Consider the following 69,711-nt stretch of genomic DNA (forward strand, 5'->3'; position numbering starts at 1 on the left):
CTCCTTCCCTCACATCCTTCAGGCCCAGCTCCCCAACCCTTATCCTTCCGTCTGCCTGACCTCATCCTGTGCCTCCTGGCTCCTCCCGATCTCTGATTCATGACATATTTACTTGTTTTTCTTGCCCCCCCCCGCCCCCCGCTAGGACGAAAGGCATGTGCGAGTTGTGTTTTTTTCTCTCCCGTGTATGTGGTAGATGAGGGAAGAGAAGAATCTAGATGGACAATTAGACTTGTAACTCAGCATACCCGCCAAAACAGCTCCAAGATCAAGACACAGATGATTTCCGGCCCCAGACGTTCCCTGGTCCTCCCTCTGGTCATTCCTCCCCTGCCTCTGCCTGCTCTTGACCTTCACAGACGTGGAGCCACACGGGTGCCCCTTGCATGCCCTGGCTCTTTGTTCTCCGAGTGAGATGCATGGAGTTGCCGTGTGACGGGGGAATTTGTATCTTAAGCAAGTAGGTGAGCATTGGTACCATTTACTGAGCTGGGGGCAGCCAGACAGGAGGGGTTTGGGGGGATCCAGAGTTCTGTTTTGGGGTGTCGGGGTGGAGCAGGCAGCCGGGCACAGGACTTGGGCTGGAGATGAAAGTCGGGCCACATAAGCTCATCAGCGATGTTGGAGCCAGGAGAGTAGGCGAGTGTGAGAATTATCCAGACTATCAGGGAGTCATCTCTTGATGCCACAGATTCCTCTGCCGGGAGGTAATTGAAGGACTTGGTTTGGAAACTTAGTCCTATCTCAGGAGAGGCGTTGAGGCCCTGCAAGGGAGAGTGACTGGCCCAAGGTCACACAGCAGGTTAAGGTTGAGCCAGGAGCCCTTGCTCTGCCTCAAGATCCCTGCCCTGTCCTCTGGGCGCACCAAGCCGCTTGGGGAAGCCCAACTCCCACCCCAAAAAGGACCTCGCCCACAGTGAGGGTCTGGGCTAGCAGAGTAACCCAGGAAGGCTCTCCGCAGAAGCAGGCCTGGCGCTGGGCCTGCGGAGCCTGGGGCAGGGTAACCCCACTGACGTCGCTGTCTCCCCGACAGTGACATCACTGGCTGGTCAGACAGCTGAGGGCCAGGTATGCGGGGCCGGGCCATGTGGGCGGCTGGAAATATGTCATCGGCCCTGGGGCCACCCCATCAGCAGCAAAAGCCGTGGAAGAGGGCTGGCCCCCAGGTACCTGGGAAACGAGAGGAAAGGCCGTCAACGTGCCCATCACTTCCGGGCCAAGGGCCTCATTTTACAGATAGGCCAGTGCCCCTCCCATGGTTTTAGAGCAAGTTAGGGGCAGCTCGGCCACCGTAGTTCAGTGGTTGGCTGTCGAACCAGGAGGTCACAGTTCGATTCCCGGTCAGGGCATATGATCAGGTTGCAGGCTTGGTCCCCAGTGTGGGGCTTGCGGGAGGCAACCGATCAATGATTTTCTCTCATCATTACTATCTCTCGCTCCCTCTCCTTCCTCTGAAATCAATAAAAATATATTTAAAAAACAAAACCGTTAGGGGCAGATGCCGGGAGGAACCAGCCCTCCTGACCCCCAGCACAGTCTCTGCCCTCCCAGCGTGTTCCCTGGGATATGGTGCCCAGCTGAGGGCACCCTTCCCAACACCCTGTTGGGTAGGGTGTTAGGGGAGGCATGGGGACAGGGGTTGTGTTCAAGAGGGGCCCAGAGGCCGCCAGGCCAGGCCAGGCCGTGGCCCATGCCCCTCAGGCGCTCCCCGTGGGGGAGGGCACAACTCAAACTTCTCCCACCACTGGCTCCTCCCACCACCTCATCTCCGTGCTCTGTCCCCGCTGCCCAGAAAGCATGCAGCCCCCCTCCTGGCTCCCACACCTGCGACGGCAGGGAGCTGGCTCCTCAGACACCATTAAATGCTCACAAATGTTGCCGCCGGCTTTTGAACACGGTCACTATGAAAAACTAATGTATTTAAACTTGCATGCATCACTTTCTAATTTTTAAAAAATCTTCATTGCCCAGCCAGCATGGCTCAGTGGTTGAGCATCAAGCTATGAACCAGGATCCCGGTCAGGGCACAGGCCCTGGTTGGGGGCTCGATCCCCAGTAGGAGGCGTGCAGGAGGCAGCTGATCAGTGATTCTCATCATTGATGTTTCTCTCTCTCTCCCTCTCCCTCTCCCTTCCTCTCTGAAATAAAAAGTAAAATAAAAGCATAGTAGGTGCTCAATAAATGCTTGAATCAGTGAATGAAACCATAATGCGAGGAACTCTAAAACTCCTCGTCACGCACACGATGGGATTGAAAACAAGGGCTGGGGATGTGGTCAGAACCCACCTCCGCCCTCCCTCTGCCCCCACCCCTGTCCTCCCCGGGCGTCCCCAGCCTGTGGCTCCCTCCCACCCTCACAGTCTGACATCCAGCGTGCTCCCTGCCCCTTCCCACAGCTCCTCCTTCCCCGGGAGCTTGTTGGGAGAAGCGGGAGGAATTTCTGGCCCCGAGTCAGGGGAGGTGCCCCGGCAGGCGGGAGGCAGCACACACACGCCAGGGACCGCTCCGAATTCCAGCTCCCACGAGCCTGCTGGGAGCGTGCCAAGCGGGGCCGGGGAGGGGCAGGGAGCCCCACTCACAGCCAGGAGGGCACAGGGGATTTGGGAAGGGCCAGGGATGGGAGAAGCAGACAGTCGGCGTGGCCATGGCCGGAGGCTGATGTGGCCGTGGTCAGAGCCCAGACGGGAAGACTGGGGCCCCCTGGTGTCAAACTCTGAGCTCCTGCCTGGTCCTCGGCAAAGATCTTGGAGAACGGGGGTGTTGTGGGGGCCAGAGGGGTTGGGGAGTCAGTCTGTAACCAGAAACCAAATATCCAGAGAAGGGGTGTCTGAGGCTCTATTAACATGAGGCCCCCTGGAAAGAGCTCTGAATTGGGGGTGAGGGCCGGGGGAAGGGGGTGGGTCTTGAGATGCCCCTGCCCTGGGTCGGACCAGGAAGCCCCCTCCCTGGCTGTACCTGGAGGCCCCACTTGTTCAATGGGCGGTCGCCCCAGGTGGGCCCAGAACTCTCAGGACTTGTGAATCATGGGCAGCAGGAGAGGGTCCCAGGGAGAGAAGGAGGTGGAGGAGGTTATGAAGGTCCTCAGCCTGGCCTGCCCCCCCCCCCATCCCCTTCTGTCCTGGGGCAGGGCCAGGTGCCATGAGCTCCGGCAGCGGCCCCTGCCCAGCTGTCAGCGCCGGAGCTGCCGCCAACGCCCACACCAGCACACCTGGCCGCCACCGCACCCCGCCACCGTCCCTCCCCAGTTCCCCCTCCCACCCCCAGCCCCTGTGGCACCGCAACCCAAGGTGTGGCATCAGGACGACAGACAACTGGATCCAAACCTCCGGAGTCAGTGCCTTTGAAGTAGGTTCTTACAACCAGAAAATTCCAGGACCATCACACAGCGGAACATGCTTCGTTCCAGGCGCGAGAACTCTTAGAACCAAATCATCTCAGAAACGCAGCATCTTGAGACCAAAGATCAAAACCACCGAAACAGATTTAGGGAATGCTGGGAGCAAGGCTCTCAGAGGCAGCCAGTTCCCAAACAACAATCCCATTGTCCCAGAGGACGTGAGCCCTGCGTTCTTCCCATCACCCGGACCATCAGGATGGAACAAGCCAGGCCCTGGGAGCGGGGGGAGGGCGGGGGGGGGGGGGGCGGTCCATCTGTCCCCTGCCTGGAACAGCAAACATGGGAAGGGAGAGGGGAAGAGAGGGGGCGCTCCAGAGCAAACAGAAGGCGCTGAGGGCCTCTCTTCGGGGCCCTGGGCTGCTACCTTTGCCAAGAGAGGGAAGAGAGAGAAGGAAAACACCAGCTGATGCCACAGGTTTGGGCGGCAGGTATGTGGTCAGAGGGGGTGGCAGGGCACCCCCACCCCCACCCAGCTTCAGGAGCGTGGAATTTTCTCCTGGCAGGAAGGGCCCACCCTCCCATGAATGGAAACAATCCTTGGCATCTGGCCCCGGAGGTGTGCAAGGTCTTAAACAATCAGGCATTATTACCCTCCCTGCCTCACCTCCACCCCCCGCCCCCCCCCGTTCAGTGCTGAGGGGAAACCGAGGCAGGTGGAGGCTCATTCTAAACCAAACACCTGAAGGTGCCCAGGCAGATTCCCGTGGTCCCCGTCCCTGACCGCGGAATGTCAGAGCTGAGCGTCGCAGGGGGGGGCCTCGGTCAGCCCAAGCAGGGCAGAGCCCAGAGGGGGCAGCCGTTTGCCCAGAGTCAGCCAGCACACTGTGGCAGTCTCTCTTTGCCTCCTCGAAGGCTCACTTCCAGGCCACCTCCTCCAGGAAGTCTTCATGGATCACAGTCCCCTGGACCCTTTGCCCCTGAAGACGACCAGTCTACCTAAGGCAGTGTGTTCTCTAAGTATTTTGTGCCAAAATGTCTCATTTTCTCAGCCTATGCTATCGTGGTGTCTTCTGGAACCAGAAGCCCTGGCAGAAGCCTCCATGCTCCTGTTCAACCACCTCCCATGGCTCCCGACTGCCCCAGACAAAGTCCAACACAGACTCGCACTCAGGTAAGGAGGGCCCTGTGTCTGCGCTCCAGCCTCATCCCTGGGTCTCATGGAGTTTTTGCAGCCCCCACCGGGCCATTGTCCACACCCTGCGGCACCTTCCCCTCCTCCCTCCTCCCCTGGCCAGAGCATCCCCATCCCTAAGGCCTCTTCTGAGACCACCTGCCTGGACCTTGCTGGACTTTCCGCTGCAGCCCCCCCTCCACGGCAGGTGACCTTAGCCTGGAGCCCAGCCCCTGAGGCCGGGCTGGCTCTCCCACAAGCTGGATCTCAGGCTAGTACCAATCGTGAGTATTTAACCCTCCGCTGGTCTCAGCCCTCACCGCCTTCACCCTTCAAATCCTGGCCACGAGGATAGGAAATGGATTCCTGTCTGATCATCCCCATTTTTCAGATTATGAGACTGAGGTACATGGAGGTTAAATTGCTTCCTCGAGGTCATAGAGTCGGTGGCAGAGCTGGGATCAGGACCCTGAAAGTCTGGTTCCGGAGCCAGTAGGTCACACCGTCCAGGGATGGGCAGGACAGAAGGCCCCACGGCACCGGGCGTCCGGGAGCAGCCAGGAGCCAGAGAGCCCGCAGCGCAACCCCAGGGCCCTGAGGGCCCGAAACCCTTCCCCTCCGAGCACCACACACACAGACGCAGACTGGACACCCGCCCCGGGCCTGGGGCGGCTGCAGGAAGCACTCCTGCCCCAGCGTTTTCACTTCAGCTTTTCCTAAAACCGCTGAGGAAGCTGGGAGCGCGCCCTCTCTCACGCGCTGCAACCACATCCTCCCACCCGATTCTCTGGAAGCTGAAGGGCAGCGATGGGAGGGAAGGGAAGGGAGGGGGAAAGAGGCAGGAGCCACGAGGAATACGCTCATCCACAGAGGGTAGCAGGGGGGCGCACCGTGAGAGGCAAGGTGAGCCCCGCGGGGCATGCAGCCGGGCGCAGGGTGCAGGGTGCAGCCGTGAACAGGGGAGTGAGGGGAGGCCTTACCGAGAAAGCGGCATCTGTGTGAACGTCTAGAGGAGGGACATTCAGGAAGAGGGGGAGCCAGTGCAAAGGCCCTGAGGCAGGAGCCAGCGCCCTGTTAGACGAGCACTGCGGAGAGGACAGCTGGCCCTGGCGCGTGCGAGAGCGGGCGAGACTGGCCCGGCCCTGACTCGGGCTCTCCTCTGCCTCCAGGGGGGCGCGTCAGGGTTCCGGGCAGAGGAGGGGTGCATTTTTTATTATTGTGGTAAAATACACATAACATAAAATGTACTCCTACTTTTACATGTACATTTTAGAGGTGTTAAATGCATATATACATTTTTATAACCCTTTTCATCTTGTAAAACTGAAACTCAATATGGAGAAATGCGGGCTGACTTGAGTTTTCATGGGATCGCTCTGGCTGCTGGATGGAGAACAGACATGAGCGTCCAGAACAGAAGCAGGGAAACGGGACAGAAGGCAAGAGAGGGCGGGGCACAGCCCCAGAGTGGGACCCCCGGGCTCCCCCACGCCCATGCTGCCCTGGCCAGCCGTGAACTTCAGAAAAACCACTTCAGTCATGCTTAATTGTGTTTATTCATGCCTTCAGTCCCCTGGGCTTTCAACAGATAGCACTGAACCCCTACTGTGTGCTCTCCGCTATGCTGAGTGCTGAAGGCACAAAAATAACTGAACAGATACAGCCCTGACTGGGGAGATAGAGCCAAAAACTGCAAAAATGATCATCTAGTGACAGTCCTGGTGCGCGTGGTAGGTAAGAAGCAGAGAGGAGAGAAAGAGCAACATCAGCCCTAGCCAGTTTGGATAGAGCGTCAGTGGATAGAGCGTCAACCTGAGGACTGATGGGTCCCGGTTCGATTCCGGTCAAGGGCACGCACCTCGGTTGCACCTGGTTGCACGCACCTCCTGCAGGAGGCAACCAATCGATGTGTTTCTCTCACATCGATATTTCTCTCTGTCTTTCCCTCTCTCTCCCACTCTCCTTAAGAAAATCAATGGGGAAAAATCCTCGGGTTAAAAAAAAAACAGCAAACATCAGAGGACCCTGACACAGGTGGGGATCAGGAGGGGCTTCCAGGAGGAGGTGACGTTGGAGCCAAGCCCAGAGGGCGAGTTGGGGTTTCCCACTGCAGAAAAGAAGGACAGGCATCCCAGGCGGGGGACAGTCTGCGCAGAAGCTCCGAGGCGCTGGCCTTCTGCTTCTAGGAAAGGCTCCTATCCCGCCCCTCAGAGGTAACGGGCCCAGAGGAGCCTGGGAGCCAAGCCCAGATCCCCTGCTGTGAGTGGGGGCTCTCAGCGCCTGCCGCCCCGCGACGAGGAGTGAATGAGCCAGCGCAGGGCAAGCACCAGGTGTGGCGCCTGGCACGCGCTCTACGGGGGCCACAAGGACGACGTCCCCGCCTCATACACCCCATCCTGGTCTGGGAAGTGGGGCCCCTTCCCCAGAGATGAGGTGCAAGGGAGAATCTCAGGGAACCTCCCGCCGCCCACCCTCAACCCCCTCCCCACCTGCTTCCTTCTCTCTATTCCAAACTCATCCCTTGAATTGTGCTTTCCCGCCCTTCCAGAACCATCCATTCCTATTCAGGTGAGCCCCAGTCAGGGTATCTCAGCCTTCACAGCTCAGCTCCAGCCTCCCTCCTTCAGGAAGCCTCCCCTGATGGCTGCAGCGCCGCGTCTCTCTGTCTCTCCTCACCCTGCACTGGCCTCGGGCCCTCAGAGCCCCGACCTCAGAGCTGAAAGGGCGGGAGAAACTGTCCAACCTCAGCCCTCCCTGGGCCCCCAGGCCTCAAACGAGAAAACGAGGCCCCCGCGCTGAGTTCTCAGGGCAGCTGGGACGGGGCCAAGCCATGCCGACGCCCGGCCCAGGCTCTGTCCGGTACAGCACCCAGCGCGCAGATCAGACGCACGTGGGTGCTCACACTTACGGGGAAATGTGAAGGCTCCGTCCACGCCTCAGGCGTCCTCTGGAAAACGCTCGCTTGCCAGGAGGTTCCTTCGTCCACCTGCTGGAAGGAACCCCGGGCTGCGGAGACCTGGCTTTCCTGCAGCCAGGTGCTTCGGGCTTAGTGGGCTGTGTGAGCCTGGGAGTCAGCTGCCCGTTCCGAGCCCTGGTTTTGCCATCTGTGAAATGGGAGTAATGTTGTCTCATATGGCTGCCATCTCTCAGTATTTACTGATGGAGAGTGTGGGCCACACGTGGAGTGTGAACCCGTGTCAGGAGCCAGGTGGGCAAAGCCCTTGCAGGACCCTCCCTCCAGCAGCCTGAGTGCTGTCACGGCCCTGGGGGAGACTGAGCCAGGACCTAGCCCTGCCGGCTCTTCCGCCACCACACGGAGCCACCTCGGTACAACCTCAAGGACTGGGAAGGACAACTCTGGTGGCCCCACATGGTGGAGGCACAGCAGCCTGTGATGCGCTGGTAGGTAGACTGGGGCCGAATTGTGAGAAGCCTTGACTGCCACCCCAAGGTGCCCGATGCAGAGTGAGTGCTTAATAAACGTTTTGCGAATATGAGTCCATGAATGTGCAGTGCGGAGCCACGAAAAGCGCCGGAGCAGGGAGGGCCTGCCTTTGACGGCTTTGCAAAGCTCAGGGTCGTGCCTGGCCCCAGGAGGCGAGCAAGGTGGTAGGCATGGTGCTGGAGTACTGGGCTTGCCGCTCCGAACCAGATCCACCGTCCATCCCCTGCTCTGTGCCCCAGGGCACTGCCCTCTAGGGCTTGCGCCAGCCCAGCTCCTTTGCGGGCTCCCAGGTGGGTTCAGCCACGGGGAGTCTCTAGCAGATCAGAGGGGGCGGCCAGTGGTGTTGGTAAGTGTTTCACAGCCAGCTCTCCGGAAGAAAGGCCCGGATGTAGTGTCACGACGGCCCTGGTGTGAATGCTTCCACATGGAGGAGATGGGCTCACAGATGAATGGGTGATCGCATGATGTCTTAATGGGCCTTGCCGTTGCCATGCTGGCATGTTCAGGGCTCAGGCCACAATGAAAAATGAAGTGCTTGTGTCCGTGCCAAGGTGTGCTCACAGACACTGGTGTGTGAATGGGCTGGTGTCTCCTCTACTCGGGCTCCCCCATAAGCTGGGGGTGATGACACTCCTGCCCCGTGGAAGGGATTGCTTGAGCAGCACAAGGCACATCCCTGCCGGCCAGGGTGCCCCGAGGGTGGCGCCTGGGTCCCTGTGTGATGCCCAGGCGGGGCCCCCAGGCCCCAAGGATGGCCCGGCGTGGGGTGGGGGCTGCCGGAGGAGCCGTGGGGACGAGGTGGTGGCCCGTGAGGATGGGGAAGTCGGCGGCCGGCTATCTTTAGCGTCTTCTCTCACAGCACTTTTCTCTGCCCGGCTTGGGGCATGGTGGTGCCACTTCTCCAGTCACATGAAGCCAGTGACCTGGAGGCCAGCTGCAGGGCCAGGGCCGAGGCGGGTGGGGCTGGCTGTGGCTCCCCACCCCACCTGTCTGCTAGCACTCTCAGCGCAGCATCCCCTACTGCCCCGTCTGTCAAGCAAGTGGGCCCATGGGAGCCTGTGAGGGCCGAGGAACTCTGGGGCCGCAGTGGCTGCTGGGCCCCCTGCCCCACCCCCACATCTCATAGGAGCCGTCAGGCCCCCACAGTTGAGTGGTTAACACGGAGTTCCTGAACCTGGGACTCGAATCCCTGCTTTGCCGCTCCTGAGAGTCGGAGCTGAGGGGCTGTTGCTCCCTGCCTCTGTTTCCTCGTTGTGAAAGCAGGAGTGGCAACAGCAGCACCGACTCACGGCTCACGGCTCACAGCTCACAGCTCACGGCTCACAGCTCACAGCTCACAGCTCACGGCTCACAGCTCACGGCTCACGGCTCACGGCTCACAGCTCATGGGCCTGTGATGACCACTCGGTGAGATGCAGCATCTAAGACGCCTGGCGGGGCATATCCTGGCTTTGCGACCTCAGAGGATTCTGGCTCCCTGGGCCCAGGTTCCCCATCTGTGAAATGGAGATAGCAGTTGTAGGGTTAGACAAAGCACCTCTGAAAGGGCCAACAGAAGGCCCAACAGATCAGCGCCCCGTCCTTCTCCCTTGAGCTAAACGATGCGTTACAGACCCCTAGGAGCATGAGAAGGATCAGAGTGAAGGGGAGCTGGTCTCCAATTCCAGCCCTACCAGTCAGACACTGTGTGCCCACAGGCAAGTTGCTCACCCTTTCTGAGCCTCAGTTTCTTATCTGTGAAATGGGATAATAGACTCTGCTTCAAGGGGTAGATCAAATACACCAATGTATTGTCTATACACACAGTACTTCGGGCAGTGCCTGGTAGGGTAAGGTATTCACGATACCTCAACCTGCCAGCTTGGGCACTGCCCTCTGGAGGCATTCCAAGTCATTATGGGCGCTGGTATTGTGGGCCAGGGACTGTGAAGTGGGACTCTGAGCATGTTGTGCTGGTGGGCCCAGGGGGCTGATGGATGTGGAGGACACAGCAAAGATCCTGACATTTTAAGTTCTGATGTGTTAATAGGCCCTGAAGGTTCCCGGGTGCTACTCCCCTCATCCCCAGGCTCATGGGCGTTCTCTCCCGCCTCCAGTGAGGTTTGGGTGAGGCCTCGCCTGTCGGCCTCCAGCCTTGCTTCTGAGCCTGCTGCTGGCAGGGCAGGGAGAGCTATTTGGGATCCTGGGAGCAGGCCAGGGGTCTGGGCCTGGTAGAAGGAGGCATGATACTGGAGAACAGGAGTGCCAGCCTGAACAGCGACACAGCCCATGGCGGGCAGGGGACCCAGGAAGATTCAGACAGTAGCTGTGTGCTGAGAGCCGATGGAGGGTGCTAGGCACCTAGGGGTGTGGGGTGGGGGAATGGAACAGGGCCCAGCAGGCAGCCCCCACTGTCAAGGTTGTCAGCGAGGCTCCAAGGGAAGGCACTTTGGGGTGAGCCCACAAGGTGGCAGCCAGCTGCCCAACCCCCCACCCCCCAAGGCCATCCCCAGGTGAGCTCAGCGAAGCCACTGGCTGCCGTGCCTTTTAAGGCGATGATGATGGCTCCCGCCACCTCCTTGTTCCCACTTGCTCAGAAATTCCCAGCAGGTTATTTTATTTTTTTTCCAGGGGGAATGGAATGAGACTCTTTGTTCTGTCACCGCAGGATTCCAGCGAGGCCTGTCTGGGGGTTCTGGTGACAGGAAGCACAGGCCAACAGGCACTCAGATGCACCCTCAGTGACAGGCACAGGCACAGGATGCAAGAGACTGAGACAGCTCCCCACGGCTGCAGGCCCGAGGTGCAGGGAGTAACATTTACTGAGCACCTACTATACACCAGGCCCTGGCTAGGGAGGCAAGGGGGAGCCAGCGCTGCCTTCCCGGAGCTTCCTCTCAAGAGTCTGAGCCCAGAAGCCTCGTTTCCACCTCAGGGCCTTTGCACCTATCTCCGCAGCGTGGGTTGTTCTCCCCATACAACCACCACAGATATGCCTGAGGCTTGGAACTTTGCTGGGATTTGCCCAAGGTCACGCACTGGCCAGGGGCAGGCAGAAATGATGGGGATGTGGGGGTCAGCAGCCAAGGGCTCAGCCCCCAGGTCAAGCAAGCCTGTCCCTGAAAATGACTCTATGCATGTTTCATGTGTGGGGACACGAGAGGTTAACAGCTCTTACCTGGAGGTTTATCTGTGGTGCTGGATGCGTGTGCATGTTCTCAGCCAGGGAGCAGACTACTCTTGGGGGGAGGGCCGGGAAGAGGAGAGTTCTCTGGACCCTACACCCCCAGAACCATCCTGGTTACTATTTCCGCAACTGGACAGAACCCTGGTTAGGGGTCAAGACCTACCAGGATGTCAGGCCAGCAAAGCTCTTCCTACCGGAGCTGGGCTGGCAGCTGGGCTCCAGGGCTGGCCTAACTGGGAAGGGAGGCCCGGCAAGATGACCAAGTGGATTAGGTGGGGCCGACTCAGCATCCTCCCTTAGACCTGACTGGACATAGGCCCCATGCCTGGCTCTGAGCTGGACTCCCAGGAGTGGAGCTTCTCTGTCCCCCCCGCCCCGCCCCCCAAAAAACAGTAAGAAGGCCATCCTGTGGGGCTGAGAGGTTGGCCCAACCAGATGCCACTCACTCCCACCCCCTGGTGGCTCCATCCTGAAATGCAGCTCCAGCCACGCAACCCTGGCTCGTGCAGGGCTAGCAGGGGGCAGTCATCTGCATTAGCCCAGAGGCGGCCATGGAGAACTGCTCCCCCAGAGTTCACAAGGGGCTTCAGACACATGGGGGCCCCAGGGTAGACTCTTGCTCAGTGTACACCAAGCCTTACCCTGCCTCTGCCTCAGGAACTCAGCCTTCTCTGGACCCTGACCTACATTTTAAGGCCTTCACTCATGGGGGGGTGCCATGCTCATTAGAAACCAGACAACTTGGACCACCTTAGCATCCTTAGTACAGGACCTCAACCCACCACACCCCCCACCCCTTTTCAGATGAAAGGCTGAGGAGCCAGAGCCCAGGTAACTGGTGGAAGTCCTGCCAGCCTCATCTGCCCTCGGCTGGTAAGTATGCCGATGTGGGAACAGCCTTGACATGCCAGCTGGGGTTCACGGAGGCCAAGTCCTTCCCTGAAAGGTAGGCCAGAGGGGTCAGGGATCGTAGGCCTGGCTGTTTTGAGCTTAAAGCCAAAACACTCCCCAGCATTCTGGTACCAAACTTGGTCAACAGTAGGTGCTCAGCACAGTCAGCACAGATCAGCCCAAGAACCTCCTGCGGGGGGAAGGGCAGAGCAAGGCCCGAAAGGGTCCAGCGAGCACCCAGCTGGGGGAGCCTGGACAGGGTGTTTAACCTCTGCATGGCCACCTTCCTGTGAAGCTGGCTAAGTGAAACCAACAGGGCAGGGCCTTCCCCGGAGTCAACACTGGCGTTGCCTCCCAGCTCCAGGTGCGCTGCAGGCCTCCTGCATGACACCCCTCCCCACCGCCAGAACTTGGCTGCAGGCCAGACCAAAACAAGCCTGAACTGGATCCCGCTCCTGCAGATTAACTACATCACTCATTTCTGCACAACAGACCCAGGGTCTGCCCTGCCGCGCCGCACCCATCAGCAACCAAACGCCCGTCACCTCCTTCCCATCTCCACAGCTGCCACCCAAGCTGTGCAAACACTTCTACAGCTGAGCCCCAGCCGCCTCACCCCGACACACTGTACACACAGCCTACTGCCCGGGCTGGCTTCAAAGTTCAGGGGCAGACCCCGACTCCAGGTACTGGGCCAGGCCGGGGGGAGGGCAAAGGAGACCAAGTGGAAGTAGGAGGCCATGAGGCCATGGGCAGCACGCCAATGGGAGCACAAGGGTCATGTGGAAGCAGCCACGAACGGGAAAGGTCAAATCCAAGGCCATTATTGCTGGAAAATAATGTTTATTGAGACCCCACCAGCTGCACCATCTGTTCCTGACATTAGGCGCCTTCTTCCTTTGCAATCCGGTCTTTCTTGAGTGGTCCCTGTTGGGAAAGGTGAGGTTAGAGGTGGAGGAAGGCAGCTTGTCAGTAAGAACAGGCCACACTCTGGTGGGACCAGAGATTCTGGGGGGGCAAGCCTCCCCAGCCCCAGACAGGTAGGTGCTCACCATGAATGCTTTCTTCTCCTCCACCGTCTGGAAGCGGCCATGGCCAAACTTGGAGGTGGTGTCGATAAACTTAAGGTCAATCTTCTCCAGGGCCCGCCGTTTGGTCTGCACCAGCAAGGACTGTGGGCCAAGAGGAGAAAAGGTCAGTTATGAAGAGCAGGGCTTTCGCTGCACCATCTTACTTCCCAGCCTTCCCTAGAGGACAGAGCAGTCATGTCTGGCTGGTTGTATCCAAAGAACTGGCCTGGCACGTGAAAGCAGAAGCAAACAGCTGGGCCAGACTGGAATTTCCTCCTCCAGGACTTCAAAGACCATGTTGAAGGAACAGCAAACCCCCCTTTCCTTTGAACTCCCCTCCCTAACGGCTCAGCCTGTCTGTGGACTGTTCCTATGTTAATAAGCTTCTCTCCTCCCCTATAGGTTCCTGGTGCAGGGTGCCACCCGGGCCCAAGCCTCACCTTGCGGAGGGTGAGCACTCGTTTCTTGGTTCCCACCACACAGCCTTTCAGCATGACAAAGTCATTGGTCACTTCGCCGTAGTGGACAAAGCCACCCTGGGAAAAGGCAAGGCCATCAGGTCAGCACGTATCACACAGGACCCTTCAGGTTTAGGTTGTCCCCAGCCACCCGCCCGGGGATGCTCTCAGGAGGGCGGCACGGGATGTTTCTGCAGCCCGCCTCGGGCACTGTGCCCAGCACTCATTCCAGAGCCTCATCACCCAACAGCCCAACAGCTGGGCTGGAGACCCCACTTCTTTCCAGCCAACCCCAACCAGTGGACCGATGACAGGCCATTTACAGGGAACAGAGCTGGCTGCCATGCAGGGACCAGTAACTGACTGCAAACTTGGCCTCACGAGTCAGACAGGCCCAAAGAGCAACAGGGCCCTAGCCCTACTGGCAAGACCTGGGGCAAATTCCCACAGGAGGGTGAAATCTGCCAGACCCCGGGCCTCAGAGGCCAGAGAGGACAGCTAGCTCCTAGCTCTGTTCCTCACCAGAGGGTTGATGCTCTTGTCAGACAGGTCATAGTCGGTGGAGGCGTTGTTCTTGATTAGCTTGCCGTCCTTGATCAGGTAGCCCTGGCCAATCTTGTAGATCTGCACAAAGGAGCGAGCGTAAGACTTGGGAAAGAGGACACAGGCAGGAGACTCCCATGCACAGCGCAGGGTGGCCATTGGGGACCGTAATGCCCACTGAGCGGTGGGCCTAGCTTGCAAAGGACTCTGGGAAAGCAGCTCTGAACTCAGTCCTGATGGGGTGCCCCAGGCTCAGAAGTTATAAAGAGCTGGCTGGCTCTACATTAAAGACACTGCTATCCAACAGAGTGGACGGAGGCCACTCCAACCCTTCCTGGGAAGGAAGGACAGGCTCCCATAGTTGACAATAATCAGCTGCACCAGAACCACCTTTGAGGATGGCACCTTATACATCATATCACACACGAACCATGGACATCACATGGACAGCTAACTCCATGTGATGCCCAGAAGCTCCCCCCACCAATGGTGGTGACAAGAGACTATAACACTCCTTCCTATAATGGGGTCACCTTTCCCCTCCCAGAGTTGAACACCCCCCCCCATATGACCCCACCCCAAGCACCTCACCTTCTTGTTGATCTCAGTGCGGTGATGGTAGCCTTTCTGCCCAGCCCTGGCCACAGAGAAGGCCACCCGGGCAGGATGCCACGCCCCGATACAGGCAACCTTCCGCAGCCCTCTGTGGGTCTTGCGCGGCAGCTTCTTGGTGTGCCAGCGGCTGGTGACCCCTGGAATGGACACATGCTGTTACTGGGGAGTCCGGCACTCATGACATTGGCCCTTTTCTCCCGGGAAGGCCCACCTGGGTTCACTGGTTTGTTAACACCCAATGACAGTGCATTTCAAGGACAGAGGTGGGTTTAACCTGCATGTTACCCTCTAATGGCCATATCAGCCCAAGTTGAATGCTTGTCTAAATGTGAACCTAGAGTTCAGGCCTTGGGGACCTCAGTGAGAGGTCATGCCCCCCCCCCCGCCCCCCGTCTGCGACAGCAGGGCTGTTCTCAGAAGGAAGGCAGCAAGGAATGTTTCCGCAGCGTGACTCGGGCGCTGTGCCCAGCGCTCATTCCAGAGCCTCATCACCGAACAGCAGGTTGGAGACCCCTCTCCTGAGTTTAAGGCCAGCAATCCCAGCCACTACAAAGCTCACCTTTGTAGCCTTTGCCCTTGGTCACTCCAATGACATCAATCATCTCGTCCTGTCCAAACACCTGGTTCACAGGGACCTGCTGCTCTAGCCTCTCCCGGGCCCAGTCCAGTTTCTCGGCCACCGTGCCTCCATTCACCTGGATCTCCATGAGGTGAGCCTTCTTCTGGCGCAGAGGAAGCAGGCGCATCTGGAAGGGAATGGATGCAGCTCAGCTCCCTGCACTTCAAGCTCTTCCCCAGCAGAGGAGGAACGTGGTGTCCTGACTCCCCACTGGGCACAGTTCCCCTTTCAATTCTGATGAGCCAACCCTTGACACAGGGCCCACACCAAGATAGGTCACTTAGCCAGATCCCGGCACCAACAAGCCGAATGTGCCGACCACTGACTGTCCTTTGGCCAGTGCCTTTGGGGTACTGCCCTAGTTTGCCTGCCCACCTACCTCGCTCTATTACTCCAACAATTCACCTGTACCTTGGAGAACAGGATGGCACGGCAGCCACCGTACAAACTGCAAGCATTAGAAAAGGAAACAAATGCAGGCCTAAAGCTTGTAGCTACCCCTACAGAACTTCCGTGGGCTGCTGTCGATCTGCGCTCATGTGGTCCCTAACTCAGCACTCGGGAACAGGGCACACACCCAGGGAGTGGCCCAGAGCACAAGGAGGCACTCCCCTGTCCAAGCCAGGCAAGGGCTCCTTCTGCCAGGTTTGAGATGCCAACAGGCATTATTCCACCACTGACTATTCACTACTTTCAGTCAGGCACTTGACAATGTTAATCATGAGTCACCAATTCCTTCAACCAGTTTTCATTAAAACGGGGTATCGTTTCCCTAATAACCAAAAGGGACACAGTGCCCTCTGCTGACAAGTGAAAGACCAACCTACAAGTGGAGGCACTGGGTATCTTACTCAGGCCGCTGTCCAATGGGCCATGGCCTGGCCCCAGGAACCCAGGCTTCAAGGGCAGGGCAGTGTCTGGCCAGTTGCTGTGTTAACTTCAAACAACCCCCAAGGCTGCTCTCTGGCCTATCTCCTACACCAGAAAAGAAGTTTTGAGGAACCTGAACCAGCCTAACCACCCCGTAAGTCCCCAAGGCTTGGCACCAAATCACTCTGAGGATGGACCGAGGTAACTGAATCTCCCAAACAAGCGGCATCTGATATTCAAAGCCCCACACGATCATCAGCCACCTCCAGGCAGGAAGCGTGTGCCTGCCAAGTGCTCACCTGGGTGTGGGCGATGACACGGATGACCTGGCAGTACTTCTTCATGCTGTTGAAATCCTTCTCCAGCTGCTTCTTGCCATCGTCATCCTGCCACTTCTTGCAGTATTTGGTGAAGGCCTTCTTCTTAGACTTATGCCTTCAGGAGCAGAGCAGAGTTGGGGAGGGGGGCCGGGTGCAGGCCTTCATCACCCCTCCGAGGGGTGAGAGGAAGGCACACGGGCACCACGTGGGGATGGGGCTCATTGCCGGCTTCTAAGGAGCCTTTTCCACCGGCAAGCGGAGCCTGGATGGAGCTCATCGGGCAAAGCCGAGCGGAGCTGAGCAGAGGTCCACAAGATTAATGTAAGTCACAAATACCCAAGCACACACTCATTCTTGCTCCGGTCTAGCCATTACCCAGACCACACACCCAGGCAGGGCTGCTACCTCTTGGTTTCTCTCGGGACTCTCAATACTTCCCAGAATCCAAGAAAATACTAAATACTGAGTCCTCAGCCAACACCCACTAAGCTGCTCCCAGCTCAGGAAACCACCAACTGCTTAAGGGCTGTCTCCAGGAATTGTTCTGTTCTGGAGGCAACTAACCCCAACACCAGAGCAGCCCTCCCATTTCGGCTGAGAAGCCCTGCACAGGTGGTCCTTCCCACCCTAAGCTAGGGTGTCCCCTCCCTTACCAGTTCTTATAAAAGCGCCTTTTGCACTCATCACTGATATGCTCAGCAAAGATGGTTTTGAAGGTCCGGAGGCCCCGGGGGGTTTCCACGTAGCCCACAATGCCCACCACCACCATGGGCGGTGTCTCCACAATGGTCACAGCCTCCACAACTTCCTTCTTGTTCACCTCTGCAGAGAAAGCAGATAGTCAGACTTAAAAGGTCTAACTAGAACCCTCAGCAAGGGGTAGTGTTTTATAGAAACTGTTAAGCGCTCTCGTAGGCTGGGAGGGCAACTTGCTTAAGGCAACACAGGTTACAGAAGCAGGGCCCATGTCAGCATACACTGACAACTCTTAACAAAAAAATACAGGACCTGCCCAGCCAGTGTGCTCAGTGGTTGAGCATTAACCTATGAAGCAGATTCCCCATCAAGGCACATGCCCCAGTGGCAGGCTCCATCCCCAGTAGGGGGCGTGAAGGAGGCAGCATTGATGTTTGTATCTCTCCCTTTCCCTTCCTCTTTGGAACCAAATATATGTATTTATGACCCTAATAAAGCAAATTAACAGCCTGGTTTCCGTTCTTTTCTATCATAGAAATCTCTATAGATGGACACATTTCTTATTACCTGGATAACACAAGCATTCTAAGTATAATGGGGTGTCAAACTATCCCTATGGTCAGGTAGACATTAGCTACCATGGTAGGGTAATCAGGGCAGTGTCCCACTTGGCAACTTTTCCACTTTGAAACTCACAACCCAAGGCCATGGGTCGTCTTCAAGCCTTTTAGGGCAGCATACTTCTCCGTGCTGTGGCTCTTGACAAATTTACCCACATACTGCTCCCTGATGTCAATCTATCCCTCCTCCCACAAATGGCAGTGCCAGCCATCTACAGCCTGGGAATGTTAACAGTCCTAAAATATACTAAGAACATCATTTGAGATGTTCTGTTGATTTCTTAAGTCTGCCCTTACAGCTTGGCCCCACCCAGTCCAGTCCCCACCCTCAATTCCTAACCCCCCCACCAGCTTGGAGGACGACACAGCATGTACGTACTGGATCCTGGCCTGTCGACCTCCCGCACAATGTGGGTCATGCCGGCCTTGTAGCCCAGGAATGCTGTGAGGTGGACGGGCTTGGAGGGGTCATCCTTGGGGAAGCTCTTCACCTTCCCGCGGTGCCGGCTGCTGCGCTTCCGAGGCAAGAAGCCCAGGGACCCGTGCCTGGGCGCCGAGAACTTCCGGTGAGACTGGAAGAAAGTGACCAACGTCAGTGCTTGAGCTTGGAATTCACTTCCGGACCCCCAGCTGACCAGATGGTCCTATGACGAGTCTCAGCAAAGCTGAATCCAAAACAGACCCAGCTAAACTGGATTTGCTTTTTGTAGGGTCACACATCCTGCTGTATTCATCTCAAACCACTCTACAATTTAGCAAAATGAACTAACCCCTTTTCCCTAAATCAGACAAAAGCGCGCCAGACTTTAAATCAGATTAACAGGTGACCTTATGGTCATAAAGACCCTGAGCACCAAGAGACTTCTGGGGCACGTGGGCTGGGAGCAGGTCATGGCACTGGAGGCTCCTCTGCCCGCGAGGACACCTAGGCCACGAGAACTCACAGCCAAATCAGAACGTGACCATCAGCACAGACTCTCTGTCCGCCCGTCAACAAGTTCATCATCTGAGGTTTCTGGGAGCTCTAGCGGCCTACGTTGTCCCCCCAAGCGTCCCAGAAGTTTCAGGAAGAGGACTCAACACCCTCCACGTCTCCCCGCCTGCCTCCTGCTGATTCCTAAGCCTCCCAACCGGCAAGAGTTACCCTGCCTGGGCCCCCACGGCTAGGTCCTCCTGGCTGCAATGCTCGCGGGCTCCAACCTCGATTAGCACTGAACTGCTAAGGCCGAGACCCAGAAACAACCCATGGCTTGGAAACGGTCGGCCCCGGGCACCCTAGCCCAGCTCCCGCCGCAAGGCCTTCTCGCCAGCCGGGCGGTAGGCCCAAGGCCAACCACAGGCCCCGGTGTTTCCCGAAAATAGGCCTGACTGCGGACCCCGCCGAGCTTCCCGTGCTCCCAGAGCAGGTCCTCGGCGCTGGGACAGCCGAGATGGCGCCGATGCGCCGCGGACTCAGCCATGCCGCCATTGCCGAGGAGAGAGGCGCTGAGAGAGTACATACCATCCTGCCGCCAACGCCGCCGGTAGAGGTCGGGCGGCGCTCGGCGTGCGATATATAAAGTCCCGCCTGGCTCCGCCTCTTCCGGCGTACGAGCGCGCACCCGCGGCGGACGTCGGGTCAGGGGGCAAGTACCGATGGCCCTTTCCACGCATGCGCGTCCTCGCCAAGCGTTTGTTCCCAGCGAGACGTGAGTTTCGGGAGCTGGCGTTGGAACCGCTACGGCGAGCGGCTGGGTTCAAACTTAGTGAAACGCCACCGAAATGTGGCGAGGGGCTTGGCTCCAAGAAACCTACCGCTGCAGCGATGGGCGGCAGCCAGCTCTGAACACACCGTTCCGCTGAAGGAAGATAGCTGGCTGCGTCGCTTCTTTGCACATTAAATGCAGTCACCTCTGGAATTGAATAACTCAGCTGTGGGCTCCTGCCCAAAACAGTGTCACACATGGGACCCATTCCCGTCCCACCCAGATCATCGGGTTTGTTGCCATTTTGCAGGCACACAGGTGGAAAGCGTTGCCCGGCTCTAAGTCGGAGAGAAAAGATTGCGCCCCTGGTTTTCTGGCTTCCAGCCGAGAGCCGCTTCCACCACACCAACTTGCCTTTCATATGTCCTGACTTGGACCACAGTCGGATTGGCTCAGTGGAGAGAGCATCGGCCTGCGGACTGAAGGGTCCCCGGTTCGATTCCAGTCAAGGGCACCGGCCCGGGTTGGGGGCTCGGTCCCCAGAAGGGGGCGACCTCCCAGAAGAAGCTGGGGCTGCGAGGGAAGCCCGGGTCTGGCCCGGCCTCGATGGGTCTCTCTGACATCAATGTTTCTTTCTCTCTGTCTCTCTCCCTAAAAATTAATTGAAAAACTATCCTTAGGTGAAGATAAACAAAAAAAAAAATTTTCTTTTAATGCTGACACCACCCCTGAGAGGCAGCCCTGAGAGGTCCTCAGTCCCTTATTTTGAAAATCTTTGCTGCCAGATGTATTTCCAAATCCAGTCCCTATCATGTTTTAGATAATATGCAACATGGTGCGCATGCTGTATATTATGTAATCCTCCCAAAACTCTTTGATGAACCACATGAATTCTGTAAAGATACATGAATAGGCACATGAAGTGGGATAAATATAAATAGCCTCCTACCAACCAGTTCAAGGCTGACTCAGCTGCCTAAAAAATTCAGGTCAATTTGGTTTTTGTCACCAAATGACTTAGGAAGTTTTTTGATTTCAGAATTGTGGAAAGGGGATTATGACCCATATTGTCCCCTCTTACCAAGAAAACTAGGTGGCCCTAGCCGGCTTGGCTCAGTGGATAGCGCATCAGCCTGTGGACTGAAGGGTCCCCGTTTCTGGACAAGGGCACATGCCGGGGTTGGGAACTTGATCCCCAGAAGGGGCGTGCAGGAGGCAGCCAAAAAATGATTCTCTCTCATCATTGATGTTTCCATCTCTCTCCCTTTCCCTTCCTCTCTGAAATCAATAAGAAATATATATATATATATATATATATATATTAAAAGACTTTTAAAAATAGAAAGAAAACTAGGTTTCAGGCCAAGGGAAAATAATTTGGTAAAAACCACACAATTCATGAAGGACAGAGCTCAAGTCTGACTGACTCTAGATTGAGTTTTTACGCCATTAGACTCGGGGTTCAGTAGCTCCCTCACTGGAAAAGGAGCTCTGGGTCCTGAGTCCCTCATTTACTCAACAAGAAATTCTTACTGAGCCTGCTCTGTGCCAGGTACCGCACCAGGCTGTGGGAATGAGATGGCCACCATCACAGACCAAATAAGACTAGTATTTAAAATTGTGATGAAGGTTAAAAAAGATTGAACAGCCCGGCCAATGTGGCTCAGTGGTTGAGTGTCATCTTGTGAACCAGAAGGTCACACTTGGATTCCCCATCTGGGCACATGTCTGGGTTGTGGGCTCAATCCCCGGTAGGGGGCGTGCAGGAGGCAGTCAATCAATGATTCTCATCATTGATGTTTCTATCTCTCTCTCCCTCTCCCTTCATCTCTGAAATTAATAAAAATATATTATTTTAAAAAAATATTTAACAAACAATGTCACTGAAGGTCCTGGGCAAACCATCCCCAAAAGGAATTCCCCCTCTGCAGTCAAGAGAAAGGACAGCATAACAGACCTGCACTGCCGTGCCCGTTGTATATAGAGCTCACTGGGATGTTGCCTTGCGTCTCCGTTTCCCCATCTGTCAATCAAGGGATTTATTCATTCATTTAACACATGTGTCCTGAGCCTGCTCTGCCTAAGAATGACTCTAAGGAGACAACTGGACTGGGAGAAGCCAGCCAGGAGGTGGGGATAGGTAGAGGGCTCTCACGGTGGGTGACCTGGAAAGGGGCACTGAGGTGGGCATAATGGAGCAGAAGCAGGAGCTACTTAGGATGGACGGGATCTGGAGACGGCTCCTATGAGTCGCTGGGGCTAGGGGTGGGGAGAGGAAGCAGGAAGGGCCCAAGTCAGGATATCCATTTTGGAATATTAGATAGTGTTATTTTTAGAAGGGAGAGGTAAGTTTATGTATGTGGGTTTGGAATCACTTATGGGGTTAACTGTATCCTTTCTCCTTCCAAGAACAGGTCTAAGGCTACAAGAAAAAAGTAAGGAAGTGATGAAGGGAAGTAAGACGGGATCTCACCCAAACACACACTGTAGAACTCTGTTTACGCCAGAGGAGCCCTCCTATTCGGTTCTGAGCGTCTGTGAGGCCAAATATAAACGATGACTCCGAGAGTAACATGGTTTACGATACCCACATGACGAAAAGGAGCCATTGCCATGTGAGAATGCAGCAGTCTGCAGGCTAGGAGGCAGGTCCTCGTCAGAACCTGGGCATGCTGGTACCTGGTGTGAAACTTCCTGGCCGCCAAAACTGTGAGAAATAAATTTCTTGTTGTTTAAGCCACCTCCCCCCACCCCCCGCACCCCCAAAAACAAACCAACCAGTGGCCAGAGTGCACTGTGCCTGAAATAAAACTTGAAACAAACTTCTCTGGGGAGAAGGTTCCCCTAAAGGGGCCAGAGTGGGACGCCACTGCTGACGCCCTAAACACCATCCCAATTCAGTGAACACACAATGGCTGGTCACGCTCAGCGGGGACCAGTGAACGCACGGCACGATGCGATCTGTGGGAGCTGTTTACAAGGGGCCAAAACGAGCAGGTTGGCTTACCCGATCCTGGACTGCTGGGGTTTAATCCAAAGATAAAATCCAGAGTCTGGGAAGAAATGGACTGGTTTTGTTTACAAATGGTCCTCCATTGCCCTAGCCAGTCTGGCTCAGTGGGTAGAGCGTTGGTCTGTGGACTGAAAGGTCCTGGGTTCGATTCTGGTCAAGGGCACATGCCTGGGCTGCGGGCTCAATCCCCTACAGTAGGGGGCATGCAGGAGGCAGCCAGTCAATGATTCTCTCTCATTATTGATGTTTCCATCTCTCTCCCTTCCTCTCTGAAATCAATAAAAATATATATATATTTAAAAACCACAAAAACCAATGGTCCTCCATCAATACTGTTTTCAAACTGGAACTTCTAGGAAGGAGCAGAAAAGGGCCCAAGGTTTGGCTCAAATATCTGAAGGGCAGATGTCCTCTGCTGCCAGGTAAACCCGAGGTGTGGTCTGACGGGGTGGAGGGTAGGAGGGCATGTGGGGGAGCAGAATGGGGAGGCAGGAGGGCAAGAGAGGAGCTGAGAGCGGCCGCTTTAGTCATAGGGGTGTTTCCGTGTTCGTCATCCCTTACCCGACTGGAAGCTTCACGTCACGGAGACTGTGTCCTCCTCCCACGTGCTCAGCCCGGTGCAGGGCCTGACACAGAAGCCTCTGGTTCCCGTTGGTCAGAGGAGGGCATGCGCACAGTAGGCCCAGCTGGAACAGGCTGCCTCCCTTCCCCGCTGAGGCAGTAACACCCTCCCACCCCCACCCCCTTTGACATAAGCCCACATTCTAATCTTTTGTGCTGTCACTGATTGTTGCAAAACCTTCTGGCCCAGGTGACAGGGCATTGGGGCCAGAGGACCAGTTAATATGAGCTGGTGGCATGAGCGCAGCCCCATGTCCCCGGGGCAGGAGGCTGGGCACAGAGCCTCTGGGACATGAAGGACCCCGCTCTCTGCTCTGCCAGCTGCCGGAGAGAGGCCCCTCAGAATGGGAGCCGGCTGCCCACGGGCACCTGGCAGCTCCTGCTCCTGCTCCTCCTGTTCCTGCTGGTGTGCAGCCCCCGCCCGGTGAGAGGCTGCGCGCCCCTGCTGGGGCTGCAGGAGGCTGTGGCGCATGCCGCCGCCCACGGCCTCTGGGTCTATTTGCTGGGCCGCTGCGTCCTGTGGTGCGGCAGCCTGCAGCTGGGCGCCGGGCTCGCCCTCACCTTGAGCCGGAAGCTGTGCATGGAGGTGCTGCTACCCGTCCAACAGGCTGTGTGGCAGCCGCTGACCATCGCCTGGGCTCGGGGCCTCCAGCTGCTCGCCACCCTGGTCCACAGAGCCTGGCGTGGCATCCAGAGGCTCCTGCAGCGGGAGGCCGGCCTGGCCCTACTCCTGCTCCCCGTGGCCCAGTGGGCCTGCTGCAGCCTGGCCAGCTCCCGCCAGGAGAACAGCAAGGCTTTGGAGCAGTTGCTGCGAGCTGTGCTGCAGCAGGTGGCTGTGTCTCTACTGGTCTGCTGCCTGGACAAGCTGCGGGGGGCCCTGGGACGGGGGGCCCAGGCCATGCGGTGCCGTGGCCTTCGACCCCTGGAACGGGCCAGGCTATGCTGGGCAGCCTCCAAAGACCTGGATGCAGTTACCAGCATCCTCCCAGCCCCCACTGTCCCTTTCAGTCGGCGCTTCCCCGGGCCTGACCCGGCCACCCTGAGCCGGCTCTCGGCAGCTTCCATCCGCCTATGCCTCGTGGCTGGGAGTAAGGATGCCAGCAAGGGAGAAGGAGGCTGCCGCTTGGGGTCCACCAAGCTGCCCATTAGCAGCAGGTTCCAGAGCAATAGGACGAGCAAGATGGCCGTCGGGGCTTCACCCAAGCAGGTGCTGCCTCGGCAAGTCAAGGTGACCTGTGTCCTCATCATTCTTCTGTGTGTCTGCGCCGCGTCGCTCCTCGTGCAAATCTTAAAATAAATGATCAAGTGTGAACCAGCCTCGGGTTTGTCCCTGGCTTCCTTTGTCAGCGGGAGATTGAATAGCATCCGATCTGTTCCCCTAGGGCCAGTGGTCGGCAAACTGCGACTTCTGCGCATGGGCCACGAAGTTTCAGTCACACTGTACGTGCGCGCCCGCACGTGGTATTTTGTGGAAGAGCCACACTCAAGGGGCCAAAGAGCCGCATGTGGCTCGCGAGCCGCGGTTTGCTGAGCCGCAGTTTGCCAACCACTGCCCTAGGGCAGCGGTTCTCAACCTGTGGGTCGCGACCCCTTTGGGGGTCGACCGACCCTTTCACAGGGGTCGCCTAAGACCATCGGAAAACACATATATAATTACATATTGTTTTTGTGATTCATCACTATGCTTTAATTATGTTCAATTTGTAACAATGAAATTGGGGGTCACCACAACATGAGGAACTGTATCAAAGGGTCGTGGCATTAGGAAGGTTGAGAACCACTGCCCTAGGGGATCCAGCCCCCAGGCATATCTTGGGGTGACATATTCCAGTTTCCTTCAATTATGTTTCTGCACAGGGAAATAGTGCACAGCCCCTTAACCAGTAGGCAGCTCTGTATCCAGAAGCATGAAAAGATGTTCAAGACACATGGCTCAATAAAGACAGCAAATATGGAGCAACACAAATGCTATAATCCTATTTATTTAAAGACTAGAGGCCTGGTGCATGAAATCCGTGCATGGAGGGGGTTCCCCTCAGCCCAGCCTACACCCTCTCCAATCTGGGACATCCCTCTCACAATCTGGGACCACTGGCTCCTAACCGCTCACCTGCCTGCCTGCCTGATCGCCCCAGCACTACCAGCTTACAAAGTGGCCCACCCATCCATTTTCAGTGTCACTTGTGCTTTTATCACATTTCCATATGTTCGATATTCTATTTCCGGCTCGAGATTCTATTCCATTGTTCTTTTTGCCTGTTATCTTTACTCTATAGCAGTGGTTCTCAACCTTCCTAATGCCACGACCCTTTAATACAGTTCTTCATGTTGTGGTGACCCCCAATTTCATTGTTACAAATTGAACATAATTAAAGCATAGTTATTAACCACAAAAACAATATGTAATTATATATGTGTTTTCCGATGGTCTTAGGCGACCCCTGTGAAAGGGTCATTCCACCCCCAAAGGGGTCGCGACCCACAGGTTGAGAACCGCAGCTCTATAGCTTTGTATTTAACCTTTACATCTGCTGTATCTATCAGATAGAACTTAACACTTCTTTCTCAAAACTGTATTAGCAATTCTTGGCCCTTTGTTTTTCCATAAGAATTTTAGAACCAGTGTGTCAAGTTCCACTAAAAACTTTGTTGATGTCTGGGTTGGAATTGTTTTGACTCTACAGACCAATATTGAGTCCTCACAACTGGTTATCTAGTAATCTTTCTCTCTTTTTTAGGTCTTTATTGCCCTTAAGTTTTAGAACTTTCTTCCTAAAGATCTTGTCCACCAACTCCCCCCCTCCCTTTTTTTCAATCCTCACCCAAGGATATTTTTTTTTCCCATTGATTTCCAGAGAGAGTGGAGGAAGGAAGGGAAGAGGGGAAGAGAGAGAAACATCGATGTGAGAGAGACACATTGATTTGTTGCCTCCTGAATGCGCCCCTACCAGGGCTGGGGAACCTGCAACCAAGGTACCTACCTTTGACCAGGAATTGAATCTGAGACCATGCAGTCCTCGGGCTGACACTCTAACCACTGAGAAACCAGCTAGGGTGAAATATTATCTTTTTTAAAATAATATATATTTATTTTAGAGAGAGAGGAAGGGAGAGCGATAGAGAGATAGAAACATCAATGAGAGAGAGAAACATCAATCACTTCCTCCTGTATAACCCATACTGGAAATTGAGCCTGCAACCCAAGCATGTGCCCTTGCCAGGAATCGAACAGTGACCTCTTGGTTCAGGGGTTGACACTCAACCACTAAGCCACAGTGGCCAACAGGCATATTATCATCTTTTCATATGTTGCAGGATTAAGCTTGCTAATATTTTCTCAGCACTGTTTGCAACGACATTTATGAGTGAGATTGGCCTGAGCTTTTCCTTCCTTGAGCTAACTTTGTCTGATTTTGATGTGAAAGTATTCTGATGTCATAAAATAAGTATTCCCACTTTTTTACTCTAAAATTATTTGTGTAAAAATGGAATTATCTCCTTTTTGGGTGACTGGTGAAATCCTATATAATAAAAGGGTAATATGCAAATTGACCCTAATGGTGGGTTGACCAGGAATGACCAGTCGCTATGATGCGTACTGACCACCAGGGGGCAGATGCTCAATGCAGGAGCTGCCCTGTGGTGGTCAGTGTGCTCCTACAGGGGGATCTCCGCTCACCCACAAGCCCGGCTGACAGCTGCAAGCGCAGCGGTGGTGGCGGAAGCCTCTCCAGCCTCCTCCGCAGTGTTAAGGATGTCCAACTTCAGCTTAGGCCCAGGGGTAGCGGGCCTAAGCCAGCAGGTAGACATCCCCTGAGAGCTCCCAGACTACAAGAGGGTGCAGGCCAGGCTGAGAGACCGTCCCCGCCCCAAGTGCACGAATTTTCTGCTGGCATGGGCCTTGTATTTTATTTGTGGCTAGATTTTTAATCATTGTTTCAGCTTCTTAAATGATTATAGCACTATAGATTAGTTTTGGTAAGATATTTTCCTATAAATACATAGGAAATTGTTCGTTTTTGTCTGTTTTCAAATTTATTGGCAGAAAGTTGTTCACAATATTCTCTTGCTATCATTTTATTATTTTTTTAAATCTCTGCTGCAGTAGGTATGGACTCATTTTATCCTTAATATTGTTTATTCAAGCTTTCTTTTTTATATATCAATCTTACAAGAAATTTGTCCACTTGGCGGCGGTCACTGGGCAGATCGGACTCCTCTCGTTCGCGCACCTCACTCGGCTGCCTCTGCAACCATGTCTGACAAACCCAATACGGCTGAGATTGAGAAATTCGCTAAGTCGAAACTGAAGAGGACAGAAAAATCCACTGCCTTCAAAAGAAACGATTGAACAGGAGAAGCAAGCAGGCGAATCGTAATGAGGCACGCGCCGCCCATATGCACTGTACATTCCCCAAGCATTGCCTTCAGGTTTTATTTCCTGTAGCTGTTTACCTTTGCAAGATGCAAAGAGGTTGGATCAGTTTAAGTGACTGTGCTGCCCCTTTTCACATCAGAACTACTGACAACAAAGGCCGCACCTGCCGCTCCCCTCTGCCTGGCTGGCTGGCGGGGAAGTGGGAGAACTTGCATGTTGGTGAAGGAACGAGCTGGATGAAACGAGGATGAAATCTAGAGTAAAAACCAAGCTGGTCCGAGGTGTCCTGCTGCTGTAAAATGCACTTTAATCAGAGTGCCATTTTTTTTTTTTGTTCAAGTGATTTTTGTTATTGGAATGCACAATTTTTAATATGCAAATTAAAAGTTTTAAAACCTGAAAGAAAAAAAAAGAAATTTGTCAAGTTTTTGGTCTTTTCAGAGTACCGACTTTTGGCTTTATTATCTTTATTATAACACTAGAGGCCCAGTGCACAAAAATTTGTGCACTTGGGGGGATCCCTCAGCCCAGCCTGCGCCCATTTTCAGTCCAGGACCCCTTGGGGGATGTCTACTTGTCGACTTAAGCCCACTCCCCGGGGGATCAGGCCTAAGCTTGCAGTTAGACATCCTTCTGGCAGCCAGGGAGCCCTCGGGGGATGTCCAACTAAAGGCTTAGGCCCCCAAGGGAGCTGTGATGAGGAAGCTGGGGTGACAGAGGAGCCACGCTGTCCCACCCTGTCACCCTGGGTCGGGTCACACACAGGATGCCCAGGTGGGCCGGTCAATCGCTGCTGCCCTGCCCGGCCGCCCCAGGTCAGGTCTCACACGGGACACCCAGACGGGCCGGCCGATTGCTGCTGCCCAGCCTGGCCGCCCCAGGTCGGGTCGCACATGGGACGCCTGCCGCCCCAGGTCGCAGATAGCAGGCCCGGATGGTGGCAGAGCAGGCGGGATGGCACTGACCCGCCCTGCCTGCAGTATGCAAATTAGCCACCATCTTTGTTGGCAGTTAATTTGCATATTGTGCTGATTAGCCAATGGGAGGCGTAGCGAAGGTATGGTCAATTACCATGTTTGTCTGTTATTAGATAGGATTTTCTATTCATTTATGTTTTTATTTTTATAAATGTTTTTGTTTCTAATTTTGGGTGGTTCACTCTGTGGATCTTTATCTGATTTCTTAATTTGGTTGCTTTACTCATTAATTTTCAGCCTTTTTTCTAATGTACGCATTTAAGATTTAAAATATTCCTTCTGCATACTACTTTCACTGTATCCCCCAAATTATAATTTTAAGTTTTTTTTAGTTTTAAGTATTTTCTATTTTTAAAATATATTTTTATTGATTTCAGAGAGCGAGGAAGAGGGAAAGAGAGAGAAACATCAATGATGAGAGAGAATCATTGATCAGCTGCCTCTTATATGTCTCATACTGGAGATCAAGCCCACAACCCGGGCAAGTGTCCTGACCAGGAATCAAACCATGACCTCCTGGTTCACAGGTCAATGCTCAACCACTGAGCTACGCTGGCTGGGCTGATCTTTCCATTTCAGAGAGAGGTACGCACATTCATTATATTGCAGAATAACTTAAGGTTCTGTTAATTTTTAATTGAATATATTTTGCATCTATTTTATTTGCTATAGTGAAAACTAATAGATAACCGCAACTAAAATTGCAGTCAGGAAGGCCTGTAGGGGGCGCTCCCGTGCCCTGCTGCTCACTCTCAATTACCCTAAACAGGAAGAGACATACTTGGCATCTTCAAATGGGAGGTGCATTTACTTCCCTACCCTGCAGCAAGAAGCAAGGTTTTCTTCTTGACCTGCAACAAGCCCAGACAATACAAAATGCCACAGCTAAAAAAAAAAAAAAGAAAAAGAAAAAGAAAGAAAGAGAATGCTACAGCTCAGCCAATGAGAAGCTATTCACCCTGACCTCTTACTTTCCTCCAACGAACTTTCATTTTTCCTTTGCTAGTGACTTCCTTGGCCCACCCTACTTTCTATTTTAAATGATTCCTCAGGGAATCTCTACTTAGTAGATGAGATCTGCCTGATTTTATGAATCATTTAATAAAGCCAATTAGATCTTCAAAGTCCCTCAGCTGAATTTTGTTTTTTAGGGAGAGAGGAAGGGAGAGGGAAATATTGCTCGGTTGCCTCCCACCCTCACCGGGGATTGAGCCCTCAACCTGGGTATGTGCCCTGACCAGGAATCTAATCTGCAGCCATTTGATATATGGACAATGAGCCAACCCACTGAGCCACACCAGCCAGGGTGGTTCTTTTTCATTTCTGCTGGATTGTTTTTGACAGTCTCTGGTTCCTATCTCATCCTTTCGATTCCTTCATTAGCTCTTCAGTACGTCAAATATTCGCGTTTTATATCAGGATCATGACATCTGTTAACGTAAAAAAACCATTGAAACCTGTAAAGAATTTCTGTGAGTTTATTTGAGCCAAACTGTTGACATATGCCGGGAAGCAGAACCTCAACGAATTGAGATAATGCTCCGGAGAATGGTGGGGTTACTTCTGCATTTATACATTGCAATCAAAGGAGGAACATAGGTGGGTTACATGAAACTCATTGGTGACAGATTAAGGAGGAGGGATAAGCAAAGCAGGGAAACCCCTGGGATTGGATAAAAAGTAAAATGATAGACACATACTTAGGTGGGTGCAGGATCAATTAACATGATAATGAAGGAATTTGTGGTATCTGTCCTGGGGCCCAGTACATTTGGTTGTGACCCAGGGGCTCCAGATAAAGGGAAGTCACAAGCTACCCAGACATTTCAAGGGTATGTTATTACAGATGCAAAAAGACAGATAGGCTCAGTTAAGGTTCAGGTTGACCTTGTCAGTGAAGATGCTGGCCTAGGACGTAACTGCCCACCATAACTGCTTTAGTTAAAGTTTAATTTCAGACCATCCTTTGCGGTTACTTTAGGTCTCTGAGTTTGCAAGACCGCCATGCAGGCCTCCCCTGAGCTTGTCAGGTCAGCATGTGGCCCCTTTCGTCCACACATCTGAATCCTTTGCTGGCCTGATTCTGCTACTTATTATTTCTGCTGATTTTATCTTGCTATCTTGTTTATTCATGTGTTTTGTGATTTATTTTTTTAACTTTGAGCTCTTACTTGGGGAAATTTTATCTTCTAGAATTTTCCACGGCTTGTATTGAGACGATTTGTATTTTCCTGGGCCCTGAGGGGGCCACCAACCCAGCACCATTTGAAGCGAAATTCTCAATCTGGGATTCTTCGTTGTAGGCAGAAAGGGTGAATTTGGGCAGGAGTGCTGGCTGGGTAAAGTCAAGGTCCCCCCCATCCTGTGTGAAGCCCACAACAGCCTGTGTTCTTTGCCCTCTGCCCTCTGGCTCAGGCCGCCCCTAAGAGCATGTGCCTCTGGACATCGAGGCCTCCTGTGGGGTCCAAATCAGCACCGCACCGTGGTGGGCCCAGCGGCCTCTCCTGGTCGCCAGTTCCACCTCAAGGCTGTGGCCATGTCAGGGCAGCGGGGAGCAGACACTGTGTCCCAGAAGCTCGCCTCTCTGGGTTCACGGCTTCCTTCTTTTTTGGGCCTTTTTGCCATCCATGCTTCTTTTTTTTTTTTTTTTCCTAGCATTTTAATTTTTTTTGGCTATCTAGGCTTTCATACTGTTGGTTCTGTTCTTTTTCTTCTTAATATTCTTTCTCTGAGGCCTCCTGATATGCTTTTTTAAAGATAAAGTCTTATCTTTCTCTAACTGCCGGCTGGGAGTGGTGAATTTGTGCCTATGGGGTTCCAAGGAGGCGTTGGAATTTGGGTTTCCAGCCGCACGCGGAGGGGCAGGGTTTTGTTTCCCCTTGTCCTTCTCTTCCTCTCTCCCTCTGTGCTTGCCCTCTCTGTCCAGGCTCGGATTGGTGTTGCCTCTACCAGGCTCCCCCGCCCACGACCCAGAAGCAGACCTCACAGTGGCATTTTGGGGTTCCACCTCAGGGACACACTGGGGACACTGGGCCTCAGGCGAGGAGCCAGCAGGAGGCTTGCTTCAGCATTCGCTGCGCAGCTAAAGCTCTGAATCCCTGTCCTGCCGCCCTGCACCCACCGCTTTCTCTAAGCCAGGGTCCCAGGCAGGGACCCATTTAATCTTTTGCTCCCCAGTGGCAGAGTGCCACCCTGGTCGCTGGCTTCAGACAGAGGCCTGGCTCCTGTGATGCCTCCTTGGACCCGGAGCCCAACGCCCTTGCTTCAGCCCTCTCCCGCGGCTCTGTGTATGGAGCAGAAGTTTCTGTTGAGCTGCGGTTATGGTTGTTATCTATTCCCGTGCAACAAACACGCCATAGCTTTGTGGCTCAAAACAACCGCCGTTTTATTATTTCAAAATGCTGCACTTCGCCGAAACCGGTTTGGCTCAGTGGATAGAGCGTCGGCCTGCGGACTGAAGGGTCCCGGGTTCGATTCCGGTCAAGGGCATGTACCTTGGTTGCGGGCACATCCCCAGTGGGAGATGTGCAGGAGGCAGCTGATCGATGTTTCTCTCTCATCGATGTTTCTAACTCTCTATCTCTCTCCCTTCCTCTCTGTAAAAAATCAATAAAATATATTTTTTAAAAAAAATGTTGTGCTTCAGGTCACCAGATCCACTCCGGGTCAGGGCATATGCCCGGGTTGTGGGTTCAATCTCCAGTAGGGGGCGTGCCAGAGGCAGCTGATAGATGTTTCTCTCATCGATGTTTCCCTCATCCCTCTATCCCTCTACCTTCCTTTCTCTCTCTCACACACACACACACACACACACAAAGAAAAGAAAAGAAAAGGTGCCTGAGGCAAATTTTTAAATTTTAATTGTGCTGTGGCTCACCCACTCACAGTGAATGTATTTCCCCTCTGCCCAGGCAACTCCACACTCACACACAGACCTCACACCTTCTAATCTATACCAAAGCGGCCTCAAGGGGGCAGCAGGGGAGCAAAGGCGGGATGCCGCTTGGCCTGGGCTGGGAATTCCAATTGGCAACATGTAGGCAGCTCTGGGTTTGCAAAAGCTTGACCTACAAAGAACAGCTTGACGCCTTGCCGCTAACGCAGAACGTAAATGCAGATGTTTCTATAACCTGCAGTGCGAGCTATAAAGCAGGGGTTCATGGAGGAGCCTGGAAACCTACTCGCCATTTATAGCTTCATGTTTTTAAGAGAATGCCTCCATATCTTGCTGTACAGACCTTGTTGAAAACCAACTGGAATGGGTAGGCTAATGATGTTTTACTAAGCTCATTCTTTGTACCAGGCACTATTCTAAGCACATTTTATGCATTTAACCCTGACAGTAATCCTCAGAGGTAGCTACTATGCTTATTTCTATTTTTTTTCAGATGAGGAAATAGGCCCAGAGAGGAGAAACCATTTACCCACAGTCACACAGTGACTGTGGGGGGAAGACAAGACTTTCATCCAAGAATATCTGAAGATATTCGGAAGATGAGGGGCAGTCCCTAAATCCTTCAGTCTTATGCCCCCAGGCCCAGCACAAAGCCTGCGCAACGTGGGCTTTGAAGAAATATTTATTGAATGAATAAATGAATGACCATTAGTCACTGATCTGACTATTACTCACTGTTTTGGCCCATCACACTCGCACACTTTTTTTTCCATGTTATAATTTTTAAAAGTAGATATAATTTATAGTGAAAATCACCCTTTTTGTGGACAGTTCTGCAAGCTTTGACAAACATTTACAGTTAATTATGTAATCATCACCATAAAGAAGATAGAAAATGATTCTACCACCCCCCTAAATTTCACATGCTCCTTAGAAGTAAATTCTACACCCTCCCCTGTCACATCAGCCCCACTCCCAGCCCCTGGCAACCACTGACCTGTTTTTTCTCCCTATGGTTTTGCTTTTGTATGGATGTCACGTGGAGAGAATCACGCAATCTGTAGTCTTTTGAGTCTGGCTTCTTTCACTGAATATAATGCATTTGAGATTCATCCATGTTGTTGTATCAATCATTTGCTCCTTATTCCTGAGCAGTATTCTACTATATGGCTGTTCACAGTTTGTTTATACATTTCCCAGTTGAGGGACATTTGGGTTGTTTACAGGTTTTGGCTATTACAAATAAAAACTGCTATAAATATTACTGTACAGAGTTTTGTATAAACCTAACTTTTCATTTCTCTGAGGTAATTAGGTGAACAATGGCAGACTATATGGCAAATGTATAGTTAACTTCATAAGCAAGTGTTTTCCTAGGGGGCTGTACCATTTTTGTATCCTCACCAGAAAAGCATTACGAGTTCCAGTTGTGCCCTGGCCGGTGAGCTCAGTTGGCTGGAGCGTCACCCTGTGCACCAAAAGGTTTTGGGTTTGGTACCTCATCAGGGTTCATTCCGGAGGCAGACAATGGATGTTTCTCACCTCGCTCTCTCTCCCTTCCTCTCTCTAAAATCAATAAAAACATACCCTCGGGTGAGGATTATTTTTTTAAATGTATATAAGGCGCTCTCACGCCCACCACACATTTCTTCTGGTGTCGGGACAACATGGAACGCAGGGTGCCCTGTCATCACCACGGTGCAAAAACCTCTGCGGACGTCCTGGGACCACTGCAGGTTACCGGGAGGCACAGAGAGGCCCCGAGGACTACAGGCCAGAAGGGCCAGCCCTGGGTGGCGGTTCTTCCCACTGCACCCAGCACTGCGCCACCCTGCCTCGGTTTCCCCGAGACCTAGAGCTCCAGCCGAGCCAGAGACGGGGTGATGGGAACTAGGGTCTATTTACTGGGCACTCACTGTGTGCCACGCCCCTGGCGACATACAGCAGGGCGCAAGAAAGACAAAATTCACAGGCTAGCGGAGGAAAACCAAGAACAAATAATAACATGTAATTACTGGGTGAAGGAAAAGCGTAGGGCGCTGGGGTTGGAGAGATGTCTCTGATAGAGAATGCATTGCTCTCCCTCAGCCTCCGCCTCGGCGCCCGGCGCGCCGCCCCCGGGGCTGGGGGTGGCCGGTGCGCCGACACCGGGACCCGCATGACGTCATGTAAAAGCCAGGTGGACAGTCCTCCGGGCAGCGGGGCTTTGGCGGCTCCGAGGAGGCTTCTTCCTGCGCAGTTCATTCATTCGTTCCCGAAATCGTCCTGCGGCACCTACTGGGCGCCCGGCCCTCTGCGGAGGACGAACGCCGTCCTGCCCGCTCCCTGTATTGGAGGTGGAGAGCGCACAGGAAACAGCCAATAAATAAGGAAGATGGTTTCAGCCAGAGCCTTAGGCTGGGAGCGAGGTTGTTTTTGGGGAGGGGGCCAGGTAGACCGGCAGCCCCAAGCGGGGACACATGCCGCATTTACTGCACACACCTCCTCCCCAACCCCCAACCTCGCAAAGAGGTCACCACGAGCGCGCCCCCCGCCGGTTCCGCGGCAGACGCGCCTGGCGCACGGGGGCGCGCGCGGCCGTGTCCCTCCCCCCTCTCCCCCACCCCCCGCGCACAGCGCCCTCTCGCGGGAGCCCGGGCCGCGCCGATCGAGCCGGGCCCGCGAGCCGGGGACCGGGCGGGGGCGCCGCGCACGCGCACGGTTCGACGGCGCGCGCCGAGCGAGGGGCACCGTGCGGGTGCAGGCACGATGGAAGGGGGTGCGTACGGAGCGGGCAAAGCCGGGGGCGCCTTCGACCCCCTCACCCTGGTCCGGCAGCCGCACACCATCCTGCGCGTCGTGTCTTGGGTAAGGACGGTGGGGTGGCCCGGCCGCGCCGGGGGTGGGTGGGGGCACGGGTCAGGGCGGCGGGCCCGGGCGGACCCCGACCCCATCGGACCCTGGGCAGGGCCGCGGCACCCGGGGGCGAGCGGTCCTAGGGACGACCGGTGCCCGCCCCTCCCTCCTTCCTGGGCCCCGGCGGCGGGGGTCTCGACGCTCGCGGGGCGCGCCCGCCGCCGTTCCCGGGGCCCTCGCTTCCCGGTGACCCCAGTCCGTGCGCTTCGCCACCCCCGCCCCCCGCCGTCGCCGTGACCTCCAGGCCGCGGCCCTGCAGCTCGCGGCTCGGGTTGCGCGCGGCCGCCCGGGCGGACCGGCGGCCGTGGGGACGGAGCCCGGTGCCCAGGGGCCTTTTTTGGGCGGCGGATCGGGGCGGGGAGCATCTGGCGGGCGCACGCCGCGCCTGCAGTGGCGGTTCACGGAGGAGGGGACGGGGTTTCTGTGGCTGGTCCGGCGGGTGTGGGGCGATGCCGTGGGAGCCGGATACCTGGCCGCCACCCGGGAGCTGCCTCTCCTTCGCAGCGTGACCTTGGGCTGGAAACCACCCAAGGCATGTTCACGGGGAACCAGCAGTTACATTCTGAGCAGGGAGAGTCACCTCCTCTCTCGGCCTCAGTTTCCCGATTTGGGGAGGCGCCTCCTTGAGGCCTCCTGGAGCTCGGGAATCCCTGACATCGCCTCCCCCCAACATACACCTGGATGCCCTTGGGGGTTGGGAGACCCTGGGAAAGGTCCCCTCCCCACAGCGAAAACGGAAAGGCCTGTTCTGGACCTTCAGCCTGGTGGTGGTGGGGGGCTGGGGGGAGCGAACACCCCAGGACAGAGGGCTGAGTGGGGTCCCTGTTCAGAGCTGAGGAGGAGGAGAGGAGGCTGGGACCCCAGGGAGGGGTTCGCCTGGCTCCGGCAGCACCCAGGGAAGGAAGGCTGGCTGTGGTCTGGGGAGGAGGCACCTGGGCTCCTGAGGGTCGGCTGGCCGTTGCCCAGATGCCCTCACTAGAGGGTCTTGCTTCTCCAGGCCTGGGGACAATTCCTGGGCACCCAGACCAGGAGGTCCTGGATTGGAGATGCTGGTCAGTGGCACTGTGGGTGACGCCAGGGGGCCACACCTAAAGCCAGCGAGGCCTCCTTTCCTGGGTTTTCAGGGCCGTATTAGGGTCCGAAGGAGCTGCCTTTTTTTGGTCTAAAACCATTCAAACCTCTTGGTGTCACAGGAAGTTGCTCACCATACGGGGAGCTCTGTTCTCTTGGTCTCTGCGCCCCCGGTGCTGGAACAAGGCCTGGCACCCTTGGCACACCCATGAGGGTCTGTGGCACTGAATTCATTCATCTGTGCCAGCCTCCAGCTCCCCAGAGACCCAGCAGGCCTCTGGCAAAGGTAGAGCCTGAGGCGCCACCTGCCTGGCCAGGTAGGGGCTGGCTGTGCGCCTTGCTCCCCTTTGCTGGCTCCTGGGCCACTGGCCTGGGAGGGCAAAGCCGCCGGCTCTGTGCGGGGGTTGGGCAGTTCGTGTGCTTGGGCCACTTCTGCCGGTGATGGCTTCATTTAGCGAAGCTTTATGGAGTCTGCTGGCCCGAGGGAAGGTGGCGTGACTCAGACGCAGCCCTGAGTCCCAGTGGAGTGAGCCAGGCACCCTCAGGCCGAGGGTGAGAGCAGGGGAGGGGTTACTCTGCCTGCTGCGGGAATCAGGGAGATTTCGTGGAGAAAGCGATGTCGCTGTGGGCCTGGGAGGATGAGGAGGGTTGGCAGATGGGCACACTGGGGTGCGGGGAAGACACGCCAGACAGGAGGGAGAAAAAGTAACTTTGCATGGGCACCGCTGTGTGCGGGGCGCCGTGGCGGTTCCCCCGCGGTTCCCCCGCGGTTCCGGTTCCTGCAGCGGCCTGGGTCCCACTTGAAGAACCTGGGGCTCAGAGAAGCCACGGTGACGGAGCATGTCTGTGGGAGATGCGGAATCCGGACCCAAATCTTCCTGCCCCCACAGCCTCCTCACCCTTATAGTTTCACCGCCCTTGTGGGTCCCACCCTGTTCGTCCTCCTAGGGCAGTGATGGGGAACCTCTGACACGTGTCAGAGGTGACACGCGAACTCATTTTTTTGGTTGATTTTTCTCTGCTAAATGGCATTTAAATATATAAAATAAATATCAAAAATATAAGTCTTTGTTTTACTATGGTTGCAAATATCAACAAATTTCTATATGTGACACGGCACCAGAGTTAAGTTAGGTTTTTTCAAAATGCTGACACGCCGAGCTCAAGAGGTTCGCCGTCACTGTCCTAGGGAGCTGGATGCTTTTACCCATTTATAGACTCTGAAATACGGACAGATGACATTCAGAGCCATGGAACATGGTTTCTTAAGAATGTAGTCAACTCTCTTTTAACTGACCTTGAGAGTATGAATTTATTTCTAAAAATTGCATTGTATACCACTCCAGGGCATATGATTTCAATTATATAATACTAGAGGCCCGATGCACAAAATTTTTTTTCTATTATTTTTTAAAATATATTTTTATTGATTTCAGAGAGGAAGGGAGAGGGAGAGAGAGCTAGAAACATCAATGATGAGAGAGAATCATGGATCGGCTGCCTCCTGCACGCCCTACACTGAGGATCGAGCCCACAACCCAGGCATGTGACCTGACCGGAATAGAACCGTGACCTCCTGGTTCATAGGTTGACGCTCAACCTCAACCACTGAGCCACACCGGCCTGCCTAAATATAGTTTGGTGTGTTTTTTCTGGTCATAAAAGTGATACCTGTCAGTTATTGGAAAATATAAAAATCACTTGTGATGGTTGCACAACAGTATAAATATACTTAATATCACTGAACGGTACACTTAACAGTAGTTAAGGTGGTAAGTTTTATTTTATGTGTGCTTTATCACAATAAAGAAAATTTTGGGAAAAAAGAAATCATGTGCACCATACCGGTTTGGCTCAGTGGATAGAGCGTCGGTCTGCGGACTGAAGGGTCCCAGGTTCGATTCCGGTCAAGGGCATGTACGTTGGTTGCGGGCACATCCTCAGTGGGAGATGTGCAGGAGGCAGCTGATCGATGTTTCTCTCTCATCGATGTTTCTAACTCTCTATCTCTCTCCCTTCCTCTCTGTAAAAAATCAATAAAATATATATTAAAAAAAAAAAAATGTGAAATCCCACCACTTACGGAGGGCTGCTGTCTCCTTCCAGCCTTTTTCCTTTTTAAATGATTTTTTCGAGAGAGAGGAAGGGAGAGGGAGAGGGGTGTGAGAGCAAAACATTGATTGACTGCCTCCTGCACACCCTGCACTGGGGACCTAGCCTGTAAGTTGGGCATGTGCCCTGACCAGGAAGCTAACAGGGAACTTTTCAGTGTACCGGACAACGCCCAACCAACTGAGGCACACCGGCCAGGGCTTCTCCAGCCTTTCTCAGATGTTAGTGGTGCACTGAGACATTGCATTATGTTGGGGAGCATCCCTTCACTCTCACGCTCCCTAGGACACAGGGTGGGGAGCTTCACCTCCACTAACGAGGCCTGCTCTCCGGGGCTCCGGTGACCAACTCTTCCAGGTTCGCTGGAACCTTCCCAGCTTTCGCATTGAAGGTGCCAGGTCCTGGGAGCCCCCAGCCTCGGACAAACCCAGCCTGTTGGTCCCTCTATCCAGGACTCCTGTGCTGCCTGACTCCTCCTGCAGCTCCGGAGGCACCCAGCCATGTGAGCCGTGGGCGGGTAATTTTGTAATATCTGTAAAAAAATCTTTTTCTGAAAGAGGGTCCCCGAACCATGTAAGCTTCAGGGCCTCACCAAACCGGGACCCACCCTGGAACCTGAGCCTCTGAGCCCCCAGGCCCTGGCTGGGGCACAAGCAGGCCCTAGGACCCCCTTGTCTCTTGACTGAGGCTTCTCAGCTCCCCTCTGCCTCTGTGCTCCCCCCCCCCCCCCCCACATACACACCTGTCAGGGTAATTACAGCAAGAATCGAGGGAGTGCCCATGTTGGTAAAGGTGGGGAGAGAGCCAGTGAGCCCTCTGGCAGCTCCTGCCCTGGGTGAGGAGGGGATGGCTGTTGGGACAGTGTTAGGGCAAGCCCAGAGCTGCTGGCTCTGAACCAGGTTGTGGGGAAATGGGGCTGTGCTGGGGAGGGCGCGGGCAGGAGATCTGTTGCCACTCCCTGCTGTACCCACCCCCTGTGCCGCGATCACCCCCTCTGCTCGGAGACTGTAGCCTGTAGGGACTCCTTTCTTTTTGCTGGAGCCGAGGGGGACAAAGGGAGCTCCAGCAGGAACTGACCGGTTTGATGTAACAGACCTATTTAGAATTCATAGCCTGTCTGTTAGGGGGTTCAAATGACCTGTGGGGAAGAATATTGGTGCTGGTAGATGAGAGCGTGTTTTAAGTTAATTCTCTGTTTTGGCAAAATAAATCAATAAAACATTTGAAAGTTTGCCATTTTCGGGGTTGATCTCTTAAGGGCATTGGCTGTAACACCCGGGATTCTGTAAGTGGGGTGTGTGTGCCCCCCCGCCCCGCCCCCCGAAGACAGAAGTTAGGCACAGTGTGGAGGGAACTTGTCTACCCATTCCAGGCTCAGATTGTCAGAGGTGCAGTTTGAAGCCGGTCTGGGGTCCTCCTTCAAGACACACTCTCCATGGCTTCCCTGGCCGGGTTGCAGGGGCACCAAGGGGTAGCTCAGGGGGGAGGCTTTACACGCTCTTTTTTTCATCACCCCCTTAATCATCACACGTGAACACTGACTATAAAAGCTGACCTCACTTTGCAAACGCAGCAGCTTCAAGACAAGACCCCTTGTCCCAGCTCCCAACTAGATTGCACGCTGTTGTCATCGTGCTTCAGAAGGTTGTGTGGAGGGGGTCCCAGTGGAGACAGAGCCTCAGGCCTTCGTTCGTTTATTCCACATGTGCCAAGTCCCTGTCAGTGTCGGCCTGTGTCCCATCAGAGATGCTCTCAGTCCAGTGAGAACAGAATTGAGTTGACAAGCACAATCTAGGAGGCTTGGGACGCTACAAGGAGATCCAGTGAGGTGTAGCTACCTCTGCAGGTGGAGGCATGAAGGGCTTCCAGGGGGAGGTGACTCCTGAGCTGATTCTGATAAAGAAGTGGGGAGGGGGAACAGAATGTGCACAAGGTCTGAGTGGGTTTTAGAAATGAGGGTGAGTTCTTGGGGGCCCCGGTATATCAGTGCGAGTGATGAGTCAAAAGGCAAGTAGGGGTAGACAGCCCAGGCAGGGCCTCGCGTGACAAGCACACAAGCCGGACTGTAGCTGAGGGCCCTGGGGAGCCATGAGAGGGGTTTTAAGCAGAGAAGAGGTGTGTTTCGGAAGCTCCCAGTGACTGCCAGCATGTTGTGTCGTGGAGAGGGCTCTGGGGCAGGTGTCTGGCAGGAAATGTGTGGTCTTCTCTAGCCTGTCCTCTCCCAGCACGTCCCTGTCACTTACTTAGTGAGGTCCGTAAAGATAGGGCCAGTGACCTCTGGCATTTATCGCTAACAGTATTGGGACCCTTCTCGCCTCTTCCCCTGCCTGTGGCTAAGCCTTGGCTGGTCCGTCTTGCAGGTAGGTGTAGGGTGGGGCCAGCCACAAGGTGGTCTCCTGGAGAGGTTCGCTGATAGGATTCTGCCAGGTGTGTTGGCATTTCCTGTGTCCAGGGGGGCAGCGCGGGAGCTCGGGGAGCCTGGGAGAGTTTAGCATCAAGAGCAGGCCCCCCAGAACGGGACCTTGGCAAATCCCAGGCCTCTGGGAGCCTCCGTGACGTCTGTGACGTGGGATTGCGGTGCCTGGGTTTGGGGGCAGATCCGAAGGTTTGTAGAAATGAATGTTTAAAGGGCCTGCCGTACAATCCACTCCTCCTGGGCACGCGCCATCCCGGTCCAGGTGGGTTTGCGGCCCCCACTTTAGGTGAAAAGCTGAGGTGCGGAGAGGTTAACGGAGTTGCCGGGGTCACAGCCCACACTGACGTCGAGGACGTGGCCCCTGCTTCCTGCTTCCGGGTGCCCCCACCCCGGGTCTGCTTGGGCAAAGCTGTTAGGCTGTCAGGCTGGCCTGCGCCTGCAGAGAAAGCGCAAAGGCTGGGGGAGGAAAGGGGGAGGGCAGGTGGCAGCACTGGCGAGGGAGCCACACTCATACCCAGGAGGAGCCAGCTGTCTGTCTGTCCAGGGGGAGGAGGGGCAGGGCAGGGCGCTTTCTGCACCCACTCCCGCCGGACTGGCCGTTGACCTGAGCACGATGCCATGCTCTCTGGGCCTCAGGTTCCCCACCTGTCAGGTCGGAAAAGGCTGGTCCGGATTGGGCTGATGGTTCCCAGCCTTTCCATGCTCAGGGAGCCCCCCTCTTGCTCCTAGTGGCTTGTAGTTGGGAACTTTAGAACTGCTTGGTGTTTAAAGAAGTGACGTTAAGGACCACTGCTCCCTCGCCCCCCAGGGTTTTGTGGGGGCCTGGGCCCCAGGCCCATGTGTGTGAGCAGAGCAGTGTCAGTGGGGCCGGGTGGGGCAGCCGTGCCCCTGTGTTTCCGGGGGAGCCCCTCGCCCCTGCCCCGGGGCATGGACTTTTGCTCAGCTCCTCTCTGCAGGGAGGAGGGGGTGGGGAAGAGGACTTTGGGAAGGGGCAGCTGAGGGGGACAGCTCCAGGCGCTCCGACCCAGACTGCTTAGAAGCTCATCGCCCAGGAACCCGACAACCCGGAACTCCTCCAGTAACTCATGGGGGACGTGGACAGGGCCTGTGTCCCCACCCTCGGAACGTCCCTAATTGTGAATTGCACTGTAACCGGGCCTCCCCCCAGGACCCTGCTTCCTCTCAGTGGGGGCCGCTCTTCCCCTCTCCCCCTCCTCTGCTGGGCCTGGAGGTGGGGCAGGGTGCTTCTGGCTCCGGAGGCAGCTTCCAGACCTTTCTCCCCAGATTTGAGTCTCACACCAGCGCAGGATCGGCCAGTCCCTCTCCCTCCGCGATGCCCACACTTGGTGCCGCGCCCTCCAGCACCACCTCTGCCTTCACGCCTGGCCGTTGTGGTGTCCGCTGTATGATCCTTCTTACGTCTTGGCCTCTCACACCCTTGGCTGCCCTCCTCCCTCAGTCGTGTCCTCACCTGCCTCAGCCACTCGCCAGGTGCTCCCTGGGCCTGCCCATCTCCTGCAGCTGCACACACGCAGGCGGTTGCCTCTCCCCGCCCCTTCTGCCTCCCCAGCTCTCTCCCTCGCCCACCCTGATCCCAGTGGGCCTGGGGCCTGGGAGCCATGGCCCTCCTGCTGTGCACGCCCTCACCCAGGTGGTCCTCCCTGGACTAGACCCGCCCTCTCACCTACTCAAGGACTCAGTAACATTCCCATCTTCCTCTCTCCCTCCTTCTCCCCAACCCCAGTCTTGCCCTCCCCACGTTGGCTCTCTCCCATCACCTGACACGTGTGCTATTCCATCTCCTCGCCATTCCTGGGGGCCTTCAGATTTGCCCCCGGTCACCATCTCCAGGGTTCCTCCTCCAGGTTTCTCTCACAAGCATTCGCCAGGCTTTCTCCCCCAGCTCTCCGTCACCCGTGACCTTCACGTTGCCAAATCCCTTGGCTGATTGTTATTAATGGATCTCTCACCGCGTCTGGCAGGCAGTGAGGGGTTATATGTCCTCCCATTGGGCCCAACCGCCGCAGACACCCTGCCGTCTTCTATTTAATGCTCACATTGAGCACATGCTGGATGCCTGCTCTTCAGTGAGGGAGATGTGCTGCAGAGAAACCAGGTAAAATCGGGAGGTGAGCATAAGACCTGGAGTGGGGGAGCTCTCACTTGGGTCCAGGATGGGTGATGAGGGTAGGGTCAAGATGAGAGGGGTGGGGTCAGCGGGGGGGTGGGGGGGGCGGGGAGGGGCGGTAGGGGGAGGCGTTCCAGGCAGATGGAAAGGCCGAGAGGGGGGGAGAGCAGTGAGAGGCTGCCAGGGACGCGTCTGTTGTGTCACTGTCACATCCCCAGTGCTCCCTAGCATCTTGTAAGGACTCTACATGTGGGTGAACTAGGTTGTGACGTGCACTGCTCTGCCTTCCTCCTCAACCCACCATCCCTATTCCAGCCTCCCACCTTAAAGGCCCAACTCGAATATCACCTCCCCCTTAAAGCCTTCCAGGATTCCTCCCAGCTCACTTTGCCCTCCCCTTCCCTTTTGCTCTGTGACTGGTTGGAAGAACTCTCAAAGCAGAGGGCTTTCCGCCTTGTGTCTTTTTTTTCTTCTAGAACTCGAGGCAGGGCCCCGGCCGGTGTGGCTCAGGTGGTTGAGGGGCCTATGCACCGAAAGGTCGCCAGTTTGATTCCTGGTCCCGGCACATGCCCAGTTTCGGGTTCAATCCCCAGTCAGGGTGCACGCAGGAGGCAGTGTTTCTCTCTTTCTCTCTAAAATCAGTAAAAACATATTTTTTTAAAAAAATAGAATGCCAGGCAGGGCCTGGGAGCGGACTCCCTCTCTGAAGACCTGGAGCTTTCACAGGGGGAAGCAGGCAGGCAGGATGCAGGGGCGGCAGCAGAGGCAGGCACTGCAGTGAGGAAGAGCAGACCCCTCCTTCCCAGCGGGGGACTCACAGAGCCTCAGTTTCCCTCCCTGTAAGGCGGGGGCTCAGCTGTGCTCAGTTGGTGTCACACCCTTTCCAGGGCTGGCATTGCTGGCCACCCCACCTGCTCCCCCGCAGAGAGGGCAGGGACAGCACGGCCGGGGCTGTAGATGAGGGGTGGGCACCCGGTAATTCTGCCACCAAGTACGAGCCCTGACCCCTCTCTGGGCCTCAGGTTCTCCCTCTCTAATGGGGCGACTGGCCCCCTTGTCACACAGCCACAGGAGGGTGAGGACGCGGACAGGGCGGAGGGAAGGGAGAGCCTTCAGGTCACCCAGGCTGAGTGTCAGCATTTGGGGACAGGGGGCTGCGCGGCAGGCCCCTGCCCAGAGGAGCCTGTTCCCCGCCCCCACCGCCCACCACCGAGAACCAGTGGGGCCCGGACAGCTTGTGGGAAGATTACAGCTTAATCCCCAGCGGGTCACATCCAAGGCTGCAGAACGCGGTGCCGGGTGGGGAGGAGAGGGGACCCCGGCGCCCCACCCACCCTGCTCAGCCCTGTGGCTCTCCAGGAAGCCGAGTGGTTGCCCAGTGTCCGTCACGCGCCCCTGCCGTGGCCTCAGCCGTTTTCCTCACATGACCCTGGGGGAGGCAGGGCCCCATTCTCGAGAAGGGGGGCCCTTGGCAGCCTGACTCATTCCTCAAAAGCACGGCGGCTCCTTTCTTCACCAGCCTTTCCCTGGGCCCCGGAGGCAGGATGGAGGACTTGGGGCGGGGACACTGGTGGAAGGCAGGTTCAGCTGGACTCGGCAGCCTGCTTGTTGGGAGGGAGTGAGCTCCCCGTGGTCACAGGTATGCAAGTGGAGGGCACAAGCCAGGGGTGCTGAGGAGAGAGTACTCCTTTCTCCTGCCTTCTGAGCTTCCTGTGCCTCTGTTCATCTGTCAGGCTTACCTATTGCTTCCCTCAGAGCCTTTCCTAACTCCCCTCTGGCTCCGGGGGTGAGATGTACACCCAATCAGTGAACCAATAAATAGCAAAATATAAAATTAAATCACATAATGGTATTATCAAGAAAATAAATGGAGTGATTGGAGATCTGGGAGTCTGGTCTGGAGGGCTTCTCGGAGGAGGTGTCGCACATTGAGATTTGGGTGTTGAGAAGGGACCAGTGGGAGCCAGCAGGGAGATCTGGGGAACTCTAGGTCTCCCAGGCCTAGGGCACAGCCAAGCACAAAGGTCCTGAGGCGGGAACGAGCTGGAGAGGCAGCCAGAGAGCGGTAGGAGAGGAGTCTGAGCCCCGAAGGGGTGGGTTTCACTGGGAGTCTGGGGTAGATGGTGGGATGGAGAGGGGGTGGGTGGCATGACCTGATGTGGGTTTAAAGAGATCTTTCCAGCTGCTATAAATGGACAGTGCAGGGGCCGGGAGTGGACGCACAGAAACAGGGAAGCTGCTGTCATCGCCTGGCAAGAGGTGATGCTGGCCTGGGCCAGCAGGGAGGCGTGGGGCGATTCGAGGGCTACTCTGGGGAGGGCGGAGCAGCAGCCTGGCTGCCAGACTGGATTTGAGGATGGGCCTAGTTTGGGGTCTTGGCAGCTGGGTGGGAGCCAGTGAGGGGGGCGTGAGGTCACTGGGGGGCTGGGAGAGACGAGGTGAGGCCAGTAGCCCCAGTAGGGGGGTCTCGGAGCTCGCCTAGGGGAGGGACCGTACCCTCAGCCGGGAGAGGGCTGGTGGGAGTCGGGGTTGATGAGCTGGAGCTTCTTGGAGGAGACAAGGGCGCCTGCTGTCCCTCACCGTGTCACCACCCCACATGCGGGAGGGCCAGGCCCCTCACTCCACGTCTTCACAGAGAGGAGGCCGTGCTGGGTGAGGTGAGCGACACTGCCACCCGGAAGTGGGCAGCCGTCAAGACGACTGCGTGGAGAGGAGTGAGCAGGGCAGCCAGCTGGTGCCTGCAGCACGGGGCAAGGGCAGAGACGCCTCCCCGCCGCTCGGCCTGGGGACCGATGTCCCGTGCAGGGCGAGACGGGTGGTGCCATGTGGCGCTGGCAGGCCCCCAGGGCTGCGGGCCCAGATCTCATCCCTCTACAGCTGATCTGGGGGAAACTGAGCATCTGCCGAAAGACGCTGGAAGCCAGGGCTCTGGGAAGTGCTGGGTGGACGGCAGTGGCCTCTGCCACTCCCCCGCCTCCCACACCGCCTGGGCCCAGCTCGCCCCGGAGCCGGGGTCAGCCCAGTGCCCGGCAGTGGCCGCACAGCCTGCCAGCCCTGTGTGCAGATGTGGAGTAAGGCGGGCCCGGCCCCTCCCGCACTGTGGGGTGGTGACACGGTGCCGGACGGCAGGTGGCCCCTCCTGGATCTCATGCTGATCCTAGAGTCTAGAATCTGGAATTCACTCCTTGAGTGGCTTGGTTCCCATTCAGGAATGGGGCTGGGGGCAGGCCTGGGCAGGAGGCCGGCACCCTTCTTACTTGCTGTGGGCCCCCAGAGTCCAGGCCTCTCTGAGCCTCAGCTTCCCTCTCTGTGAAATGGGCCAAGTAAGTCTGTTTTGTGGGGGTGTTTTTAGGTTTTACATTTAGAGGTTTGGGTGAGGATTAAATGAGATGCTTGCTGATCAATGTCCCAGTGACGCAAGGCCCTTGTGGGGCTGTGGGCCGTCTCCGGGCTCATGGGGGAGCCAGCGGTAACTGAGTCTCAAGCAGGAGTGTGTGCAGGTCGGGGCTGGGGGGAGTGACTGGGGAGGAGGGTGCCAGAAGGTGGCTGGTAGTCGCCACCTCTCAACAGAGTTTTGAAGGGAGAGAAGGGGTTCACTCCAATTTGAAAGATGAAAAAGCTGGGGAGGGGCATTCATCTGGGGAGGTGGGAACAGCAGGGACAAAATTATCAAACAGCGCCAGCCCCAGCCCCTGGGATGGCTGAGTGGGGGCTGGCAGGTCTCTGCTTCTGTTGGTACCTGAGTCCAATAGTCCAAGATCCTGAAATTCTGAGCTTCTGCAATGCCTTCCCGTTTGTTCTTCTGCGTTGGGCACAGCTCTGCTCCAGGTGCCATCTGGAATCCATTTTTAAAAAGTCCCAGGATTGGATTATAAAGATGGCAAGAGCACAGAGCCTTGGCTTGGCTGGCTTACCGGGGAAGTGTTTGTTTGTTTTGGGGTGTGTGTGTGTGTGTGTGTGTGTGTGTGTGTGTGTGCATTTCTCTGTAGCGCCAGGGAAGGTGTTTCCTATGCCTGCCAGCGACCAGCAGCCTCCCTGCACCCACTCCTGCTCCCTCGCTGCTGCTGCTGCAGCCGCACAATTTCATTTTGGCTTAATTTCCGGTTCTCCATGGCCGCTGTGTGCCCCTGGCTGGCCCTGCAGATCTGGCCCTAGCAAGCCACCCCGGAGGCCACAGGGCGCCGGCTTGGATTTAGAGACTCGGGTTTGAGGTTGGATTCCCCCTGACCAGCCGTGTGACCTGGGCAGGTTCCGGAAGCAGCTGTAACATGAGAATAAGGATATGGACCACAGGGGGTTAATGAAGTCCCTGAGTGGCCCTGAGGGAGTCCCTCTTTACCTGGCCAAGGTGCTGAGGGACCGAAACCGAGGTGCCTGCCTGCTCCTGGGGGCTTCTCCCACTCCAAGTAGGGAGATGGCAGCTAAATGGAGACATTAAACAGGGCTTAGGATCCTAGAGGGAGGCTGGGAGACCACAACGGGCTGGTCATGTGCCCTTGGCAGCGTTCATTCCCTTCCCCGAGCCTCAGTTTCTCTATCTGTAGACTCTCAGGCCTGGTTCAGGTGAGGCTCCCCGTCTGGCCCAGCCCTGCAGCCTGCAGGGGACCTAATGCGCGCACGCCTCTGCTCCTGATTGCCAACCCCTCCCAGCCTGCCCTTCTTCCTCCTCTCCCCCCACAGCAGACCTGCGAGCAGGTTCTGGTGGCTTTACTTTCAGAATACATTCAGCACCGCCCACTTCTCAGCATCACACTGCCCACACCAGCCCCGCCCGCACCCCTCATCCCTCACCCCTCACCCCTCACCCCTCACCTGGGCCCTGCTGCCCTTTTTCTCCATCGCAGCCAGGGTGATTCTTTTTAAACCTAAGTCAGAGCAAGTCACTGGCCTGCTCTTAAGCCTGTAGTGCCTCCTGAATTCCCCCTGCCCCTCAAGGCGCTGGGGCCAGCTCCTGCCTACCTGTCACCTCACCTCACTGACTGTGCTCCAGCTACACTGGCCTCCATGCGCCTCCTCAACACACCAAGCTTGTTTGTGCCCCAGGGCCTTTGCACTTGTCGTTAACTTCTTGAAATATTGCTCTTCTACTCAAAGGCCACTTCATCAGAGCCCCTCCCCCCAGTCAGCTAGTGCGTCTCCTCTTGCCCTGCTTTATGCTTTTTCAGGACACTTGTCAGGACTTATCTACATATTTGTCAGCTGAGCATTTGTCTCCCTTGGTGAGAACAGGGACCTGGCCACCTTCTCAGCCTCTCCCACAGGCCCTGGCACGTGCCAGGTGCTCAGGAAACACTGTTGAAGGAATGAACAACCGGTGGCAAGCCCCTACTGTCTGGCCTCCAGGATGAGACCTCCCAGGCCGTGGATGCAGGGGGCCCTCTAGGTGCAGAGCAGTCAGGCCCGACAGCACATGCCCAGCAGAGGGGCCACCTGGCAGCTCACTCCACCTCCAGGAACATAGAAAAGTTAGTTACAGCCCTGGCTGGTGTGGCTCAGTGGATAGAGCCTCGGCCTGTGGACTGAAGGGTCCTGGGTTTGAGTCCAGTCAAAGACGGGGTTGTGGGCTTGATCCCCAGTAGGGGGCATGCAGGAGGCAGCCGATCAATGATACTCTCATCATTGATGTTTCTCTCTCTTTCCCTTACTCTCTGAAATCAATAAAAATATATTTAAAAAAAAAAAAAGTAAAGAAAAGTCAGTTACAGCTCAGGACCTGTGGGTGGGAACCAGCTTCCAGAGAGTGATCAGGGCCACGGCCGTGAGAAGGTGGGGAGCAGGTGTTTGGTGGGAAGTGTAGGGGGTGAGGCCTGGACCACCCGCCAGAAGCTTGGATTGTATCCAGAGGGCAGTGGGGAGCCACTTAAGTGACCTTCGTGCTCCAGGGGGTAGGGATCCACGAGAGCTTGTCACCCCCTGTGACTTCTCACTGCATTTAATTCAGCGTCCCCACTGTGGCCCGCCAGGCCTGTCCCTCCTCCCTTGTACCCCTCTAGCCCCAGCTCCCTGGCCACGCTCCGGCCACGCTCCTCCCGTGTCCAGCCTTTGCCCTTTCTGTTCTGCCTGAAACACGCGCTCCCCTGACCTTGGCAGGGCTGGCTTCTCAGCTCAGCTCAGAAATCACCACTTCAGGCTCTGCTCCATCCCCTGAGCACCTCCTCCTCCGCCTGGGGGGCAGGCAGCCGGAGCTGAGTGTCGCCTCCTCCTTCCCTCCTCCCTCCGCCCTGCCCCGGGCCCTGCCCTCCCTCAGAGGGTGTTTTGATCTTGCTCCTGACCCTCTTGGGACACATGGTCTCCGCACTTTCCTCCTCGTTTCTCCCAGGACTCCCTGCTTCTCTCCCCCAAAGGGGCCCATCCTAATGTCCCTCCTCTGCTGTCCCCACAGGGACTTGCACCCTCTTGCTTCCCCTCCCATCTCCTCTGGTCTGCTCTTGGGGGGGATCCACCCTGTCCCCACCTCTGGCAGCAGCCGCAGGGAGTGTGTCTGTCAGGAAGTGCTTTGAAGTCAGCATTCCTCTTGTGCCCCAGCACCAGACTTGGCCTCCAGTCACACTGCCCAATCCAGTCACACTGTCTGATCCAGTAACACTCACTGCGGATCCAGTCACACTGCCCGATCCAGTCACACTGCCTGATCCCGTCACACTGTCTGATCCAGTCACACTGTCTGATCCAGTCACACTGCCCAATCCAGTCACACTGCCCGATCCAGTCACACTCACTGCCTGATCCAGCCACACTCACTGCCCGATCCAGTCACACTCACTGCCCAATCCAGTCACACTCACTGCGGATCCAGTCACACTCACTGCGGATCCAGTCACACTCACTGCGGATCCAGTCACACTCACTGCAGATCCAGTCACACTCACTGCGGATCCAGTCACACGCACTGCGGATCCAGTCACACTGATGCTTTCTTGCTGACCCTCAGGTCTCAGGAAAGACCACTCTGGACCTGCCTCCTGCAGCTGAGAGTCAGCTTGGTTGCCGGAAGCCGGTCCACTCTTGCTGCTTGACACAGTCGCTGCAGGGAAGAAACACCTGCACAGCTTATGTTTCAAGGGACCTGGCGTATATGGCATACTGTTCTTAATATGTTTACTCCCCTTCTTGGTGCTATGTGTTCTAACCAAGGTCACCTCTCCGAGAAAGGTTGTTTCCCCAGGTAGGGATTTTCCCCTGAAGTTAGGGAGGGAATAAAACCCCTTAACTAAGTGCCAGTCGGGTAATTAATCACTTTAACTACGAACAATCACGCTTAAGCTACATAACCTTTACCAGGTAGGATAATCCCTAGTCAGTCACTTCCTTGTAGCCTATCAGTAGAGCATGACCTTGGAATAGCCCTTGTAATGGAAACACAGAGATTAACCTAGACAGGATTAAACTCAACAGAACTAGATTAACGAACGCCCCAACCTTCGGAATAGAATGGATAGGATTAAAATCAACTGGTATAAATACAGATGTAACAAGACAATAAAGACAACTTGGCTGGAGATCCTGGCTAGAGAACCTGGGTAGGCTGCTGACTAACTGAACGCAGTCTCCGTGTTATTCATTCTTCGCCGACTTCGTCCACACCTTTGGGAACCCATGGACCCGCCGGGGCTGGACCCCAACGCTTGGTCAGGTGGACAAAAGCACAGGACCGAGAGTCAGGAGACCTGGGTTCAGGTTCAGCCTGCACTGCTAGCAGCAGGGTCACCTCTTCCTGAACCTCAGTGTTTTAGTCTGAAGTCAGGGCAGTACAGTCGCCCTCTCTGGTTCACGATTGTGAAGACACAGACCCTGTGACAGGCGGAGCTATGAGCCAGGACTGCCCGGTCTGAAGGACTGACTGGGTGTGTGTCCCTTCCCAGTCAGGACTGGCCGACGTGTGCCCGTAGCGGACCAGGACACAGCCCCATAATCCTTTCTTTTTTTTTTTTTTTTTTTAGTTGCATAAAAACTCACATAACATACAATAAACAATTTAAAGTATACAGTTCATTTAGTGCATTTACAGTAACTACCATCTCTCTCTAGTTTCAAAGCTTTTCATCATCCCATAAAATGCTCTGTACCCACTAAATAATCATTCTCTCCCCCCGCGCCCCCCATACCCTGGGAACCTCTAGTCCGCTTTCCATCTCTATTACAGATACAGAATGTAAAAGAAACCATATAATATCGACTTTCTGTGTCTGGCTTTTTTCGTTTTCCACTTGTTTTAAGGTTATCTGTCTGTGGCATATATCAGAACTGTGGTCCTCTCTGTGGCTGAATAATACTCCATTGTATGGATAGGCTATCACTTGCTTCTCCATTCATCCACTGGACATTTGGGTCAGAATCCTTCTGAGCACAGAGAGTCATGAACCAGTGGTGTCCTACACTCCTTCAGGAAACATTTTCAAATCAATCCTCCCATTCAACGTAGACGTATTTGTTTTCTGTATATTACTACTATGCCCATGTATCCAGCACATTATAAAACCCATGTAAAGTGTAGACATCTTAAAAAGATAAAAAAGATAAATAAAATAATACTGCTTTACATATTTTCCCCCCACACCTGCCTTGGAGTCTCTAGCCATCCTGGATGTCAACTGAGTATGAAAATAAGTCTGGCTTATATTGAAATTATAGTGTTTTTGTGGAACAATTGGAAAGCAAAGAGCAGTGGGAAATGGATGATAAAAACTCCCTCTGGCCGAGGCTCAGCCTTCTCGCATGTGTGACCGTGGGTCGGGGCCTGCTCATCCTCACAGTCTCAGGGCAGGCAAGAGGCAGGAGGGAAAAGCATGAACTTTAGGGTCAGGTCCCTGAGTGTGAAGCCAGCTCTGCCACTGACCAAACGTCACTGTGTGGCGCTGGGCACATTCACGAGTACCTGCACCTTAACTGCCTCATCTGCAAAACGCCGATGGCACTGGTTTTGTATTAGTTAGCTATTGCTGCGTAACAAACTACCCCAAACTGTAGTGACTTAAAACAACAGACATTTGTTATCTCACAGTTCCTGTGGGTGGGTATCTGCTTAGCGAGGTGCCGCTGCCTCAGGTCTGTCACGGGCTACAGCGGGGGGACTGTGGGCTCATCTGACGGTCAGTGTGGATCCATGTGCAAGTCCACTCACACGGTGCTGGCAGGACTCACTTCTTTGTGGGCTGTTGGGTTGAGAGGCTCCGTGCCCTTCTGGCTCTTGACCCTCCGTTCCTAACCAGGTAGGCCTTTCCATGAGGCAGCTCAAAACATGGCAGCTGCTCCCATCAGAGTGCACAGGCAAGAGGGGCCAAGAGCCAGAGCCTGGAACTTTCTCACAGAAGTGACATCCCACCACTTTTTGCCATATTCTGTAGCAGCCACTCGGCCTCGCCCACAGTCCAGGGTGTGAATACCAGGAAGTGGGGTCCTGGGGCCATCTTAGCTGGGTGCCAGCCAGACTGAAAGAGACCTGTTCGGGGGTTAAGTGAGGGACCCCAGGTAACTCACTCATGGTGGTGCAGGTTCCCCTGTAACTGGCAGGATCATTATTTTTCTGTCCATCACTCCTTCCACGTGTCACTGCCTAGACGACAGGGAAGGGTGGGACCAAGGACAGACAGGTGGGGCCTGAGGCCTCCGTGGAGGGGAAGGGGTGCACAAGATGGGGGTGGAGGCTGAGCAGGTCCCCTGCCCAGGAGCACATGAGACCACTGGTTCTGAGAGGCCGGGTCTAGTCCTAGAGGAACCTTGGTGTCAGGGTGCAAGAGGCCTTCTCAGGACCTGGCTGGTGGGGGGGGGGCGGGGGGGGGGCAGTGCGGGGGTGTGAGGGGACACATCTGCAGTGAGAGGGTCCTCAGATCTGGGGTTGAGGATGGAAGCCGTTGATCCTGCCCTGTGCTGTGTGACCCCAAGTAAGTTGCCCTCCCTCTCTGGGCCTCCCTCTGAAATGCCTGCTTTTTGGGGTGAAGAAAGGCAGCATCAGGCTGAGAGGTGTTGGTGGGCAACCCTTTCCCCACCCAACACCAGGCTGGTACTGGGTGGGCCTGCCTGGGTCTCATGCCTCCCCTGCCCCTCGCCGCCCTCTTCAGGTGTTCTCCATCGTGGTGTTTGGCTCCATCGTGAACGAGGGCTACCTCAACACCCCATTGGAGGGTGAGGAGTTCTGCATCTACAACCGCAACCCCAACGCCTGCAGCTACGGTGTGACCGTGGGCGTGCTCACCTTCATCACCTGCCTGCTCTACCTGGCCCTGGACGTCTACTTCCCGCAGATCAGCAGCGTGAAGGACCGCAAGAAAGCCGTCCTGTCGGACATCGGTGTCTCGGGTGAGCCCCCGCCCCAGCCTCTGCAGAGGGCTGTCCCGGCCCTGGTCCCGATGATGCCCATGCACACCTAACAGGCGGGTGAAGGCACAGGCTTGGGGGTCACAGGGCTGCCACGGGGAAGCGTGGGACCAGTGCTGGCCTGCAACCCCAGAGACCACAGCTCCACAGGGAGGAGGGACTGCAGCATCCAGGGGCGCCCTCTCCACTCAGTGCCACCGCCCTCGTGGGCCCCTGAGAACTAAATAGCGCTGTGACTGAAGGCCCTGGCACACAGTAGGTGCCCTGGGCGGGTCAGACTCTGGAGCTGGCAGCCTAGGTGACCTGCTGCACTTGCCCTTCAGAAACGGCCTTGGCAGAGGTACCCTGACCTCCGTCCCACGAGTTTGGAGAATCTGATTGGTGGAGGCTTAGGTTGAGAGTCAGTAGGAAAGACATCAGCCTCACTAGCCTAAGGCCATGGTCTGAGGTCTGGCAGGGACCTCCCTCCATTTCCAGGCCTGGGACTCAGGATGAGCCTGGCGGCAGGTCTGGGGGCCCTTAGACCTGAAGGAACCAGAATAAAATTCATAGTTCTCAAACTGTGTCCCACAGAGCCTCAGGGTGCCCCAGCAGTGCCTGTGGGCGGGCCTGGGCGCCAGAGGGCCATCGCTATAGGGGTCGAGGCTCAGGCCACTGGGGTTGCTCCACACCCTTGCCCTAGCCCCCCTCCCCTTCCCCCTGCTCAGATCTCTGCGAGGCTGCAGTCAGGGGTGATGGGGTGTCGGGGTGCTCCTCCCAGGAAGCTGCAGGCTTCGGGTGGATGGGGGACAGTCAGGGACAGCTGGGAAGTGTGCTTGGCTGAGGTTAGAGAAAGGCCGGCCCAGGCTGATTGATGTTCTCTCTCTCTGTCCCTCCCTCCCGGCCTCCGTCCCTCTCTCCCTCCCTCTCCCTGCCCTGGCTCTCCCTGGGCCTTTGCTGGACCCTTTCCGTGACCCCTCGGCTGCATCTGACTGACCTCTCTCTTCTCGCCCCACCTTCCCTGTGCCCCCTCTCTGCTCCCCTCGGGGGTTGGGGGGAGGGCTTGGGAGATGTGCTCCTGAACCTCTCCCTGTTCCTCCTTCCCCATTTCCTTCCAACTTACCCCTTCTCCCCACGCGTGGACTGTTCTGCCTGACCCTGGTGGACACCCCAGCCTTCTGGGCCTTCCTCTGGTTCGTGGGCTTCTGCTACCTGGCCAACCAGTGGCAGGTCTCCAAGCCCAAGGACAACCCACTTAACGAAGGGACGGACGCAGCCCGGGCCGCCATCGCCTTCTCCTTCTTCTCCATCTTCACGTGGGTGAGTAACCACCTGCCCAGCCAGGCTCCGGGCTGCGGCCTGTGGCCTGCCAGGGGCTCCATCCGCTCTGCCCTCCACCCGACGGGGCTGCCCCCAAGGAAGGAGGCTGCCCCATTGCCAGAGGGGACAGTCACGGGGGGATGGCAGGCCCTGGCTTGGTGCAGAGCGCCCACCACGGTAGCTGGGTGGGTATTCTCTCTCCTCGGTAACGGGCGACAACGCTGAGGCTTCCCGGCAAGATGAGGCTCCGAGGCTTTAGGCTGGGAAGGAGCCCAGGCCCAGGAGGGAGGAGACCTGGCTCACACCCTGGAGCTGCCTCTAATTTTCCCGCCTCTGTCTTCCCATCTGTAAAATGGGGGGAGGGCGTCACAAACTCAGGTGCCCACCTGGCGGGCCAGGCGGCATGTCCATGCCTGACCTGCAGGGCACCCTCTCCTCGGCCTGTCCTGAGGCAGGAATGGGGCCCTACGGAGGCCAGGTCTTCCGTGTTCCGGAGAAGCCAGAAGTCTGAGTTTCTGTGTGAATCTGCTCTTTGTGTGTTGGCAATGTATTCGAGTTACTAGTAAGAAAACGTGTGGGTCAGGGAGAGCGTGTCTCTGAGGCAGCACTTGTGGGCTCTGAGCCCAGTGGTCTTGAGCGCCACCAACGAGACAGCAAGACCGCCCTGGAATGAGGCTCCAGGTCACCTCCTCTCCTGCAGATGCCTGGGTCGCACCGCTCTCACCCCAAGGGTCCCCTCTCCCCTGGCCTTCGAGCAGCCCTTGGCCGAGCCTTCTGCAGGGAGGAGCCCCCATGCCGCATCCCCCGGGCCTGCCCTGGGGCGACTTCTGTCTCTTGTGGAGAGCCCCTGGATATTCATTTCTCATGGGACCCTCGCCCTGATACCATATTGGGAGCTAGCGTTTGCAAGGGGAGACCCGTGGTTCAGGCCCCAGCAGGCCAGCTATGGCCACCCCAGAACTCTGTGTCCTCAAGGCTGGGAGGGAAGCCCGGAGACCCTGGGTATTCAGACCAGAGACGGTCCCCTGGAAGCGGGGCCGTCCGGCCCACAGGGAAGAGTTAGGGAGCGGCAAGCCCTGAGATGAGAGGGCGCTCCCAGAGGAGTGGGTAATTGGACACTGAACTTTCAGAGGAGGTACCCGCCGGCCCACTGAAGCCGCCTCCCTGTGGGCCTCACCCCTGCTCTCTCCCGGCAGAGCCTGAGCGCTGCCCTGGCCGTGCGGAGATTCAAGGACCTTACCTTCCAGGAGGAGTACAACACGCTGTTTCCCAGCTCGGCACAGCCATAGGCCTGCCCGGCGTCCCGAGGCAGGGAGCCCTGTGTCCCGCCCCCTGGCGAGGGTGTGGGGCAGCCTCCTGCCTGCAGCGGCCAGGATGCCCGGGCATCCAGGGCAGTGGAGGGCTGGCTCGAGAGGCCAGTTAAGACCCGCCACTTTTCCGTTACCTCTTTTGTTTACCCTTCATGTGTTCATTCATTCAGTAAACATTTATTGAGCAGCTGTTTTGTGCCTAGTGATGAATCAGATGGGGGTCCCTGGCCCCAGGAGCCCATGTGCAGGGAAGGGGAGACCGCCAAACCGAAATCTCCCTCAGTGGACTGCCATGGGCTGTTAGAGGGTGGGAGGCGGCTCCCTATGTGGGCTGCCAGGGTGCTGAGCCGCGGACAGTGTGAGGGCCTGTGCCACGGCTGTGGCATGAAGGCTGATCTTCCAGTCCCAGTGGAGGCTGGCGGCCAAGGGAGGCCTGGCTGAGGACATCAGAGGACTCCAGTCCTGATTCTGCTCTCCTGTGCTGTGTGACCCTGGGCAAAACCCTGCACCTCTCTGAGCCTCAGTCTAATTCCCTGGACTGAGGAGTGATAGTGGACCAATCTCTCAGGGCCATTATACGGATGAGACAAAGGCTGGCACAGAGATGCTCAATAAATGTAGGCTCTTTTGTTCTTTCATTTGTTCCCTCATTCATTTACTCAGTCATTTACTCATTCATTTACTCACTCATTCTGTCCAAGGAGTCAGGGACACTTCCACAATCTTGACTTCGGGGTGATTCTCATGTGGCAAATCCTTGTTCTGCTGAAGGACTTTGGCCTCCAGTTCTGCACAGGTTCCCTCCTTGGGGCCCTGGGGTGCCTGGGCAGGAGTTGAGGAGGTGATGGAGCGCAAGCAGGCCCCAGAGCAGAGCACACAGCGTGAGCCTCCTGACACTGGAGGCATCCAAGGGCAGGCTGCTGAAGGCACAGTGGAGGCCCAACAGTGAGCCTGACCTGCAGAAGCAGGGCACGTGGACGCCGGGTTCCTGGGCTCTGAGCAGAACTCCCAGCCTCCCCTCGCACCCAGTCGAGCTGGGGCCCACGTGGCTCCTTTAACTGGATGCTAAGGGAGCCTCGGCTCAGGGAGGGCAGCGGAGTGTCCACAGTTGGCAGGAGGTGCCTGTGGTCAGAGGCCGCCCTGGAAGGATCTGCAGAGGTCGTTGCTCCAGCCCTCTGTCTCCCTGCAGGAAACCAGCCTGGACGGGGAGCCAGGGGCCCCGGGAGAACCCGGCCTGCAGCTGTGTCTCTCGGGGACTCATTCATCCCTTCCCCGCGTGCTCCTGCGAGCTTGCCGATGACTCAGGGCGCTGAAGGTCAGGCGCCACGGCAGGGGGCTGTCCCCCTCCCTGCTTCTCCGGGCTCCTGTGTGAGCTGCCCGCAGCCAGGACCTCATACAACATAGAAATACAGCAGGGCCCCCTGCTTTCCTCAGCCGGCTCCCTCAGGCCGGCCTTTCCCAGGCCCCCGGCACTTTGCTTTAAACAGCCACTTCCCAGGAAGGGCTGCCCCTCGGAGCTTCCTCCACTGACACAGATCAGAAGTTAATGCCTAGTCACTGGGCTTCTGGAACTTTCTGGAATTAAACACCAAGCACCTGCGTCAGACCTCATGGCCCTTTGGGGTTCCTGGTTGATTTGGTGCTTTGTCGGGGGGCTGATCAAGGGAAGGAGGTGTGGCCTGGGAAGGCCGGTGCTCAGGCTTGTGTTCTGGCACTAACTCTGCCTTGAGGCCTCCCTTCTCTAGGCTTCAGTCTTCCCAGCTCAAAAATGGGGGTGTGGGGTGCCCATCACAGACAGGTTGCCTGGCTGGAGAGACTGTGGAGAGCGCTCAATGTAACCCTGTAAGCTACGTTGATAGTGACATTTCACTTCCTGGCTTGGTGTGGTCAATGTCATGGTCCTTAATAACAATATAGTTGCTTTTACTGAAAAAGAATTCCCCACCTATGCATGGATGCGGGAGACAAGTTTTTCCCAACTGGAAACAAAGGGGCTTCAGTGGTCATATCAGGCTGGTGGACGTGGCGGCAGCTTCCCCCTTGGGGACCCAGCGTACATTAAATGGCCAAGGCTCCGACAAGTCCTGTGCTCCTGAAACTTACTCTATTTAACTCAGTTTCCCAAACTCGTCGGACCAAGCGGTTTCCATCAGAATTAGGTTCAGCAGCAAACAGCAGTGGTTTAAACGAAGCCCAAGTCCGGGCAGACAGTCCGAGGCTGGCAGAGCGGCTCCAGAAGCCTTTGGTGACCCAGGCCTCTTTCATCCCGACGACGTGGTCCTGGACCTCATGGTCCATGTTAGCAACTAGCGCTCCAGCCATCACATCTGCATTCCAGGCATCAGGTCAAGGGTGAGCAAAGAACTTGGGGTGATCTATTGGCCAGAACTTAGTTATTTGCTTGCATTTGCTGCAGGAGAGGCGGACGCCTTTAGGAGACGGCAACAGTTCTCTGTCCCACCAAGAAACTTCCTTTTCCCCATCCCGCATAACAGCCCTGAGGACACAGTTTGGGAAGGAGGTGTGGGCCTTTGGGCCATTGTGACACTCCGCAGTGGAGGCTAGGATTGTTGGTGGCCCAGAGCGACCTCTGGGTTTGGGGGACACGGGGCAGGTGTCTTCTCAAGTTCTGGAGGATGTGGTTGTGGGCCTCTCCAGCGCTGCTGCAAGGACAGCTTTCCGCCCATCGGCCACCTTGGTTTGTCTTTGGTGCTTTAGGATATTTAACCCTCTGTTGCCTGTGTCTAGCGAACTAACCGCCACTAACCCGGTGCTCTTGTCTGTCTCTCCCCTAACCATCCCCTCCCACCTGTCCTTGTCCCCCCGGCCCTCGTCCCCAGGCAGGCCAGGCTGTGCTGGCCTTCCAGCGGTACCAGATTGGCGCCGACTCGGCCCTCTTCTCCCAGGACTACATGGACCCCAGCCAGGACTCCAGCATGCCTTACGCCCCCTACGTGGAGCCCAGCGCCGGGCCCGACCCCACCGGCATGGGTGGCACCTACCAGCAGCCAGCCAACGCCTTCGACACCGAGCCCCAGGGCTACCAGTCGCAGGGCTACTGAGCCGCAGTGACCGCTTCCTCCTCGCCCAGTCCCCGCCTGCCCCAGCCCCAACTGCCCCCTGCCCCCTCCTCCCACACCCGGCCCCCTCCCTCCCAGGCTGCCCTGCCCAGCCCCTCATCAGCCTCCCAGTTGTTCCTCTGAGGCCCAGGGCGGCCTGGGGTGGGACGGGCATAAGGAGTTGCAGGGGGTATGTCTACGTGTGTGTGTCCAGCAGGAGCCTAGGGTGTTTGCATTCATCCATTCTGTCATCGAGCATCCATTGAGCACCTACTGTGCGCTGAGCCCATGCTTGGCATGGGTGTGAGAGAAATGGTGTCCGGGAAGGGGGCGATGTGGAGGCGGCCTTTTGGTGCCAGCAGTGGGAATGGTGAGAAAGACGGGTGATGCTGGGAAGGTCTGGCTGCAGGGTAACTTGGGGGACACCCGCAAGGCCGTAGGGCTGTCACCTGCTAGGTGTGACACAGCAGCCCTGCTAGGAGCGTCGGGCTGTCTGCGTTTTATGGTTGTAGAAACTGAGGCCTGGAGAAGTCAGGGTCACTCGTCCAGGGTCACTCAGGCAGCCAGAGATGGAGGTGGGGCCACGCCTAGGCTGCCTGATGGCAGGGCACCTGCTGTCCCTTGTCCCGGCCTTCCCCATCCCTCAGCCTGGGGCTCCAGTGCTTGGTGCCCCCATTACTCTGGGAGGCCTCGGGACCTCAGCCCTGAGACACCCCGATTCTGCTGCAAGCTGGGGGCCTATTCTGCCCTCGCTCTTCCCCAGCTGGACAGCCCCTCGCCATGTTCCCACCCGCCCCTCCCAGGGTGGGCATACCCTGCACACCACTCTGCTGTGTATCCCCTGCTGGGGGCTCAGCACCTTTTTTGTGGCCTCCTGAAGGACTGACGACTGTCCCTGCCCCTAGGCGAGGCCAAGACCCCGCCCACAGCAGGTGGAAAGGAGGCCCAGAAGGGGAGCAGCTGGTCAAGGTCACAGAGCGTGAGCGGCAGAGCTGGGCGTGCTGCCTGGGTTTCTTGGCCCCAGCTGCCCAGCAGGCGGCCCAATTCCCTGCCCTGTGACTCCCAGGAAACAACTGATCTGGGACATTGTCTCACCTTGCCCTCCTCTGGGGTCAGCCAGGGGCCTGGGGGCTCCAGGAGCCAAGGGAAGGAAGGCCCCTCCCCTGGCCCTCAGGGGGGGCCGGTCTCCCTGTGGGAGGCTGAGTAGAGAGGACAAGCACTCTGGACCCGCATGGCCAGCCGAGGAGCTGCTGCCGTGGTCCGAACTGCACCAAGATGAACGGTGAGAGCCCTGGTGCAGGGGAGGCTCGGGGACGCCACAGGCTGCAGAGGAGAGAGTAGCGGGTGTCCCCAATGTACAGGGAAGATGGGGGGGACTGTTGCACAAGGTGGGCTCTTTATGGAGCCTCGAGGGACAGGGAGGCCTTCAACGGTGGAGAGAGGTGTTGGCTGTTCTTACCACGCGCACCTGATGCCCACAGAAGAACCCTAAGAGGCAGTAATAGCAGCTATGGGGCACCTGCTCAGATCGGGAGCTGATAGCTGGTCGGAGATGAGCGCTAGGCCCACCATGGACCAGGGTGCACGCTGGGCTGAGGCCCCAGGAGAGTCCTGAGGATGGAGGAGTCAGCACGGCAGAGAGGGAAGGAGAAGGCACTTCCTCGCCAGAGAAGTAGCATTGCTATCCCCACTTAACAGAGGGGAAACTGAGGCTCAGGGAGTGTGAGTTAGCAGTGGGGCATGGATTCGAACTCGGGTGTGTTCAGGTCCTCCCCAGGGGCAGCACTGAGGGGAGAGGACCCCAGATGGCTGGGCGTCAGCTGCTTGTTGCTGAGTGGCCGGCCTGTGCCAGACCCAAGGTTTCGGAGCCGTAAGGGGTGGGTGGGGCGGGTGTGTTTCTGGCGGAAGTTCTGAGCCCATGCAGGAGGCAGTGAGAAGTCCTTCCCGTCCCCACTCCCCGCCAGGAGCCTCCCCTGCTGACGGGCATTAGGAGACCCCGGGTCTGCCCAGCTGATCTCCCCGAGCCCCGCTGTGGTGGTGCTGGGCTGGAGGGCAGGGTACGTTTCCGCTTCACCCAGTCCCTGGGTGTTTATTGCAGACTCCCTGCCACCCTGGACCGGGAGAGTTTACAAGACCCCTGGCAGGAGTGGGGGTCACTGACTCATCTCACTCAGCATCCTGGGGTACAGCCCAGACATCCACCATCAGGCAGGGGCCAGCCCACGGTGGAGCTGAGAAACAGGGCGAGAGATGTCGGAGGGCAGGGCGTGGAGGGGACCCACGGCTCCTGACTCCCCTCCTGGGAAGTTGGGGAAGCCTGTTCTTTGGGTTGGCTGAGGACCCCTGGGTGCCCAAGCTGGGAGGCCAGAGTGTGGGTTTCCTTCTCCCATCAAGCACAAGGCAGCCCGGGCAGACTGGCTCCACACAAGGTTAGACTTGCAAGGACCCTCGAGACAGGAGTCAGCCGGAAGACGGTGACTTGTCCAAAGTCAAGCACAGAGCTAGCGGTCCAGGGTCCAGGCCTCCTGCCTCTGAGCGGACACTCACCCTTCCCAGTGACGGCCGCTTGCCTGGGTGTGGCTCTAGGTCTACCAGGGGGTGTAACACGGAGAGACTAATTCCCAAGGGACTGGCATTCCTTCCCCCCCAACAACCTTCCCTGGTGACTATCTTCAAAGACTTTTCCAGGGTCCCAGGCCTCCCCCATGTAACCAAGAACCCCCACTTGTTACCCCCTTGGGGCCCCCAACCTGGAACCAAGACCCCTTTTGACTCTAAGGAGCACGAAGGGGGGGCTCCCCTCTCGAGAGTTTGTGGGAGGATGGGCTGGTCCGCCGTCTCCCAGCGCTGCGCCTCGACGTGACCCTCCCCGTCCCCTGGTGCCCAAGCCCTGTCTGGGTGCCCGCCCCTCCTGCAGCGTTACTGCCTGTGTATAGTATAAATATATATATTTTCTATATATAAGATGTATAATATAAGGCTCCGCAAATATATCTGTGTGTGTGCGCGTGTGTGCAGTGAATGGTGGTCCCCATCCTGGGCCCCACTCGGGACTCCCCCACCTCCGGGTTCGGCCTCTCAGGAGTGAATCCAGTGGCCCCGCGGACCCTCCTTTCTGACATCTGTCCATTCGTGGTGAACCAAGTGAAGGTGGTGGCTTCTGGTGACAGTAATAAAGTGAAGACTCAAATCCCACCAGCGGTTGCAGCGTGTGGCCTGTGTTCTTGCTCTTTGTTCTTCGAGAACGTGGCTTGGGGTTGCCCACCCGCCCTTTCCCCTGACCTGGGACATGTTTTGTTCATCTTTGTGTAGTAAAAAGTAAAATCATTACAGTTGAAGCCAGTGCCTCCCACTTTGCATATGTTTGCACGCGCACGCGCGCGCACACACACATACACACATGTGCGCGTACATTACCATTCCCTATCCTGGACCCTTCCCCAGCCTCCAGATGCAACCAAGATTAAGAGCTTGACCTCACTCCTTCCAGACCATTTCTATGCTTCTGTGTATGCATATGTTGGTAGGACACTTTTTTCTTTAATTCTTTATTATTGAAAGTATTACATATGTCTCACTCAGGACACTATTTTTAAAAATATATTTTTATTGATTTCAGAGAGGAAGGGGGAGGGAAGTAGAAACATCAATAATGACAGAGAATCATTGATCGGCTGCCTCCCGCACACCTCCTCCTGGAGATCGAGCCCACAACCCCGGGTATGTGCCCTGACCAAACCGTGACCTCCTGGTTCATAGGTGGACACTCAACCACTGAGCCACACCAGCCAGGCTGCAGGACACTTCTGAAAGTTAGTGGCCCCCAGGCCCTATAAAGCGCCAGACACCGCGCTGGGCCCTAGGTCAACATTGGACAAGGCAGCCTTGCTGTCTCAGGGAGATGGATGGTAAACCCACATGCAAGCAAAACGCAAGTTGTGAGAAGTGCTGAGAGAGTGTCAGCAGATGCCATGTAGACCTGGGCGCGGAGGCAGCTCCTCTGGGCAGCTGACCCAGAGCCTGAGCTCTAGGAGGAGCGGGGCTTCACCCCCGAGGAAGTGGGCTGCTGAGGGCACTGGACACACACCGTGTCCCTGGCCCGGGAAAGCTCGGCAGGAGATGATGAGGGGTAGGCCAGCCAGAGGGTGCCCGGGCCCCACGCTCAGGGCCTTGAGGCTTCCAGAGCTGGTCTGATTCATCCTGAGTGATGGGGAACCCCCAGAGGGTGAGTGACCATCTGGGTGTGAGCTTTTAATAGGCCACTCGGTGGTCAGATGGCGGTCAAGAGGTTGCTGCCCATCATTCAGACAGGAAAATCACCATGGCCCCCAAGATTAAGCCAATCAGATTGCTTCCCTCCATGATGGGGCAGAGGGATTGGTCAATTGGAAACTCCAGAAGAGGTGGGTGCTAGGTTCCAGTCTACCCGGTTCCACCCGCTTTGCTGTAAGACGGCCTGAAGGCTGCAAGGCTTACAATCAGGAGCCCTACCAGCCTTGGAAGGGCCACCCTGAGGCTGCTGCCCACCTGAGGAGCAGACCCCCGGGACACGGAAGGACCCAACAGACCCAACACAGGGTCAGGCCTCCCCCCTGCTCTACCTGGGCCTCCCCTGTAGCAGCCCCCCCCACCCCCACCCCAGTTTTCAATGGAAGGGAGATCACTTACAGTCATGTGGCCCTCCGTTGCACCTCGTCTTCCTCATCATATCCTCCAGTGAAGACAGTTACCAAAGCACTTGTCACATATGGTACCTCCAAAAAGAACTTCAAAATTTGACATCAGCCCTAGCCAGTTTGGCTCAGTGGACTGAGTGTTGGCCTGCGGATCAAAGGGCCCCGGGTCTGATTCTGGTCAAGGGCACCTGGGTTGCAGGCTCCTCCCCGCCTGGGCCCTGGTCAGGGCGCTTCCAGGAGGCTACCAGCTGATGTGTTTCTCTCACATCAATGTTTCTGTCTGTCTTTTCCTCTCTCTTCCAATCTCTCTAAAAAAAAATCGGTGGAGAGGAGGGGCCCTGGGGGAGGGGGGGAATCAATGGAAAATTATCCTCGGGTGAGGATTTAAAAAAAAAACAACACAAAATTTGACATCAACATCTGAAGGACTAGGATCTGCCACCAGTGGGGGCAATTCAGAAGAATGCGCCTCAGAAAGGGATGCAGAGGACAGCACAGTGGAGAATGTCAGCCTCCAACAGGGCCAGCCATCCCCACCGCCATCACTTTAAAAAGTTATAACATGATTGTCATTCGCTGGACTGGAGGGAAGTCATTAATAGCTGAAAAGGGTTTTAACAGAGTCAGGAAATTTGGGGAAATATGAAAACCCTTTCAAAGAAATACTAGCTTTCAGTATCAGGGGCCCGACATGATTTGCAGGGCCTAGTTCAAAAGGAAAATGCAGGGCCTCTTATTCAAAAAGCAGTAAAAAGAAAATAGTGCAGTTCAAGGTACTAAAACAGAATGCTTTTTCCTTTCAAAATATTTTTATTACTTATACAATGTAATGGGGTGATAGTGACATGAGTAATATCATAACTTAAAATGGTAACAAAATAATATTTTGTCCTAATCCTGTATAATAAAAGGCTAATATGCAAATCAACCAAACGGTGGAATGATTGGTTGCTATGACGAGCACTGACCGTCAGGGGGCAGACGCTTAATGCAGGAACTGTCCCCTCGTGGTCAGTGCACTCCCACAGGGGGAGCACCGCTCAGCCAGAAGCAGGGCTCACAGCAGCGGTGGTGGGAGCCTCTCCCGCCTCCGCAGCAGTGCTAAGGATGTCTGACTGACGGCTTAGGACATCCCCCGAGGGCTCCCGGACTATGAGAGGGTGCAGGCCGGGCTGAGGGACCTCCCCGCGAGTGCACAAATTTCATGCACCGGGTCTCTAGTCTACACTAATAAAAGAGAAAAATGGTAATTGGCGTACGGTGATACTGTTTTCATTGGCTAATCAGGGCTATATGCAAATTAACTGCCAACTAAGATTGGCAGTTAACTGCCAACAAGATGGCGGCTAATTTGCATATGTAGGCACAATGCAGGGAGGCGAAAGGGAAAGCAGGAAGAAGCCCCCTGCCACTGACAGTGATCTGAAACCCAGGGGGGAGCTAAGAGCTGGGGGGCAGGGCAAAGGCGGCCCTGGGGCCACCTTTGCCCTGCCTCCCAGCCATGATTGGAGAATCAGGCGCCTTTGCCGCCTTGGCCAGTGATGGCAGGAAGTAGGGGTGGAGCCAGCGATGGGAGCTGGGCAGGTTCGAAGCTGGCAGTCCCAGGAGCTAGGGGTCCCTTGCCTGGGCCTAAAGCGAAGCCCACAATCGCGGTGCCCCCCGCTGCCACTGCAGGTCCCCGCTGCGCTGCGCGGGCCAGACACCTAGGCCAGAGGCGTTAGGCCTGGGCAGGGGCGGAGCCTGCAACCGTGGGGAGCTGAGGGTCCCCTGCCCAGGCCTGACACCTCTGCCGGAGGCCTCAGGCCTGGTCAAGGGGCCGATCCAGTGATTGGTGATCGGAGGGTGATGAGGGTCAACTCCTCTGGCCGAGGCATCAGGCCTGGGTGGGGGGCGGAGCCGGGGATTGGGGGGATATGATGGTCCCCTTGCCCAGGCCTGAAGCCTGGGTCAGAGGCGTCAGGCTTGGGCGGGAGGTGGAGCAAGCGATCAGAGGGAGATGGGGGTCCCCTGCCCAGGCATGATTCCTGGGCCAGAGGCCTCAGGCTTGGGTGGGGGCCAGAGCCAGTGATCGGGGGGAGATGGGGGTCCCCTGTCCAAGCCTGACACCTCTGGCGGAGGCGTCAGGCCTGGGCAAGGGGCCGATCAGGCGATTGGAGGGTGATGGGGGTCAACGCCTGAGGGCTCCCAGTATGTGAGAGGGGGCAGGCTGGGCTGAGGGACACTCTCCCCCCCACCACACACACACACACACACACACCCAGTGCACGAATTTCGTGCACCGGGCCCCTAGTATAATAAATAATTTACTAATATAGCTGATTGATAATTAGATTTTTCTACAAATTCACTTATTAGGTCATCAAAATGCATACTTTTGCCAATGTCATTTCAGCTGACACTCAGGCCTACCTCATGTCATTGCACTTTGCTTTATTGAGCTTCACAGATGTGTGTTTTACAAACTGAAGGCAAGGCCCTCTGCCGGTTAAAAGATTATGACTCAGTTTATTGCAATAGTCACTTTACTACAGTGGCCTGGAGCCGAGCCCGCTCTGAAGTATGCCCGGAATTGAAAGCTACGACGGGCAAATTCAAGGTCGCAATTTTTTATAATTTTTAATTTGGAGAAGGATCTTTTTGCAGATGCAACTTACTGGAGTTGGTAAGAATATTTCATAGGCTGTCACATTAGGAGAAATTTCTGGTAAAGTATTCAAAATATAAGTTTTAGCTGATGATTCTTGTGGAACAATTTTTCTAAAAAGATTTAATTCTCACCCTGCACACCGGAGGGTTACAAGTTTGATTCCCGGTCAAGGGCACATACTGGGTTTCAGGTCCCATCCCCGCCCTCAGTCGGGGTGCATGTGGGAGACAACCAATCGGTGTGTCTCTGTCACATTGATATTCCTCACTCTCTCCTCTCTTTCCCCTCTCCCCTCCCTTTCATTCTCTCTAAAAATCAATGGAAAAATATCCTTACTCTTTGGGTGAGAATATAAAAATAAATAAATAAAAAGATTTAACTCTCTATACAAATCAATTTCATATAAATCTGAATTTAATTTTATATGTATATGGTGACACTGTAAAGTTTCTTCTAACATTTTCTGTAACTTGTGGAGGTGGTACGAGAAACTGAAAGTGACTTCATGCTCCAGCTGGTGTGGCTTATTTGGTTGGAGTGTCCATCCCATATACATCACAGGATGGCGGGTTGGATTCCTGGTCCGGGCACATACCCAAGTTATGGGTTCCATCCCCAGTTGGGGCACGTGAAGGAGGCAGCTGACCGATGTCTCTCTCATCTCTCATCTCTCATCTCTCTCTCTCTCTCTCTCTCTCCCTCTCTCTCTAAAAATCAATTTAAAAATTGTTAAAAAGATAGTGACTTCATGAATTGAATATAGTTTAAATAACCTCTTTTATCATTTGATTGCTGTATCTTTGATAACAAGGAAAACTTAGTTTTAACATTACCTTCCTCATTAATAATGAAACTTCACATAAAAATAGAATTATTTTCTGTAGAATATGATCTTTAAATTTAATTTCAAAGCCTGTGGCATTTTTTTTTTTTTTTTTTTTTTTTTTTTTTTTTTTTTTGCTTTGCAATGTTGCAGCAGTTTTCAAAATCAGAGATGCTACACACTGAAGAATTCTGACTCTCTGATATGCTTTATTGCAGCATCCACGTGGATGCTCTGGTTCTGTAATACTTCACTGGGTTTCCGCGTGAGTGCTGCCTTAGGCTGTAGGGCTTGTATTTGTGAAGGTGCTACAGGACAGACTCTTCCACGCGGGGTCCCTTCCCTCCCCACGGCCCTGGTGGACTGCAGCCATCTGCTGTAATGGCCAGTCTGGGCACAGATCCTGGCCTGGCTGTCCCCTTGCAGCTCCACAGTGTCCCAGACTGCCCAGCCATGTGAGCGCACGCCGGGTGGCCAGGCCAACTGCTCAGCACCCATGCTGCCCGCTGCCCTGCCACTCCTGCTGGCAGGAGCCTGCTTGCTGCCACCTGGTGTATCTTCTCTGCTCACACACATGCTTTAGTGCCGAATTGGGCTTCTCTTACAAAACATGGTTCAAAGTCAAAGTATTAGGTATTTCAAGGCGGGAAAGGAGAGCATTAAACCCAGAGCTGAGTCCATTCTGAGAGTGGTGTGCTGTGTGACGGCACCAGTCACATGCCCATGAGTTCAACCTTGCCTGAATCACTGACTCCGACCCCTATCCATTTCCCCTTTTCCCTCTGCTTTTAGTCTCCTAATCAATCAGACAGCTGCACTTGTGGGCCTATAATATCTACACTAATAAAAGACAAAGATTTTAATTGACAGTACCTTCGCTATGCCCTAAGCCACTCCCACCAGCCGATCAGAGCGACTATATGCAAATTAACCCAACAAAGATGGCGGCCGGCAGCCACGGAGCTGCAGCAGCAGCAAGCTTGGTTGCCCCGGGCAATGGAGGAAGCCAAGCTTCCCGCCTGCTGAGCCTGCTGTGGCCTCCGCAAAAGGCAACAAAGTTTCAATTATAGAAGACAAATAAATCCCAGATACCTGCTTCCAGCCAGCCTCTACTGGGAGCTTGGGTGGCTGGGGGTTGTGGCCAGCCTGCAAACAGCCATCAGCCCCTCACCCAGGCTGGCCACACCTTCATGGGGTGAGGGTCCCCACTGAGGGGCTTACCCAGCCTGCAAACGGCCCTCAGCCCCTCAACCAGACTGGCCAGGCACCCCAGCAGGACCCCCACCCTGAAGGTGCTGTGGCCAGCCTGCAAACGGCCCTCAGCCCCTCACCCAGGCTGGACAGGCACCCCAGGGGGGACCCCTACCCTAAAGGGGCTGTGGCCAGCCTGCAAATGGCCCTCAGCCCCTCACCCAGGCTGGCCAGGCACCCCAGGGGGACTCCCACCCTGAAGGGTCTGGGGCCAGCCTGCTAACAGCCATCAGCCCCTCACCCAGGCTGGCCAGGCACCCCAGTGGGGACCTCCACCCTGAAGGGACTGTGGCCAGCCTGCAAACCGCCATCAGCCACTCACCCAGGCTGGCCACACCTTCATGGGGTGAGGGTCCCCGCTGGGGGGCTTGGCCAGCCTGCAAACTGCCATCAGCCACTCACCCAGACTGGACAGGCACCCCAGCATGACCCCCCCCACCCTGAAGGAGGTATGGCCAGTCTGAAAATGGCCCTAAGCCTCTCACCCAGGCCAACCAGGCACCCCAGTGGGGACCCCCAACCTGAAGGTGCTGTGGCCAGCCTGCCAACAGCCATCAGCCCCTCACCCAGGCTGGCCAGGCACCCCAGGGGGGACCCCCACCCTGAAGGTGCTGTGGCCAGCCTGCAAACAGCCATCAGCCCCTCACCCAGGCTGGCCAGGTACTCCTATATAATAAAAGGGTAATATGCAAATTGACCCTAACAGCAGTAGGACTGGGAATGACTGGTCACTATGACACACACTGACCACCAGGGGGCAGACGTTCAATGCAGGAGCTGCCCCCTGGTGGTCAGTGCGCTCCCACAGGGGGAGCTCTGCTCAGCCAAAGCCAGGCTGACGGCTACCAGTACAGTGGTGGTGGTGGGAGCCTCTCCCGCCTCCTCAGCAGCGCTAAGGATGTCTGACTACAGCTTAGGCCTGCTCTCTGCTGGCAAGTGGACATCCCCCGAGGGCTCCTGGGCTGCCAGAGGGATGTCTGACTGCCAGCTTAGGCCCAATCCCCCGGGGAGCGGGCCTAAGCCAGCAGGTGGTCATCCCCCAAGGGGTCCCAGACTGCGAGAGGGCACAGGCCAGGCTGAGGGATCCCCCTGAGTGCACAAATTTTTGTGCACTGGGCCTCTAGTCCTATATAATAAAAGCCTAATATGCTGTGTCCCACCATCCGGTGGTCAGTTGATTGTTCAACCAATCAAAGTGTAATATGCTAATGATATGCTAAGGCCGCTCAACTGCTCGCTATGATGTGCACTGACCACCAGGGGGCAGAGGCTCTGACGGGTAGATTAGTTTGCTGCTGGGGTCCAGCGATTGGGACTGAG

The 69,711-nt window shown here is 55.9% G+C and overlaps 2 protein-coding genes across 4 annotated transcripts; one reads left to right on the forward strand and one right to left on the reverse strand.

Annotated features, from left to right (window-relative positions):
* Positions 1 to 12,833: 12,833 nt before the first annotated feature.
* On the reverse strand, positions 12,834 to 19,474 carry RPL3 (ribosomal protein L3; the record flags this gene model as incomplete). The annotated part of the gene is given in 11 exon segments (XM_081082571.1): positions 12,834 to 12,937; positions 13,063 to 13,182; positions 13,521 to 13,616; positions 14,061 to 14,162; positions 14,673 to 14,833; positions 15,256 to 15,442; positions 16,485 to 16,620; positions 17,159 to 17,327; positions 18,201 to 18,393; positions 19,323 to 19,336; positions 19,339 to 19,474. Coding segments are annotated over 11 exon segments (1,359 nt in total). The 3' UTR covers positions 12,834 to 12,892.
* A 15,606-nt stretch (positions 19,475 to 35,080) lies between these two features.
* Positions 35,081 to 59,124, forward strand: SYNGR1 (synaptogyrin 1). Of its 3 annotated transcripts, none has more exons than XM_081085152.1 (4): positions 35,081 to 35,237; positions 53,071 to 53,308; positions 54,480 to 54,625; positions 57,125 to 58,014. In XM_081085152.1, the coding sequence occupies exons 1-4, from the start codon at positions 35,139 to 35,141 to the stop codon at positions 57,233 to 57,235; spliced, it is 594 nt and encodes a 197-aa protein (XP_080941278.1). In that variant the 5' UTR covers positions 35,081 to 35,138; the 3' UTR covers positions 57,236 to 58,014. The 3 variants fall into 3 exon arrangements, with proteins under 3 accessions (XP_080941278.1, XP_080941279.1, XP_080941277.1); XM_081085153.1 differs by lacking the exon at positions 57,125 to 58,014 and adding an exon at positions 55,822 to 56,572 and having other exon boundaries at positions 35,084 to 35,237; XM_081085151.1 differs by lacking the exon at positions 57,125 to 58,014 and adding an exon at positions 58,776 to 59,124 and having other exon boundaries at positions 35,086 to 35,237.
* The last annotated feature ends 10,587 nt before the right edge of the window (positions 59,125 to 69,711 follow it).

The sequence above is a fragment of the Myotis nattereri genome, assembly GCF_964212035.1.
Source record: "Myotis nattereri genome assembly, chromosome: 2".
In the NCBI taxonomy this organism is placed as follows: domain Eukaryota; kingdom Metazoa; phylum Chordata; class Mammalia; order Chiroptera; family Vespertilionidae; genus Myotis; species Myotis nattereri.

Coding starts and splice junctions, on each gene's coding strand:
- SYNGR1 (XM_081085151.1), top strand. CDS start 35,139: ATGGAAGGGGGTGCGTACGGAGCGGGCAAAGCCGGGGGCGCCTTCGAC. Junction 53,309..54,479: donor GTCGGACATCGGTGTCTCGG/GTGAGCCCCCGC, acceptor TGGACACCCCAG/CCTTCTGGGCCTTCCTCTGG. Junction 54,626..58,775: donor TCTTCTCCATCTTCACGTGG/GTGAGTAACCAC, acceptor CCTCGTCCCCAG/GCAGGCCAGGCTGTGCTGGC.